The 72,089-nt window shown below is 35.0% G+C and overlaps 2 protein-coding genes and 10 non-coding genes across 12 annotated transcripts; 8 read left to right on the top strand and 4 right to left on the bottom strand.

Annotated features, from left to right (window-relative positions):
* Positions 1–3,905: 3,905 nt before the first annotated feature.
* On the bottom strand, positions 3,906–3,995 carry TRNAY-GUA (transfer RNA tyrosine (anticodon GUA)). Its single transcript is given in 2 exon segments — positions 3,906–3,941; positions 3,959–3,995. It is a non-coding gene; the product is annotated as a tRNA-Tyr (tRNA).
* A 4,730-nt stretch (positions 3,996–8,725) lies between these two features.
* On the bottom strand, positions 8,726–8,807 carry TRNAL-AAG (transfer RNA leucine (anticodon AAG)). Its single transcript has one exon. It is a non-coding gene; the product is annotated as a tRNA-Leu (tRNA).
* A 3,879-nt stretch (positions 8,808–12,686) lies between these two features.
* TRNAP-UGG (transfer RNA proline (anticodon UGG)) lies at positions 12,687–12,758 on the top strand. Its single transcript has one exon. It is a non-coding gene; the product is annotated as a tRNA-Pro (tRNA).
* Positions 12,759–16,656: 3,898 nt separating this feature from the next.
* On the bottom strand, positions 16,657–16,728 carry TRNAP-AGG (transfer RNA proline (anticodon AGG)). Its single transcript has one exon. It is a non-coding gene; the product is annotated as a tRNA-Pro (tRNA).
* A 1,087-nt stretch (positions 16,729–17,815) lies between these two features.
* Positions 17,816–17,897, top strand: TRNAL-AAG (transfer RNA leucine (anticodon AAG)). Its single transcript has one exon. It is a non-coding gene; the product is annotated as a tRNA-Leu (tRNA).
* A 7,462-nt stretch (positions 17,898–25,359) lies between these two features.
* On the top strand, positions 25,360–25,431 carry TRNAP-CGG (transfer RNA proline (anticodon CGG)). The gene has a single exon. It is a non-coding gene; the product is annotated as a tRNA-Pro (tRNA).
* An 875-nt stretch (positions 25,432–26,306) lies between these two features.
* TRNAT-UGU (transfer RNA threonine (anticodon UGU)) lies at positions 26,307–26,379 on the top strand. The gene has a single exon. It is a non-coding gene; the product is annotated as a tRNA-Thr (tRNA).
* An 8,790-nt stretch (positions 26,380–35,169) lies between these two features.
* TRNAY-GUA (transfer RNA tyrosine (anticodon GUA)) lies at positions 35,170–35,259 on the top strand. The gene is given in 2 exon segments: positions 35,170–35,206; positions 35,224–35,259. It is a non-coding gene; the product is annotated as a tRNA-Tyr (tRNA).
* A 1,096-nt stretch (positions 35,260–36,355) lies between these two features.
* Positions 36,356–36,445, bottom strand: TRNAY-GUA (transfer RNA tyrosine (anticodon GUA)). The gene is given in 2 exon segments: positions 36,356–36,391; positions 36,409–36,445. It is a non-coding gene; the product is annotated as a tRNA-Tyr (tRNA).
* Positions 36,446–37,911: 1,466 nt separating this feature from the next.
* Positions 37,912–37,983, top strand: TRNAP-UGG (transfer RNA proline (anticodon UGG)). The gene has a single exon. It is a non-coding gene; the product is annotated as a tRNA-Pro (tRNA).
* A 906-nt stretch (positions 37,984–38,889) lies between these two features.
* ANG (angiogenin) lies at positions 38,890–52,869 on the top strand. Its single transcript, XM_074289158.1, has 2 exons — positions 38,890–38,983; positions 52,056–52,869. Exon 2 carries the CDS (start codon positions 52,085–52,087, stop codon positions 52,535–52,537), a length of 453 nt encoding a protein of 150 aa, XP_074145259.1. The 5' UTR covers positions 38,890–38,983; positions 52,056–52,084; the 3' UTR covers positions 52,538–52,869.
* RNASE4 (ribonuclease A family member 4) lies at positions 38,890–58,022 on the top strand. Its single transcript, XM_074289160.1, has 3 exons — positions 38,890–38,983; positions 56,297–56,351; positions 57,069–58,022. The coding sequence occupies exon 3, from the start codon at positions 57,081–57,083 to the stop codon at positions 57,507–57,509; it is 429 nt and encodes a 142-aa protein (XP_074145261.1). The 5' UTR covers positions 38,890–38,983; positions 56,297–56,351; positions 57,069–57,080; the 3' UTR covers positions 57,510–58,022.
* Positions 58,023–72,089: the final 14,067 nt, after the last annotated feature.

Here is a 72,089-nt window from a genome sequence, read left to right as displayed (position 1 = left end):
AAAGGATCACAGATCAAAAGGAAATACAGTTTCTTAAAGGGACCACAATCTGCTTCAATATTTCAACACTTTCACATAACAAAGTTTGTTATTGATAGACATCTCTTTTCCCCCAATTTTTTAGCTATTGCAATAAGTGTTTTTAGAAGTATTTTGAAGTACATGGTGACTTTTTTTTTCTTTTCTTTTTTTTTCTTATTGATGGTGTCCTTAGGGCATAAAACCAGCAAGGTCTTGAAAGGTTTGAAAGGTATAGATATTTTAGTTCCTTTCTTTGCACAATTCCCAATTGTTTTCCAAAATTACTGTACTGAAGGAGTATAGTTTCTAAGGGAGACAACAATAATTTTAAAGTCCTCTGATCTTAGCTGACTTCTGTTGATAAGAGCAAAACTAGACAGCCCTGTAAAGTTATGTAAATGCAAACTCAAATGGTCTTACATCCTCTGGAGACAGGATGAGTCGCCAGAGAATGTCTCTTTTCATATGAATCTCCAGAGAATGTCTCTTTTCATATACAAACTTCAATGAATTCACACCTTCTGGAACCAGGAAGATGAATCTCCAGAGAATGTCTCTTTTCATATACAAACTCAAATGGTCTTGGCTATTCTTAGATTCATTTATAAAATAGGCCTTCATAAAACCTCTTTGCAAAAATCACTTCTCTCTTGAGAATGATATTGCTCACTGAGAAAGCCTTTATCTTGGTGTCTCTCTAACAATAAAAGCCTTTTTTTTTTATCACAGCCTTTGAGTAATGGAATTTCCTGTGCTACCAGCCTGTGCCTTGGAGAATAAGGAAATCTCTCACCTATTTCTGCCACACCTCTTTCATTACTCTTCCTTCATCACTGTTATAACAATCTGTCAATGAGTCTAAAGTCTTCTAGCTTTGGAATCTCTGATCCCAAGTTCCTCCTCCTCCCCCTAATCTTGGAGTACTATTGTTCTGGCAATCTGTCTTTCAATGATTGTAAAAATCCTCTGGCCCAAGAATATAGTAATATTTCTTCCCTTAGACTTTAGGGAAGAAATATTTGTGATCCTAAGACTCTTTAACCTTAGACTACTATTGTTCTAACAATTTTGTCTGTGAATAATACTAAAGTTTTCTGGCTTTAGAATTGTCCTAAATCTGCTGGTCTGTGATGACCAAATTCCTGAGATAAGCACTCCTCAATTCTACAGCTAGGGAAATAAAATTAGCATATCTATGACTTGAAGAACCAGATAAAGATATCTCCTTTCTTAAGGTTCTTTGCTAAATTATTTTGGACTTAGCTTGCTTCAATTAGAATTACAATTACAATAAACTTTGCCTCTTGACCTGAATATGGGTTCAATTCTGCAAATTCTTTTGAGATACCTTAGGACACTGTTCTGTGAACCCCAACCTTTTAGGGTCCCTTCCCAACTTCAACATTACCATTTCACACCTCCACCAACATGTATTGTGTACTTACTTTTCTACAACCCCTCCAACATTGCTTGTTGGCATTTTGGGAGTGGAATAATGTTATTTTTGCCATTTTTCAGGGAATAACATGAAACTTCCAGGTTGTTTTGATTTTCATTTCTCTTATTTTTAGTGATTTGAAAATGCTGAAAATATTAAAAGACTTAAACATAATCTCCTCTGAAGATTAACTAATACAACTATTATTGTCCTCACTTTATTGATGAAGTAATTGAGCCTCAAAGTAATTAATTGACTTACCCAGAATCATACAAAATAATAAGAATTAAAGGCATGAAAAGGTTGTAAGAAATGGATGGGGATTTTGGCTTCCACAATTATGAAAATGAAATTGGAGAAATGAAACTTAAATTAGAAAACTGAAATCCACATGGACATTAAGAAATAATCATTGGTAATGGTTATTTTCTTCCAAAGGAATTTAAGCTCCTTGGGGGCAAGGACTGGCTTTTGTATTCAGGGGTGGTGGTCTGAGATTTAAAAAGAATCTTTCATTCTTTACTCTGAGCCCTCCTCTGTTACTTTTTCCCTTCTACAATAGGAAGCTCCTTTGGGGTAATTTTTGTGACATCCAATTAATGGGGAATTAGTCACCAAGTTTGTGGCTTCCACCTCAAGTTTGCTAGATCAACCAGATGTTAATGAAATATATTGTCTGCCTGGGGAAAAGAGGGGATAAATGCAATGCTATGATAATTACTTGGGAAAAAATAAAATAATTAAACTAATTAGCTTATACAATAAAACTTATAACTTTTTACATCTTTAAAAACTTTTACTATCGAAAGTCTCCTCCTTATGCTGAAATGATTTGTTTCTGTTTTTCCTTTTATAAAGGGATTTAAACAGAGCAGACATTAGTAGAACAAACGTAAAGTTTGCAATAAACATTAACAAATCTGGCAAGGAAAAAAAGAAACAACTACAATTACACAAGCTCTATGGCTAAACTATGATGAGTCTTTTAGTCACTCATCTTATCTACCTTACTTATTGTAATGCCGGAGAAACTGAGGCAGGATAGAAATTAGAAAGCATTTAATAATGAAAGGGAGAGATGGACCAGATGGATCCATGATTTGGACCCTGGACTGAATGAGACTCCAAGAATCCAGCAAACAATGTGAGTTCTCAATGACCTATATACACATGGCTCAGACTCAGGGAGTATACAGAAGCAGGAGAGGAGTCAGGGTACTGAGAGAGGGAACGGGGTGAGACTCAGGAGATGGGATGACATAATCAGGGTAGGCACCGGGGAGATGGGGAGAGGCATCTTGATAAGACGGTATCTGACATTCCGATAGCTTGGTATGGGGAGAGGCATTCTGATATTCTAAAACATAAGATCTTTTACCTTTATCAAATATTCTGAAAAAGAGGGAGGAGGGGAGGTTTTGCAGGACTGAGCTTTGAGCTGATAATTATACTGAAGCAGAGAAACTGAGTCAGAACTGGGTCAGGATAATTAGGGAAACTGAGTTAGAACAATAAAAGAGAATTGTGGCATAACATGATTATTGAATTTAAAAGGATAACTAAGGCAGACTTTAAAATGAAATTAAGTCCAATGACTAAGCAAAGTACCTGAAGAATACATCTTGGCAGACAGGTGATTGATTAGGAATAAAGGATACATTCATCTTCATACAAAGTCAATGTGTTGATTTTTAAAAATTACTCTATTTATTATAAAAGAAGTTTTTAACTGGAATGGGTTGACGAGAGTTGAGGGGTATAATGATAAGGAAACTTTTTTTTTTTTTAAAGGAAGAAAAGAAAAATAAGTACCTTAATGTATCTTAAAAAAAAAATACCTAGAGAAAGAGTTCATAATACTATCAGTACTAATAAGCATAAGCACACTGTACTAATAAGCATAAGCACTAATAAGCATAGGTTGCACAGTACAGAGTGCTAGACTTGAAGTCAAGAAACTCGTACTTGCTAGTTGCTTAAACTCGAGTAAGTCTGTTTACTTAATTTCTACAGAAACGTCTGTGTCCTTTAATAGATTTGAGCAGGCTGGTTTCCAGTTCAACTCGAAGTAATTGATTAAATTGTGTTAGCTCTTTGGGGAAGTTGCAGGAAGCAGTGTCACGTGCCTGTAAGATATTTTTGTGGGAAAGAATATTGAGTTCTTTCTTTTTCTTGCTAGACAATCGGGATTAAGTTACTTGTCCAGGGTCACAAAGCTAATATCGAGCATCTGGAAGATTTGAATTCAGGTACTCTTCATCTAAGTCCCTCCTACTGCTTTTTTTTTTTTTTTTTTTTTTTAAACTTCGATCCATGTATCTTTTGAGGTTAATGGAAAGGTGAAGCAAACTCTTGATTATTCAAAGGCGCCTAATTTCCTTTCACTTGCATTATTGAATCACATTTTAGAATCAATTGGAGGTATCTTAAAACTAAATGTAGCACTTCCTTCGAGCCGGAGTCGAACCAGCGACCTAAGGATACCTAAGTACTCTGTTCCTACAGTCCTCCGCTCTACCAACTGAGCTATCGAAGGGTGCATATAAGTATATTAGTGGTAGAATGTATTTTAAAGGTGTGAAACTAGATTGCCAAATCATTTCTTCTTTTATTCCCCCTTTAATAAATATTTGCATATTCAAATACTCACCATTGATATTTAAGAATTTTTGTAAGAAATGAAATGAGATACAAAGTGTAATAGCCAGTCAAGAAAGAAAGGCAAGGAGATACTTTAGAATAGGTAATAGAAAACCTTACCCATGAATTAATTTCCTGAAAATTAGAATGACCCAGATTGAAAATAAGTAAGAAAACAAATATGTAAATAAAAATATATTGAAAAACTTTTTAAAAAATTAAAAACAAGCGATCTTGGAAAAGAGGCGAAGGAGAGGCTATCTAGGGATTACTGGACTATCTGAAAATCATAGAAAAAGTCTGAAAATGATATTTCAAGATATTGTAAATTAAAACTATCTGGAACGCTTAGAAATAAAAGGGAAAATATAAAAGTGAAACAATCCATCAGTTACCTCTTGAAAGAAATCCCCCAATGAAAACTCTCAGGAATATCAAGAAAATCTATAGTTTCCAAGTTAAAAAAAATTCAACCATAAAAAGCAGAGTTCAAGTACCAAGAAGCTACAATAAATGCTTGTAATCAAAGTTATATTATCCCCCAAATAAGTATAATTCCACATAGAAACAATAATTTTTATCACAACAGAGGATTTCCAGAAATCCTTGATGAAGTGCAGAACTGAATAAACATTTTGAGATGAAAATGCAGATTTCGAGATAAATGTGAAAATATACAAATATTTGTCTATTTGGAAGGAATATATAGAGATAAATTATTTTTATGTTATTAATAGTATGAGCAACAGATATCTTTTCAAAAACTTTATTACTTTGAGAATCATAGTAATAATTTAAAATTATAGAAGATCTGTGGGTATTTGGCCATCTAGAAAGAAAAAAATAGGAGGGGGCAGTGGACCACACTAGGGAGGAAATTAAGGGAAAATGAAAGGGAAAGCACTCTCACATAATAGAGGTGCATAAAATGAAGAATATATAATCATAAGTATCATATGAATCCACTTTCATTTGAATTGGTCAAAGAGACCACAATTACACACACCCACACAGATATTTCGTTATAGAAATATATTAAACTTAAAAGGGAAATAGGAGGGGAAAGGTATCAGGAATGGGATAAGATGGAAAGAATTTCAACAGAGAAGCATCTTGTAAACTTTTTCTCTTCCACCACCTTCTTTCTATTTGTAAAGATGAAATGTAAGCAAAAAGAAAACTATAGAATAAGATGGAGAATACACATTTATCAGTCATAAGTGTGCATATGAATGAGCTGAATTCACATGTAGCATAGAAGTACTGCAAACATTCACAAAAAATTAAAATGTGGTTTCAAAGCAATACTGCTTCAGCTGAACTCAAAAAAAGAGGGATATCAATCATGATTATAGACAAGGCTACATTAAATGTAAGTAAGAAACAAAGAGAGAGGCAGAGGAAATAATTATGCTTTAAGAAACAATAGATAATTTATCAATAAAATACATGCAGTTAATAACATAGCACTAAAATACTTATAAATATAAATACTTATAAAAGTATGATAGTGAGGAAACAACATACTCATTCAGACATAGACAAATGAAATGAAAATTAAACAAAAAATAAGTTAAGGATCTGAATAGTATTTTAGAAAAATTAAATATGCTAATGTTCTGCTGAATTCTGAATGGAAATAGGAAGTAGTTCATATATGTCATTCTGTTGCATGTGGAAGCATTTCAAAAAGAGATTTCTGCTGAAATGTAGAAAGCAGAAATTTTTAAATTATTTTGATTTTCAAAACATATGGATAGATTATTTTTAATATTCACACACCCTTAAAAAACTTATGTTTCCAAAAACTTTTTTCCTTCCCTCTACTCCCCTAGAACGCAAGTAATGTAATGTATGTTAAATATGTGCAATTCTTCTATATGTATTTCCACAATTATCATGCTGCACAAAAAAAATTCAGATTAAAAAAAAAAGGGGGGGGGAATGAGAAAGAAAACAAAATGCAAGCAAACAAAAACAAAAAAAGTGAAAATACTATGTTGTGATGCACACTCAGTCCCCACAATCCTCTCTCTGGATGCAGATGCTTGCTTATCTTCAGCACAAGATCATTGGTACTAATGTACTAAGTTGTAACCATATAATCCAAGAGTAAACATTTTATGTAATGAAGAAAAATACAAACTTTTCCCAATAAGATTAGAGGTAAAGCAAGATGCCTGTTATCATTTCTATTATTAATCAGAATTAACTAGAAATGCTAGCTGAAACAGTAAGAGAAGAAATAGAAATCAAGGGAGTAATCATGAGGAAAGAGAAAACAAAATTATTTCCTTTTATAGATCATATGATGACCTACTTTGAATATTCCAAGTTAAACACCAAAAAAATTAATTAAAACAGCAAAGTTGCAGTATGTATGTAAAATGAATCTTTATAAATCATCATTATTTCTGCATATTAACAACAATACCCAACAGGTAGAGTTAGAAAGAAAAAATGCATTCAAAATAACTATGTAAGTTATACAATGTTTGGGAATATATCTACCAAGAACCCAGGAAACATAGGATTCCAACTGTAAAATGCTTTTTTCAGAAATAGACAGATTGAAATAATTAAAAACTTCCTTTTCATGAGTAGGTCAAGCTATTATAATGAAAATGTCAATTCTATCTAATTCTTCAATGCTGAATCAAACTCTTCTCTCTCTCTTCTCTCTCTCTCTCTCTCTCTCTCTCTCTCTCTCTCTCTCTCTCTCTCTCACTCTCGTTATTTATAGTGTTTTGTAGTTGGAACTGTGAATTGTTCCAGCTATTTTGAGAATCAACTTGCAACTATGCCCTAAAAACTTAATAATTGTCATATTTCTTGACTACTATAATATTTTCTCCTTTTCACCAAAACTAACCAAAGAGGAAAATAATATGGACCTCCATATTTATAGAATTCTTTTCATATTAGCCTAAAAACTGGAAATCAGGGGCTATCTTTAATGGAAAAATATATTATGTGAATGCATTGGAATATTATTGGATCACACGAAATGCTGAATAGTTTCATAGGGAACTAGAAAGACTACGGAGATGCGATGCAGCCTCAAGTGAGCAGAAATAAAACAATTTATGCAACGATAACACCACTGTAGAGTAGCACACCTTTAAAAGACTTAGAACTGACCACTGCAATGATGTGTCCAAAAGATTGGACACGAAACAGAACAGGCACCTCTTAACAGAGAAGAGTTGAACTTAATATTCAGCAAAACATATTTTCGGAAGTGACTAGTGTATGAATTTTACTGGACCATGCTGTGTTTAGGATAAGAACAAATACACATAAAAATCAATGCATTTTAATCAAATTTCCAGGTTTGAGTTAATTGCAAGCCTCGTAATGCAAACCAACAATGAAGTAGCTGGTAAGAAATTAATGAACTCTTAAGATGCTTAAACAGACGATTTTAATAGTACTTTTACATATGGAGCAATAATGTACAAGCTTTAGTCACCTTTCAGACCAGAGGAGAGAGGAATTTAATACTGGACAACATTTCATTCCTTTTCTGAGTCCTCCAATTTGAAAGGTCTGCTAGATAGTTTTCAATTTTAACTATGAAGTTGAGAAAGAGGCAGTTCATGCTGAAGCAGATGGAGTGGAGGAGGGCGATCTTCCTTTTTGGAATTGCAAGCTACTGGCTTTAAAACATAACTCTCACAAAATTAGACAATGCACGATTCCCGTTTTTTCTAGAGGGAAAATTAATAATAATTTTCTTGGGGCTTTGTTCTCGATCCTGACCTCCAATTCCCACTAATTTGTTGTCTAGGACAGAGAACTATTCCCATTTTAAATGCGCCTTTTTAAACGTATTAAGTCAAGTCATATATTTCAGAAGACAAAATGCTCCTATGGCATCTTGAGACACAAACTGGATGGTCAACGCTTTCCTTTCTAAGAGTTTAAATTGATAAAATCATCTTTAAGAAAGTCCAGATTTTACAATCATTAGACTTCATTTCACTCTACTCCCCCAACTCCATGATTTGAAGATTCTTGACCTTCGATTAAAGCCTAACAGTTGATTTCTCTCCGTCTGCAGAAATGCTTGATTTCACTTGAAAAAGCAGTGAAATTCTTTTTGATTTTACTTACTATACATCCAAATAATCTCGTTTGGTGCCGTCTAGCTCTGCAGTCTTTTTAATCTAACCCCTATGGACTCGGGTCCTATTAATTGTATCTCAACTATAATAATCCCTTCCCTCTCTCTTTTCCTCGTCTCTTTCAAGACGTTATCATGTATCCACATTTTTAGAGAAGATAATTTTGCTTCCTTTAGAAAAGATGTTCTTGAATTTCATTTCTGAGAGTGTCGTATTTATTATTCCCCTCCCTCCCTCCCTCCAAAAGGTAAGGAATTCTTGAGCCAAGGAGAAAAAAATAACCAACCCAAACTTTCTAAGTGCACCTTCCAAACAATCCTTCTAAGTTTTCTGGTGCTTTTATAAAAAAAGATTCTGATCAGATTGCTTATTGTATTGGTGAGGGGAAAAGTAGGAGAGGAAGGGAGAAAAATTTGGAATACAAAGACTTTCAAAAATGAATGTTGAAAACTCTATATGTATACAAAAAACAATATTCGTAGAAAACGTTATATCCATATGGCAGCGGTGGGATTCGAACCCACGCCCCCGAAGAGACTGGAGCCTTAATCCAGCGCCTTAGACCGCTCGGCCACGCTACCACGCTTGATTTTGTTTTGCTGTCATTCTACAAATATATATTAAGCGTCTGTTGTGTGTCAGGTACTGTGTTAAATTTGGGAAATGCAAAGAACAAAACAGTCCTGGTTCTCAAGTAATTTATAGCCAAAAAGGAAAGCCGAAGTAAAAACATCTATATATAAGCAAAATATAGATAGGACGATACCAAAATATCAAAAATCAAACAGAATTTTGCATTTATTCTTGGAGGTAAAAGGGAGCCACTGGAGTTTATCGAACAGCGAGACCATATGTTTAGACTGATTTTAGGAACATCAATTTGACAAATGAGGATTGATTCAGTGGCAGGAGACTTGACCCTGGGAGACCAATCACTAGGCTATTGTCAATAGTGAGATCTGGGGCTGGGGAACTAACCAGAGTGATTTCAGTCTTGGAGAAGAAATGGCTACTAGAAACAGTAGTATCTGAAGGATGGAAGGATGGTGGTCAGAGAAAGAAGTATAGGATTACATATAGATTGAAACCCTGGATTACTGGGAGGATGGCAGTATTCTTAACTGTAATGAGGAGCATAAGAAGACAGGATTGTCTACTGTCAAGTATGTTGTAAGCATTGTTAATGTCTTAAATCTTGGTAAATTCTTCAGGACTTTCAAAGCCATAATCTCTGTCTCAGTCTCCGTCTTTTACTAATTACTGGAAGGTTAATCTGATTAGATTTTATCAAGTTTTCTAAATTATACTTTAGCTTTAGAAGGCTTTAGAAGTATTACCTAGAGAATCTCCACAAGTTATCTCAAATATGGATAGTGATCAAAGGGGAGAGAGAGGTAAACTTTCTGGAGGGTTGAGTCCCTCCTGGAGACAGTCATCTGGGCAGTGGAAGATAAGGACATGCACAGATGCTTACCGGACACCTGAAAGAACAGATCATAGACATTGACAAAGGATGTAACACCACTAATGCTCCATTATTTTGGATTTCTTTATTTACCTTATCCTAATTTTACTTGTTTTATTAGTTCTTAATGTTTCATGGACCTCTTACCTATTCTGTAAGCTGTGTATCCTTTCTAACTTAGACTTATATTGCTTGGGGAATTGTAAGAAAATTATGAAACTATTGTCTCCAAGTGGGGAATTGAAAAGTTGAATTTTTGTCTATGACTGTAACAGAATGCTGTAATAAGGGAAAATAATTTGGGTCTACCCACAAGGTTGCAAAACAAAAAAGGAGGGCAATAGAGTTGCTGAAAAAACACAGGGTTGTTTGTATAGGAAGATCTCTGGATGGTCTGGAAAACAAAAAAGTCTTCAGTGAGTAAAAGGATTTGGGTTAATATTTCATTAACTGGGAAACTATTATCAATCAGAGTTGATGAAACTATCAGGGATAAAAACTTATTATCTGTCCTCTTTATCTCTATGATTTCAACTAATTATTGTTGGTTGTAGGTGGGGGAGTTAGGGAGGAGACCTAATGATGAACTTTTAATTTGTTACATTTTTTAGCTCTGTTAATTCTAATCATTGGATGAGACATTTCATTTTTAGGTAATCTATTTCATTACTGACTTGCTTTCAATGTTGGGAAGAAGCTGAAATGGCTCCATGCAATTTTACTTATTGTTAAAAGAATTAGTAGTAGTGGAGTGCCCTAAATAGAGTGCTGGACCTATATTTAGGAAGATGTGAACTGGAATTCAATCTCAGATACTGACAAATATTCTTTATCTATTACCTACTTCTAAGGATTATTATGAGGAAGACATGAGATTACATATGTAAAATGCTGTGTGAGCTTTAAACCCTATATAAATGTGTGATTTGTAGTTTTAGTTGTGTAGGACCCATCTTTAGGTCCAATCAGGGAATCTAACCCCTTTTCCAGGTAAGAGTTCCTTAAATAATTTAGAACAGCACAGCTCCACAATCTTGTCTAAGTCTCCAGGGTAGTCCTGTCCAATTCTCTCAATTCATACTCATCTAACAACATAAACTATTGTTGGGACCAGAGACGTAAAGCACTTCCCTTACTCTCTTCACAGAGAAACTTAATTACTCTGGGTATTGATGGTAACATAGGCCTAAGTCTAGCATCTTTTTAGCTTTTTAGGTTTTTGGCAATAGAAAGAAAGGAAACATTTTTACATCATTTGGACATTAACAAAAGAGGATTTATTTAACTGTAGCATAGGATAAATTGGATTATTGCATCACTTAATTCTGGAGATGGAAGGTGAGGGAGAGAGGAGTCAGGAATTGGTTCAGGAATAGTTACTGGAAATATAGTGGTGCCCTATAGAAACAGGTACCTAACAAAATAAACAGAGTATTTGGGAGGGGGGCAAGAAAGGGGGAAAATAATGAGTTCTGTCAAGGTCCTCATGCCAAGTCCATCCCCTCTCTTTTTGCTCCTGTCTTTTTACAATAGATGAAGGAATTGAGAAATACATTCAATGCTTTCAATAAAATAAAACCCAATATTATCATATTAATTTAGGGTATTGAGTTTCAAGAAATATAGCTATTCATTCTATCAAGAACCACCAAAGTATTTCTTCTCCCTGAGTTGAGTCAGAGAAGAGCCAAAGAAGCTCTACAAATTAGATTACAGACACTGATACAAATATGTGTGTGTGTGTATATGTATGTATATATATCTATATATATATAGACACAGATTCCCCAAATCCCTTTAATTTTTTTTCTATTTTATTTGTAATTTATAGGGTTAAATTTTTTTCATAACATAATTTTTAAAAAGATGATTACATATAAAACTGCAAATCTATTGTGTAAAACTTGCTATTCCTTTTAAATATATTATAGATATTATGAAAATTCCTCTTTTCTTCTTCCTTCCTCCCTAGAAATGGCTACCATTAGACACAAATATGTGTGTATATATAGAGTGTGTGTGTGTGTGTATGTGTGTGTGTGTGTGTGTAAAATCATTCTATACATCTATTTATCGATTCTTTCTCTGGTTGCAGATCTCTGATTTGGATCTTGGCACCACCACGGTACAGCATAAAGTCACAGTACATCTTTAATCTTCCATACCCTATTTCTTGTAAAATAAACACAAAAAACCATAATAATCTATATGTATGTGACGATTTTAGATGTATAGAGAGACACAGAAAGAAACAGAGAGAGGCGGTGAAGGATAGAGCTAGAGACAGACAGATACAGTCACAGAGAAGGTGAGAGACAGATGAAGAGAGATATATGAACACAAATAAATAGGTGCAGAGAAACAAAGTGGGGAGGAGACAAATTGAAAAAGAAAGAAACAGAGATAGAGACAGATGCAAAGAGACAAACAGACACAAAGACGGAGGGGGAGAGGGAAAAGAAGAGGAAGGAGAGAGAGAGAAACAGAAATGGACAGAGACGGAGAGGTAGAGAGAGCATTACAGAAATTCTGAATTATGGTTACTGTGGCCAGGTCTTGCCGTAGCTCTTGCTCTCAGAGCATCTGTTACTAATACAAACCTCTTTGAGAAGAGTCAGGATTTTTCAGACTCTTTGTCTTGGTGTTGGATGGTGATTTAGCAAGTAGTGGGAAGCTAAATGAATGTGGAAAAGGAATGAAAGGCATCTTTCTTTTTTTTTTTTTTTTTTCTTTTTTTTTCCTGGCAGGTAACGATACTATTTCGTTAATTGTAGTAGATTTATTGAGGGGAATGGATTGGAAAATGTTGTGTAGAATAATACGAAATGGAGATATAAGCAAATAAGAGCAAAGTAGAAGGTGAGGTGAAGATGTGGAAAGGGAATAAATATTAGAAGAGCTTAAAGAAATTCATTTACTGAAAGAAATTGCACTAAAGAAAAAAAATATCGTGATACTATCCTGAAAAGTTAAGACTACATTCAAGAGAAGATGTGGCTCGTTGGTCTAGGGGTATGATTCTCGCTTTGGGTGCGAGAGGTCCCGGGTTCAAATCCCGGACGAGCCCCGTTATCTTGTTATTTCAATTTCCCGAACACTAAGAGTATATTATTTGGATTGAATTAAGAAACCCGAAAGATAATAGAGAATCACCTTATTATTCCCTAGAGTGGAAAGAAAATTGGATAAGGGTACAGAAAGTTACAGGTGTGATCAGAGGAGAGCTACATCATCTTTTTAAGACAAAGTTTCCTCATTGATATTGAGATAGGAAAACTTTTACATGAAAAAGTAGGAGAAATTAAAAGTAATTTTAAAGTAATTACCTGGGAAAGGACCAGAAAAGGCTTCAGAGTAGCACCTGAATTCAGCCTTGAAGGAAAAGAAGGAACGTCAAGAAAGTGCAATGGAAATAGAGGGAGAGGGAACGGTACATTTCAAGAATGGAAGATCAGAAGAATAAAAGATAAAAAATACAAGAATAGAAGCAGCAATCATCATAGTATAGTACGTGTAGGAGCAGAATGAGATGGAACCAAAAATACAATTAGATTAAGAAGAAGAAAGAGCCATATAGAGCTTTTATTTTCCCCCAATTCTTGATTTAATGACTGTGCCTGGAACTAGCTTCTGTCGTGGAAATACAAAGATGATTTTTCCCCTTCAATTGAGGGATTAGGAGGATCTGACTGTTTAAAACCAAGTTAGAATCATATTTTCTGCAGATGACTATAGTTTTCCTTTGATTGAACTAAAGTTTCTGGAGAAAGTTGAAATGTATGTGGAAAATTAAGAAGATATGTACAACAACCATAAGAAACTTAAAGGAGGACGATGTAAAAGAAGAAAACTTAGGTCACAGATTAGTTTGGAGGGAAAGAATATTGTGTGTGTAACAATATGTGAAGAAAATAATTGCAGAAGAAAAGGAAGAACAACTCTTGATTGACTTTTAAAAAGACTAGAGAAAGAATACATACGAGTCCTTATGGTTGTGAGAGCTCCCAGGCTCAAGTCTGGAAGTCTGGTTATTTTTAACTTTCTCTGTCCAAATAAATAAGGAGGCATCTTTGATCTTCACTTCTCCTTTTCGGCCTTAAGTATCCTTTTAATGGAATGGAACCATTGTCTCAGAGCCTTTCTTTATCTACTTTGCACATCCTTAGGTACACAGTGAAGGCAGCATGACTGCAATTACATCCAAATCATCCATAAGGTCCTTACTAGCTGTGAGAGCCTGAGTAAGTTATTTAACTTCTGTTTGCTTTAGTTTTCTCAACAGTAAAATAAAACTAATAATCCCATCTACTGCACAGAGTTTTTGTGAGAATCAAATAAGGTAATTTTTGTTTTTGTTTTGGTCATTCAAAGAAATGTTTATTTTCCCAAGATACACATAAAAAACATTTTTTTTTTTTTGGTTACACATGTACATTATTTTTTTTTTAATTTAAATATATTTCATTATGAATCATGTTGGAGAGAAAAAATATGAATAAAAGGGAAAAACCACTAGAGAAAAAAAAAGAGGAAAACAGTGAACATAGTAAGTAACATGTGTTGATTTACATTCAATCTTCATGGTGTTTTCTTTCCAAAGTTTATTGGAATTGCTTTGGATCACTGAACTGTTGAGAGGAACCAAGTCTATCATAGTAGATTATCAAACAATCTTGCTGTTGCTGTGTACAATGTTTTCATTCAGCATCAGTTCATGTAAATCTTTCCAGGCCTTTCTAAAATCAGCCTGTTCACCAATTTTTTTTTTAATAGAACAATAATATTCCATTACTTTCTTATATTACAATTTATTTAGCCATTCCCCAATTGATGGGTATCTATTCATTTTCCAGTTGTTTGCCATCATAAAAAGACTGCTACAAAATTTTTTGCATGTGTAAGTCCTTTTCCTTTTTTTTTTTTTTTTTTTATGATCTCTTTAGGAGACAGACTCAATAGTGGCACTGCTGGATCAAGGGTATGCACAGATTTATAGCCCTTTGAGCATAGTTCCAAATTTCTTTCCAGAAAGTTTGAACTAGTTGCATTAGTGTCCCAATTCTCTCACATCCCCTCCAACATTTACCATCCTTTTTTTCCTGCCATTTTAGCAGATCTGAAAGGTGTAAGGTGATACCTCAGAGTTGTTTAAATTTATATTTTTCTAATCAATAGTGATTTAGAGCCTTTTTAAATATAACTTTAGATAACTTTAATTTCTTCATGTGAAAATTATCTGTTCATATCCTTTGACCATTTATCAATTTGTATTATTGTATTATAATAAACTTGACTCAGATCTTTATATATTTTGGAAATGAAGCCTATATCAGAAACACTGATTGTAAGATTTTTTTCCCTTCCTAATCTTGGGCTGCATTGATTTTGTTTGCGCATAACCTTTTTAATTTAATGTAATCAAAGTTATCCATTGTGCATTTCATAATGTTCTCTAATTATTGTTTGGCCATAAATTCCTCCCTTCTCCAAAGATCTGACAGATAATATATTTCTTGCTCTCCTAATTTACTTATAATATCACCCTTTATGCCTAAATCATGTCTCCATTTTAACCTTATTTTAGTATGAGGTGTAAGATGTAGGTTTATGCTGATTTTCTGACATTATTTTCCAGTTTTCTCAGCATTTTTTGTCAAATATTGAATTCTTATCCCAGAAACTGATGTTTATTAAACACTAGATTACTATAGTCATTGATATTAGAATATTGTGAAAGACTTAGCATGTGTCTGCCACATAGGAGACGCTTAATAAACCATTCCCTTTCCCTTCCCAGTCACTCAGGCATTCCTCCTAGTTGTCATCACAATCATTCCAGATATAACATCTGTTGCCAAGTTCTGTGGATTCCAAAATAGTTACATCTCTCATATATTCTCAAAGAGCCGCTTCCCGGACTGACTTCCCAATTTGATTGTTTCAGCAACGCTTCTGATTCCTTGGTCTGCTTCAAGTCGTTTTCCACTCCAATACATCATCTACTCAGCTTTTAAATTGCCCTTTAAGGGAAGGTCTGGTTGTCACACTTTCCTTTTTAATGAACTCCAAAAGTTCCCTGTTATCTCTAGGATCAAATACAGAAACCTATGTTTTATGTTTAGGGTGTAAAACCTTTCACAATCTTACTTCAACCTATTGCACCATATTTGTTTTACTTTACTCTCCCTTGCCTCTTATGCATTCTTTGGTTCAACCAAACTATGCATTTTCCCCTTATTTCCGACATTCCACCTATCTCTCCAGTTTTTGCACAAATATATCTGATATACACTTTCTTCTCATCTCTATCTCAACGTGTAGCAATTCTTTCTTTTTCCCTTTCTTCTCCTCCCTCCCTACCTCTGCCCTTCTGTCTCTGTGTGTATGTGTGTGTGTGTGTGTGTGTGTGTGTGTGTGTGTCTGTCTGTCTGTCTGTCTGTCTCTCTCCCCATCTGTATCTTCAACTCGTAGTACAGTGCCTGGCATATCTCAATAAATGCTTGTCGAATGATCGATTAGTTTCAAGTTTAGGAATCCTGTGATTCTTAGGAGGAAAGAAGACCTCCCCTATCCCTGCAGAGTTATTGGAAGTCAAGGGTCTTTTCTATTCTCTCCTGTATCCTATTAGGAAGGTAATCTATTTTATATAACGCATGCAGGATAAAAAGAGATAGGTTCCCTTCAGAGAAGATGTTGACTTTAGATTATCAGTAGGTCTATGTAGTGAGATTCTGAATCTCAATTTCCTCATCGTAAGAATGGGTGATAATACCTATTTTTCAAGTTTGTCGCGACGATCAAATGAAATAATGTATGTAAAACACTCTTACAACTTTAAAGTGGTATAAGAATTTTGCATTTGCATTTTATTTATATTGGATTTTGTTGGACCGAAATGTTTTTCTTTTTTGTAAATGAAAACAGCAAACCAAAATTCCATGTAGGCAAAATCACGAAAGGAAAAAGGGCTCGTCCGGGATTTGAACCCGGGACCTCTCGCACCCTAAGCGAGAATCATACCCCTAGACCAACGAGCCACCTACTAAATTCCCTTAAGATTGTTTTACTTCTGGAAAGAAAATTTTAGCCACGTCAAACTTTTTCGTACTTTTTTTTTTTTTTTTTTTTTTTTAGCAACAGTTGGGAATCCGGAGCCATCTGCTGGACGCTATAAATAAATTTGCATTCTCAAACTTTTATTGCTAATAAGGATTTTCCCTTCTGTATCTTTGGACTGGGGCAAAATTACAGCGTTGAAATATGATCGAAAATTAGAGATATGAGGAAAAGAGAGGGATCTTTGGGAATGTCCAATGAGGGAAGAAAAGAGCCTGTGTCTGTGCAACGTTTAGAGGTATTTTAAAGCAAGAAATACTTTACTGTGTCTGCAGTGGTTAAGTTGTTGCTCTATCTGAAGACCTAGGGATATATGAAATAACCTTGTAAGTCCTTTTCACTCCCGGAATCGTAGGACTTTATGGCTATAGGAGATGCCACCTTTTGTGTATCTCATTTTAATTTGGGTCTGTGATTCTCTTCTTCCCTCATTCCGACTGTGTCCCACGAGAGGACGAGATGAGCGAGCAGATATTGCTTACTTCTTCCTCTCTCCCCACTCTGTCCTCCTTCTCCCCATGTGTCCTCCTCTCTTCTCCTTAGATTTTTCCTCTTCCCTCTCAGCCTATTGTTCTCCTCCCTCTCTCATCAGTCTTCCTTCCTTTCCCAGTTTTCTCTCCCCTGTCTTCCTTCCCGCCATCTTTGTTTTCCTATCCACCCCCTTCATAATCGTACCTCCCCTCTCTGCTCTCAATATAGTTTCGCTCTTTCCATCCTTCATTTTACTCCATTTTCATCTTCTTTCTTCCTCATCTCTTCTCAACCCCGTTTATTTCTTATCCCTCATTTCACACTTCTAAGACAAAGAAGTTAAATATATCTTCGTTAGAACAGTCCTTTCAGTTCTCTCCATCGAACTGGAATTTCTAAACAAGTCCAATTTAGCGCTTTCAAGTTCCCTTTATTCTGGAAAAAGAAACGACAATACGTTTAAAAACAACAGATCTAACCATGTAGCCAAAGGCAGAATGATTAACTTTTTTGGGTTTTTTTTCCACTTTTGTAACCGGTAGCGTGGCCGAGCGGTCTAAGGCGCTGGATTAAGGCTCCAGTCTCTTCGGGGGCGTGGGTTCGAATCCCACCGCTGCCACACTTTTTTTGAGCTACTCAATAAACTTGCAATTTTTAGTTAATATCTTTTTAATGAGAAATTTGAAAATAAGTGCATGCCCATCAGTTGAAGGAATGAGTGAATAAGTTATGGTACATAAAAATTATGGAATGTTATGGCTCTATAAGAAATGATGAGCAAGGTAATTTCAGAAAAACCTTGAAAGACTTACATGAACTGATGCTAAATGGAGTGGAACCAAGAGAACATTGTACACAGCTGCAAGATTATGTGATGATCAACTGGGATGGACTGGACTCTTCAACAATGGAGTGATTCAAGGCAATTCCAATACACTTAATTTGGAAAGACATTTAGAACCAGGTAGAGAACCTTAGAGACTGAATGTGGATCAAAGCATAATGTTTTCACCTTGTTGTTGCTATTGTTTATTTGATTGCTTTTTTTTTTTTTCTTTCACCTCTTGATGTAAATTTTTTTTTTTGCTCAGGATGAAGAATATGGCAATATGTTTAGAAGAATTGCTCATGTTTAACCTATACTGGATTGCTTGCTGTCAATGGAAGGGGTTGAAGGAGGAAGAAGGGAGAAAAATATGTAACTAGATTTTGCAAAGGTGAATAATGAAAACTATCTTTTGCATTTGGAAAAAATAAAAAGCTATTAAAAGAAAAAATATTAATATCTTCTGTGAATCTTGAATATCACGGAGTTTTACCATTCAAACAGAAACTGAATTGGATAAAAAAATCTCAGTTTGACAAACACTGATCAGAACAAATCATGAAGCTATCTGTTTCTTTAAGAAGCTAGCCTTGGAAACTGACGGAATACTGTTTTTTGTTTTTTTAAGTTTATATTAGAGAATTTACAGATTCTTTAATACTCCCTATTCCATTAAAACCATTCTTTTTAATTTCCTGATCTCAGTGAACTCAGAAGAAAATGTCTCAGGAAAAGAATTTACAACAAAGGGGTTGGGGGAAATGACAAATTTATTGCTAGAACCCTGACATATCGATTATCATTTTACAGTTGATTTTGGTTAAAGTAACATAATTAGTGTCTAAATAAAGAAATTATCAGAAGTATTTTGGGGAAAGCATCAAAAACTCAGTATTCAGGGACTGACAATCCAAGGCTGACTGCTACGAGAGATCCAACAGCTGTTTTGATGTGACTTCCTTCCCCTTGTTTTGTTTTGTTTTGTGTTTTTTGTTGTTTGTTTGTTTACATTGATTCATTTTCTGTGTGCCATTACCTTGTTAATTTCCTCTAATTTCCCACTTAAAAAGTTGAAATCTTTTAAAGCAAGATAGAAGATTTAATAAATATCTAAAACACCAAACCAATCAACAAGCACTAATTATTAAGTTTAATTATTAATATTAATTATTATTTATTAATTAATATTAATTATTAAGACTAATTATCAATTATTAATAACTAAATGCTGATAGTATGAAGATAATTAGAAAACAGTTCAGTCATCAAGAAACTCATATTTTAAAGAAAAATAGTTAAAAAATAATTGAGATACTTTGCTAAATCAGAATTTCCTTTTCTCCCTTTTTTTGGGCAGTAGAGGGAAGGGAAGGGAAGGGGGGAAGAAAGAGTGTGAGAATAGCAGACTCCATTTCTATATCATGGTCTATCAAACTATATAATCAGATTACTTCCACAGAATATTCTTTCAGTCCCTCTCCCTCTCCCTCTTCCTCTCCCTCCCTCACTCACTCTCTCCCTCTCTCTGAATATCCTTTCATACCTTCCCCTTATACTATCATTCACTATCTCTTTTATTTTTCTTGCCCAATCCTAGAAAAATCCGTTTATACTCCAAACTGGTTGCTTCCATTTGCTGGCACTTAATTCACAAGCCCCTATGGTAGGTATCATAATCTTATTATTCAGCCTAAAACTGTCTCTTAAGGGTCAAGTTCGATATTCATTTCTCTCCAAATTGATCCCAATAGACTTTGGACAGAAAATGTCATCTGAAACCAGAAAAAGAATTGAGGAGATTGAATGTAAATCAACACATGTTATGTTCATTTCCTGTTTTCTGTTTTTTTCTTTTTTTTTTTTCCATTTTTAAAAGTCTCTCCCATGTTTTTCTTTCTTTCTTTCTTTCTTTCTTTCTTTCTTTCTTTCTTTCTTTCTTTCTTTCTTTCTTTCTTTATTTCTCTTTATTTCTTTCTTTCTTTCTTTCTTTTTTCTTTCTTTTTTCTTTCTTTCTTTCTTTCTTTCTTTCTTTCTTTCTTTCTTTCTTTCTTTCTTTCTTTTTTCTTTCTTTCTCTTTCTTTCTTTCTTTCTTTCTTTCTTTCTTTCTTTCTTTCTTTCTTTCTTTCTTTCTTTCTTTCTTTCTTTCTTTCTTTCTTTCTTTCTTTCTTTCTTTCTTTCTTTCTTTCTTTCTTTCTTTCTTTCTTTCTTTCTTTCTACTATGAGCTCAATTCAAATGTCTCACCTAATTCTTCTTTCTGTTTTGGTAATTTAATCAGCTTCTATTAATTCAGTAATCATTCCAACACAGATAGTTCCCAGATCTAGCAGTATTTACTCCCCTGAGCTCCAATTCTGCATTACCAGATAGTTGCTTATGGAACATTTCTAATTGAATGTCATGCCAGCATCTCAAGTACAACTTCATCCAAACAGAACTCATTGTCCTCCCTGGAAACCCAGGTTCTTCTTAACATTCTTATTTCTCCTCAAGGAATTTCATTATAAAAGCTTTGTATATGTTGCAAATATGTTTTTTAATTAATTTTATTAATTTTATAATTATAACTTTTTTTTTGACAGTACATATGCATAGGTAATTTTTTACATTATCCCTTGTACTCTTTTCTGTTCCGAATTTTCCCCTCCTTCCCTCCAACCCCTCCCCTAGATAATAGGCATTCCCATACATATTAAATATGTTATACTATATCCTAGATACAATATATGTGTGCAGAACGGATTTTTGTTGTTCTTGTTGTTGTTGCAAAGGAAGAATTGGATTCAGAAGGTAAAAATAACCTGGGAAGAAAAACAAAAATGCAAACAGTTTACATTCATTTCCCAGTGTTCCTTCTCTGGGTGTAGCTGATTCTGTCCATCACTGATCAATTGGATCTGAGTTAAATCTTCTCTTTGTTGAAGCTATCCATTTCCATCAGAATACATCCTCATACAGTATTGTTGTTAAAGTGTACAATGATCTCCTGGTTCTGCTCATTTCACTCAGCATCAGCTCATGTAAGTCTCTTCAAGCCTCTCTGTATTCATCCTGCTGGTCATTTTTTACAGAACAGTAATATTCCATAGTATTCATATACCATAATTTACCCAGCTATTCTCCAATTAATGGGCATCCATTCATTTTCCAGTTTCTAGCTACTACAAAAACGGCTGCCACAAACATTTTGGCACATACAGGTCCCTTTTCCTTTTTTAGTATTTCTTTGAGATATAAGCCCAGTAGTAGTACTGCTGGATCAAAGGGTATGCACAGTTTGATAACTTTTGGGGCATAATTCCAGATTGCTCTCCAGAATGGTTGGATTCTTTCACAACTACACCAACAATGTATCAGTGTCCCAGTTTTTCCCACAGCCCCTCCATCATTCATCATTATTTTTTCCTGTCATCTTAGCCAATCTGACAGGTGTGTAGTGGTATCTCAGAGTTGTCTTAATTTGCATTTCTCTGATCAATAGTGATTTGGAACACTTTTTCATATGAGTGGAAATAGTTTCAATTTCATCATCTGAAAATTGTTCATATCCTTTGACCATTTATCAATTGGAGAATGGCTTGATTTCTTATAAGTTAGAGTCAATTCTCTGTAAATTTTGGAAATGAGGCCTTTATCAGAATCTTTAACTATAAAAATATTTTCCCAAATGTTGCAAATATGTTAAAGTGCATATATTGTTTTCCTCCAAAGAATGTGAACTTGAGGCAGGGCTGTTTTTTTTTAATTTTTATTTGCATAAAGACTTAACTACTAACCATCACAGAACCCAAAATGTAGCTATTTACATAATTGTTGATTTATTGATCAATTAACACAAAGTATAAAAACCCAACCCTAATCCTGGGGGAAATATATATTAAAAATAGATATAAAATGCTATTATTATAATAGCCATTCCTCCCAAGATTCGACCCTTTTTTCCCTTCCTTTAGGGAAAAGATTAGTTTTATAGGAAATAGGGAAATTAACTTCATAGGAAAGTAGAATTTTTATATAGACCACAAACACAACTTATTATAAATATGAAATGAGACTCTAACATTTTTAATTTGACTCATTAGTCAAAATTTCTTTATCATAGTGTGGGGCAAAGCAAACAATAACAAACAGACTTAGACAAATAGATAAGAATTTTGAGAATTTGCTCACTTCCCCATTCTCTAACCTTCATTCCCTAGAGATACTGAGAGATACTGATGTGAAATGACAGGTAGGAAGAAAAAACTTTAGATCAAGTTAACTTAGCGTTTATGCAAGGCCTATTATATGCTAGAATGAACTTTGAGTTAAGAAATTTGCTGAGTTGGTGTCTGTACTTTAGAAGTGATCCCTGAACTCAGAGCAGTAGAAAGTTCCTCTTAAAGTCAGAACCCATTGCTCTGTTTTTTTTTTTTTTTTTTTTTTTTTTTTGTTTGTTTGATCTTCAGAAAACACTGAGACCACCTCAAGAAAAAATAGTCTTTTGTGATTATGTCCCACCTTTATCAGTCTTTATCCTCTAATTTTGGGAAACCTGAACTTAATGACTTTTTCTAAAAGCCTCACTATCATATCAAACACTAGTCATTTTCTTTTTTTTTTTTTAAATTAATAGCTTTAACTTTATTAATAAGAATATAAATATATACATATATTTAAACAGATTTAAACACATATATGCATATGGATATGTATATGCACACATAAGTTTTTATTATTAATTTTTATATAGCTTTTTATTCACAACACAAATGCATGGGTCATTTTTCATCATGGACCCTTGCAAAATTTGTTCCAACTTTTCCCCTCTTCTCCCAACCTCCTTCCCTAGATGGCAGGTAGACTAATACATGTTAAATATGTTAAAGTATATGTTAAACACAATATATGTACACATATCCTTACTGTTATTTTTAAGCACAAGAAAAATCAGACTTAGAAATAAAGTAAAAATAAACTGAGAAGGAAAACAAAAATGTAAGCTGACAAAAATCGAAGGAGTGGAAATGATATGTTGTGGTCCACACTCATTTCCCATAGTTCTTTCACTGGATGTAGTTGATTTTCTTCATTACTGAACAATTGGAACTGGTTTGAATCATCTCATTGTTGAAGAGAGCCATGTCCATCAGAACTGATTATCATATAGTATTGTTGTTGCCCTGTACAATGATCTCCTGGTTCTGCTCATTTCACTTAGCATCAGTTCATGTAAGTCTGTCCAGGCCTCTCTGAAATCATCCTGCAGATCATTTCTTATAAAACAATAATATTCCATAACATTCATATACACCACAATTTATTCAGCCATTCTCCAATTGATGGGCATCCATTCAATTTCCAGTTTCTAGCCACTACAAAAAGGGCTGCCACAAATATTTTTGCACATACCAGTCCCTTTCCTTTTTTTAAGCTCTCTTTGGGATAAAAACCAAGTAGTAGCACTGCTGGATCAAAGGGTATGCACAGTTTGATAACTTTTTGAGCATAGTCCCAAATTGCTCTCCAGAATGGTTGGATCCATTCACAATTCCACCAACAATGTATCAGTGTCTTAGTTTTCCCACACCCCCTCCAACATTTGTCATTATTTTTTTCTGTCACCTTAGCCAATCTGAGAAAAAGCACCAGTCATTTTCAAGTCCTGATCAATCTCTTGAAAATATGCCCAGAAAGTTTTCCTGACTTATGGAATAATCATTGGACTCCCCCAATTAAAAGGGCATTATGTATATAAAGATTCAAAAAATATATGACAATGAAGTGGGTGGGGTATGTAATTTTAACTAGAAATAACATAACCAAATCCAATTCTAATAACCGTGGACTAATTAAAGACTCCATTGAGCACATTGAACATCCATCAAGTTTACTGAACTCTAATAAAAACAAAAACAAAATCCATGTTTTTCTACCAGGTGTGTTGTAACATGCACTCCTGGCAGTTACAATTACTAGACTGTCCTAGGCCCAACAGAGTACCTTTGACCACTGACCTTTGCAGTGTCAACTCTACCCGGCTCGCCTCTTCTGAGGCCTTCAAAGGCCTCTGGCCACGATTTCTTGAATCTATACTTTAATAACCGGTAGCGCACTCAAGAACAGCCACATGTAATCTTAAAAGCCTTTATTATACCTACTCACATAATGCTCTGACTTAATGTCCTGACTTGTTAGCTCCCTGGTGAACACCTGGTCTGAAAACCCATGTGTTCACTACCAAACTCCTTACCTCTCTGGGCTATCCATCAGCTTGGCTCAGCTACCCCAGGCTAGGGAGCCAGGTTAAAGAGAGCGGCTGCTGTCTGCAGTGGGCTTATAAAGAGCCTGTGAGGTCACACACACAGCCAACCAGTGAGAGAGCCGTCACCCATTACGAAGCTATCTCAATATGGCCAGGATCCCACCCACAGGGGAGTCCTATATCCACAGATATTACTTCTGAGCCACTCAAATATCCTGTTGTGCTGTGGCCGCCCATTTAAAGGACCCTTACAATTCCCTTCTCTTGTTTTGTGGGAACTGCATCCTTACAGTGTGTTTTATCACTATCTCCCTTATTTGAAAGTTCTTCGGTAGAGATAATTTCTCACATTTGGACTTCCTTTAGGGCAATAGATGACATTTAGCTATTTTCCTAAAGAGAATGGGTAGAAATCTGTTCTATACTTGTTAGAGTCCAATATGTAATGATTAGTGGAGTTTTTAGACAAATATATAAGACAAATCCTGGAAGAGACAAGAGAAGGGTGCTGAATGCACCCAATAAATGTAAAAGTCCAGGTAGCCCCTGAGAAGCACAATCATAGCTTTGACTGAACCTTGGTAGTTATACGAATATCACACACTTGAGAAAAGCATTAAGATTCTGAATTACTTTTGTCTTTGTGTTAGCAAATCTGTCAGGTTTGGAAAGATGAATTAATCTGGCAAAAAAGTGTTCTTCTCTGGATTTAATGGAGGCCATCTTTGCCTTCTCCTCTCCCCCACAATTGTACTTCACCTCACACAGATGACTGTATTATTCTTTGTTACAGTTGCTAAGAAAATAAAGGATCAAAATGTATAGAATAAAATAATGTAAATGAAGTGTAGATAATAGAGAGTGAAGAGACTGGAAGATTAAATCAGAGAGAAGAGCGCTAAGAAATCTGGGGCAAAATATATAATTCCAATCTGTTCTATACATACATATTAAACTACTTCCCAAGAGAAGTACCTTAAATGAAATTCTAAAAGTTAGGTTACTATGTAGCTGGCTCGTTGGTCTAGGGGTATGATTCTCGCTTCGGGTGCGAGAGGTCCCGGGTTCAAATCCCGGACGAGCCCACGCCACGGTTCCTTTATTATTTGTGTCAGCATTTAATCTTTCAACTTCTATAATCAGAAAGGACAGATGACTACAATTAATTTCCTGTTGAATTTGAAACTTATTAGTAGCTAACTTCACTTAACTCAAATTGCCAGCTCCAAAACTTCTTTCCCTAACCGTGAAATTTGGATATTGGCCGAGACCTAAGTTTTTTTTTTTGTCTTTTTTTTTTTTTGTTTTTAAACATCAAAACAATGCCTGGCACTTAACAATGAGAAAATAATGTGTATTGCCCAAAAAGCGAGTGGAAAGCGCTAGACCCACGACAATTAAGTTCACTTCTGTGAGGACATTGATGAGTTGGAGAGAGGCCAGAGGGAAGACAATTTAATATACTCAAGGACTTTGACATCACACCATGATAGGATGCAATTAAGGAACTAAGAAACTTGGAGAAAGGGGAATTTATTAAGCATTTTCTAAGCGTTGTACTAAGCGCTTTAAAAAATAGCTTATTTAATCTCCATAACAACCGTCAGAAGCACTATTTAGTATCTGAGAAAACGGAGGTTTTCCTACACCAAGTAAGGTCTGAAGTCGGATTTGTTTTTCCCAATTCCTGGCCCGTCTTGTTATATGCTCTGCACTATCTAGTTACTTGAAGAAAAGAATTCTTTGGGAATTGATGCCTGTAAAATGCCACAATTGAAAATAAATTTCTTGTTTATCTCCAAGCCAAAAACTCAGTCAGGTTTTCCTTTTTCTCTCCATCTGAGACTTAAACATTTTACAAATTAGTAATTACGGGAAAGATCCCCAAATAATTCATTTAGCTGTAAAACGAAAAGAAAGAGACCTCTTCTAGGCATAAATTAGGAGGCTTACCGTACCTGGCTCCATAGCTCAGGGGTTAGAGCACTGGTCTTGTAAACCAGGGGTCGCGAGTTCAAATCTCGCTGGGGCCTGAGTTGCAATATTTTTCCACTTTAATTTGAAACCAACTTGTATCTTTCTTTTCAGCTACAGGATCCTAGTTATACATTATATCCTTCCTTAACACTTTTAATTTAAGGTTCGGTGTCTGACTCGACAACAAGGAAGTAGCCAAATCCAGAACTGCCCTTGCCTTTACAAACTGTACTCAACAGAATTCCTTAAATCCCATACACAACTACAAAAGCACCCATGACAGGAGGAAAGCGTCTTTTGCAAAAGAAATCTACCGATTTTTACCGTTTTTAATCGACCTAGTTAGTCCCGAGACGGGTGCAGCTGTGCATTGCATAATCTGAAATATGGAAGGGCTCTAGAAGGTTTAACTCGGTTGGAGGAACCGCTTCTGGAATAGTGTACCTCAGGAGCAGGCGCAAAAGCACAACTCGTAAACAATCGATCTTATAATGCAGAGATAAGGCCTGTTTTGGTTTGAGAAGAGGTCGCCTCCAGGATGCAGTCTTCAAACTCCGCCCCTCTCCAAGCCCCGGAAGAAGCTCCATAGTCAAGCCACTTCCGTGTCTGCATTTCGTCTTGTCGATAATTATTTCACGACTTGTAAATTAGGGGTAGAAATCATAGGGATAGTGATCAAAAGTCACAAAGGCTCCTTTTTCTTTTCTTTTTAGCTTCCTGCTCTTATTACTCTCCTCAGAGAACCCTTCTTTCCCTAGATTCCGTAGAGCTCTATAAAAATCTTTCTCTCTCTCTACGCCAAGAACCCAATACAAAGATGCTGCGTAGTGCCGAGGGAGCTTGGCCTTATCTCTAAAATAAGACAGGTAAAACTCTCCCACTTTCTGACATACGTTGTAGCGAGGGAGACTGGAGAGAACGCTTTAATAGGAAGATAGATTCTTAGTTACCTAGAGATCCACAAAGTATTTAAAGTGTGACTGTTGCTAATTGTTTCAAAGGAGGAACGTAATCTGCAACATTCACGTATTTATTTTTATCTGTCACCTTTAGCTTTCACATGAACTCCCAACCAATCACATTTGTTCCTGTAATAAATGGAAATAAAGTGGGAAGTTTTCTCAAAGAGAACATTGCTCCACAACCAGAAAGCAAAAAAAGGAAAAAAAAAAAATTTAAGGGCATAATTGGGTACAGGCTGGAGGAGAGAATACTGATTCTTTGGGAACATAAATGTAGGCTGGAAGAGGTTAGTGATGATCCTGTCTGGGCAACAGAGAAATCTTTTAGAATCCTGGCTCTGAGATTTGTTATCTATTCCATCTCCAGGAAAATCGCATATATATTTCTGTCCAGAGCTCCTCCACTCAGACCATCATCCTTTGCAAACCTTGGATTCCTACTTTGGAACCATCCTGGGTACTAGACTACTTCCCAGACTATCCTCACAGCCTGCCACTGAGTTCTCGCCTTTCCCTTCTTTTTCCCAATCTACTTTATTATTATTTTTTAAGACTCTTCTAGGTTGGGACTATTTTGCTTACTTGTAATTGTATACTTCTCTCACTGTTTAACACAAAGCCCGTAAACTCTTAATAAAGCTCCATAATAATTTATAACAGTAGCTTCCATTTATATTGCAATTTGTAGCAAAGTTTAATTTATATTGTATATAAAGATATACATATCTAGATATACATCTCTATATATAGATATGTGTATATCTATACATATATATGTACATATCTATATACATATCATATAAAGATATATTCTATTTTTTCTTCACAATCACCCTTCATGGTAAGTGATATTATTACCCCATTTTACAGAAGAGAAAACTGAGCCTGAAAGATGTTAAATCACTTCTCCTGAGTAATAGGATATAAGGGAAGATTCAGTTTTGTTTTTTTTTTTTTCTCTAAGGTCATTAAACCACCTAGCTGTCTCAAATCAATTAATCAATCTATCCATTCACCCACCCATCTATTATTTGTCTATTATCTACCTATGTATCTGTAATATTCTGGTTAGCTTTCTCAAAGTCCTTTGGTTGGGCCTTGGTCTCACCTCGAGAATGGTCAGGAATAAAGTCTTCTTCACAGTCTTTCTCCTTTACAAACTGTGTCTGTCACAGTCTGATCCAGTCTTGATCTTTGTAAAGGAGTGAAGGAGGCAGGAGAGTCACCAGGTGGATGGTCAAAAACGTAATGTCCCATTTCCAGTCCTTCTCAGCCCTTAAACACCTATTACAATTACATCATTACAACATATTAAATATATGTGAACTAGAGAACCATTACATCACCATACTAAGTATATGTAAACTAGAGAACCATTATCTTATCAATTCCACTGAGTCAATAACTTGTTGTAAGTATCCTTGTTTCAATTACACTTCTCCAGAGTTCTGGAGAACAGAACATGTATCAATCTACCTTCCAAGTTTTTGTTAAAGGGAAGGAAAAAACAGCATAGGACCTAGTACAAAACTTCCTTTGAGTTGAAATCTACTTATTAATGACCAGTTTCAGAAAGCTTCATTCAGTACATATTGATTCCACCTATTTGTACTATTCCCTAACTAAGACATCAAAAACCCTTCCCATTTTAGACCCTTTTTCTCTGGAGAAATGTTTATGTGACCCAGGTATATAGGTATACAAGTCAAACATTTACTGATAATAAATCATAAGTTTTCAATCTCTACATTCAGTTATGAGAGTCAATATGAAGTCTGGAACCACAGTTTAAGAAGCTCCTCTCTACCCTACACATCTCCATCTTATACAGAGGGAAAACATAATGTACTTTTCTTGCATGTAGCATTGCTTAATAAATGTTTGAATGTATAAGTACATAACACATTTTCCTTTGCAATTAATTTTACATTCTCTTCATATATATTTTCCCATCTTTCCCACATAAAGAAGGGGAACAGTATAGTTAAGACCAGTGAAATAAAAGTAAATTCTCAGGATCTTCCTCTCTTGAATTAAATTTTTTATGAACGCAAACTAAGCCATCTTTTGCCTCCATTCTTATTAACCTTTAATTACCAAATGGCCATTGCCTCAGACAAACTAAGATCTGGGAAAGACCCTAGCTTATAAAGGTCAAGATACCCCACTACATCCAAGTCATCTCTTGCCATTTGCCACTGGATTCACTCAGATGACTCTGGAAGAGAGGTGAGATTGATGACTTTGCATAATCCACTTTCACTTAAATCCAATTCACTTGCAAGTCAAGATATCACCCTTCTGAAGTCATTGGTCCTTTTTTAATAATAAAAGATGAATAACAAAAACAAAAACTAAACTAAAAATAATAATAAATAAGTTTGGTTATGGTAGAGGACAGAGTTACAGAGAAGTTAATTCTGTGCAATCCAAAAAGAGGCCGGGGTGTGTGTGTGTGTGTGTGTGTGTGTGTGTGTATGTGTGTGTGTGAGAGATACTTCAAATAAGGATTTATTAGCCTTAGCATATATACACTCTGGGAGATGGAGGTGGGGGAAAATGTCATACCAGTCAAATTACTTTTCATACAATATGTATTATATATGCATATATGTATGTACATATGTGTAAATATACACACATATCTCATATGTATTTTTTGTTTGAATATAGTTGTTTACATATTGTCTCCCTTCAGACTATGAATTCCTTTAGAGCAGAGATTATCTTTTGCCTTTCTCTGCATCCCCAGTGTTTAGCACAATGACTGATATATTACTTAATAAATGCTTATTGATTGACTAATAACTTAAAAATGTATTTTCTTTTGGGGACACAGTATAAGATAGTGATGCTATTTCTCAACATTTCTCTCTCTCCTTCCTTTATAGAATAAAACAGGATTGCCTTTTTTGCTACAGCAACTGAGTTTGTGGATATCCTCTCAAAGTGTTTATGGAAAAAACAAAACAAAACCTCAACAACAACATTCTGTATTGTCTCAAAAATTCCTATGCATGTCAAGAAGTGATGTTATATTAATGTCAGTATTTTTCTGTAATGAAATCAAATGCTGTTAACTCTCCTAATCACCACAATAACATCCTTCATAATTTTTTGTCTCTACAGTCTCACTGTATCCAATTGATACTTTATTCCCTTTAATGTTGTAATGAGGAAAAAGTCCTGGATTTGGAATCCATATTCCTACATCCAACTACTTTAACCATTTTCTTTAAACACTCAGTTTCCTCTCTGTGAAGGGAAGTGAATTTGTGTTTTGCTCCTAATACCAAGAAGACAAAAGAGCCATAGCATACACCCAGAATATTAGCTTATAGAATCAGCATCATATAGTACATGGTGTTCTCTTTAAGCACATGGCATGGACTAGAACATTTAAAATCTATGAACATTTTAATCTACCCAAATGACCTAACACAGACTATTAATTGTTATTATTGGACTGCTTCTCCCCTTCCCCCCCACCCCCTTTTTTGTTCTTATTTTTATTACCATGGACTACTCCTGGATAATAGAGGGGAAAGGGATATATTTGGAAATGAAAGATGATATAAAAACAGGTACTATGTATAAAGGGCCAGTACTGAATAAGTCCACATACAGGAATAGTCCGGTTCAGGTATTACTTGAAATCTGCTCTCTGTGTAAGGGGGAACAATTCAAGCCATTTGCTTACCACTTTCCTTAACAAGGAATGAAAGACATACTCAGATAAATTTAGGATAATCTTGATAGAGAATGCATTTGCTAGGAACAAGTCAGTATAATTATGCTATATAATGCTATACAACATTAATTTAAATTAATAACAATATTATTAATAATAAATGTTAATTACGACCCCATTTTGATAGATGTCTTGTTATTGCTAGTAAAGTTGGAAATGAAATGTCGAAGAATGGTCTACATCTGGAAAGTACGTAGTGCCACCTGGAGGTAACTGGTGTTAATGCAACACTAGCTTAAAGAGTATATAAACTCTGGCTCTCAGATTAATAACCTAAAAATTGCAAAACACATTTTTCCATCTGGGTCATGGAATATTCAATTTAGATTCACACTGTGTATTCACTGGAACTGAACTCCAATAACTATGTGGTCTAGCCAATGCAATGATATCTTAGTTTTTGGAGCATGGGCAAGGGACGCACGTGGCTGGTTGGTGAACCTTTTCCAGCTAGTATAATGGAGGATACTGCTTTTTACTTCAAAGTATGTACCTATAGTATAACATTTCCACTGTTTCCACTGTTTCCAGGCCATTTTAACTGGTTTTTTTTTTTTTTTGTTTGTTTGTTTTTTAATTGGTTGTTCAGCTGGAGTGTTAGGTCCTTATAAAGAGGGACTTTTTTGGGTCTGGTTTCATTAGAATGACGAAATATATCTGATGTGGGCCTGCAATGCACAGCAGCCCTTGGTTCTCTTTCACTCAGGCTGAGACCTATGGACATTTAGCCTTGGTCTTGCTTCTGACTCTGGCGTTTGCTTATTGTTTCTTGCCCTAGGTAAAAGGAGTATTGAAGCTGGCTTTGACTTTGTGAGCTTTAAAAGGGAAAAACAGCGAGCCATAGTGGTTCAGGAACTGGACTACATACCAGAATTTATTAGCAGCTGAACTAAATGAGGGGTGACCTACAGGAACCAGCCTCCCAGTGAATTTGACTAGAAATTTTAATGTTATTTTATTTAAATAAGGCAGCAATTATTAAGTGGCCTATGGATTTAGAAGTGAACTTTACAAGGCAAATAGTTTCTAATAAGCCTTGTAAATTTGAGGACAATTCACTTTTCTAAAGACTATTTTGGGGCAAGGGTATAGGAGACAGTATTCCTATGGTTTCTGAAAAAGTTATTTAATGCTTCTGTCCTTACTATATCTTTTCAGTAAAACCCCTTTTGTAAAAACTAATTAATGGTAATTAGTAAAATAATACTTAGGCAATAATCAATGCTATAGATGACATTGAGAAGATATTAACTTGCATTGCTTAAATGATATTCAAGAGATAATTTAGTCATTGATACCGGGGGCACACATTGTAATGGTGGCTTGTACCAATAGTATTAAAAAGATGTCTAGATCCAGATGTTTAACTAGTTGTGTGACTCTAAGCAAGTCACTTAACTCTTAGAGAAGAAAATAGGATTTTATCTGGGATTTGAAGAAAGACAGAGAAAGCCAGGGGGCAGAACCAGGAAGAAAAAGCATTTGAAACCTAGGCCAGAGCCAGTGAAAATGCTCTGTATGCCTGTAATGGTTTATCTTATTTCTATTGGCTTCCTTGACTTCTTTCAATTCCCAGCAAAAATTTGTCCAATTTATCTCATGTATACTTGGTATGTTTGCAATAGACTGAAAGCATGTTGAGAGTAGAGGCTGGCTTTCTTTGTCTCTACAATGCTTAGCACAGTTCTTGGCATCTAATACATGGAGAATGAATGGCTATTGACTGACTGACTGGATGAATGAAGAATTGAAGTTTCTCATGGGAGGAACTACAAGGAAATCAGTGTTCCTGTATGGTAGACTACAAGGATAGTAGTATATTTGAAGAAAACTGGAAAATTCAATTCAATAAATAGTTTGAGCATCTATTATGTTCCAGGTACTGTGCTAAAAACTTGGAACACAAAAAGAGGCAAAGAACAGCCCCTTCCTTCGAGTTGCTTACAAGCCAAAGGGAAATGGAAAAGGATGAAGTTTAGAAGGACTTTAAAACAAAAACAGATTATTCTCATAAATATTTGTAAAGATAGGAAAGGAGGTATATTGAAGGTCCGTTTTCAATGCTATTTTGGCCACAGTGGGTAGAGAGTAGGATGGATATTATAATAAAGTCTAAGATACCCTATCCTAAGCACACACTTTTTTTTTTTTTTTTTTTTGCATCCTTCCCTTTTTAATATATTGTCTAAATAGCTTCTTCAATTTTTTCAGTGCTTGGGGTGGGGGAGAAGAAAGTGTTTTCTTTGGTAAGGGAGGACACTCGGTTTACTCCTCTCATTTTTGTTTTCTTTATTGACATTTTTAATTTCTGTTTTCCATTCTCTATTTACTATCAGCCCTTAAGAGCCTGTGATTTTCAACTGTGGTGGATCCACTACTAACTTTCAACAAAATCAGCAATCATACTGAGTATAGTGGTTCCAAAGAAGAGATGAGAACATGAACCTTTCTCCTTTATTTTCAAAAGTTAGGGACAACTTGGAGTTTTGAATGCAGTGACAAATCCAGATAATATATTGCTATTTTTTTTCTTTTCTAAACTGATTTTTCTTCCCTTTCTTCATTTTATTCTTTGTTCCAAGCATGACTTAGTAGAAGGTGAATTGAATTTTGCATTTCCTCTTAAGGAGGCAAGGGGCATAAGTACCAAGGGTCTGTTAAATAGACATTTTTGGGGAATGAGGTGTTCTTGTTAATGTATTGACATATCCTTAAAGAGATACAAAAGGAATTCAGTAGGACCAGACTATCATTCTGGGCAGCTCCTCCCTTTATTTAAGACTACTTCATGTTGAATGTGGGACTCGAGTTGGACTTTGAGTGAAGGACAGTACTAAAGGAAAAAAGGAATCATAATGGGAAAGAGCAAGAAGAAAATGGATATGGATAGTATTCCATTTTGTAGAGTATGTAAAGTGCACAAAAGGGAGTAGATTGAAAAGATAAGTTGGAATTTGACTCCAGAGGGCCTTCAATGCTAACGATAAGAGTTTATATGTTCTTCTGTTTTGGAGGGGTACCCTATGTAATGATCAAAGCAAAGAAAGAAGTAGAGACAGGCTTTATATCAAGGGATGTTGTTCTTTGTTTTCAAAGAGAACCATGACATCAGGGAGGTAATGCCGTGACATGTAAGTGAATTGAATTTAAGTGAGGGAGGGCTATGCAAGGTCATCTTTCCCCTCTAAAGCTGTTTGGGGCCAATTGTCCATATATAGATCAGGACGACTGGACATTTCCCTGAGTGCAGTGGGGGATCTTGGCCTTTTTAAGATAAAGTGTTCCACAGGTGTCAGTTTGACCGAGGCCACATCCATTGAATGATTACAGCTGAGTAGCAATTGAAGCAAAAAAATCTCCTTTCACCTCATCCAAAAAAAAAAAAATCCATATAAGCAAACAAGTAAATAAACCAGGGAGGGAAAGACCCTCTGGGTTTCTGGCTAAAGAAGAAATGATTGCTATTTACATTCAGTCTAAGTGATTCGGGACCCAAACAGTACCATTGAACAAAATTTAAGAGTTGATGGTAGAAATGATTTTTAAAAATTACATATATGGCAATAGAGATGCATTTTGGGGAACAGAGTTTTCATTGGCGGACCAGATAAGCAGAGATTGATTGAGCACTTGTTGAGTTTGTTGCATAATTGTGTGCAGGTTTAGTTGGACAAGTTGGCTTTTGTGCTTTTCCAATTATGAGATTCTATGGCAAGACACCAGGCGTTTATATTTTCTTTTTCTTTTAATGACAATTGTTCTTAAAGGTCATAGTCTCATTAATTTTAGATCCACACATTTTATAGCAATCTGGTCAAAAAGAAGATTATTTGTAGCTCCTACATAAAGCCTTTAGCAGTAGTAGGAAGCATCGCTTAGGAGCTAGCAGAGAGCAAATCATTGAAAACTTCTAGTGAGATTTCTTTGCACCTGGGCGGGTATTTACTAATTGGTGGTAAATCAATACATTTTGAAGATCAAAATGCTAGTGTAATTTATTCATGGTGAATATGACGAGCTATTGAAGTAGCCACTAAAGTATTCTTAAAAATTTTTCTTTTTGGTATCTAGAACGTCTTTCCAGAGGTACCTATTTTATAAAGAGGATTATAGACGCTGTATTTCTCGCGTACCCTTCGATAGCTCAGTTGGTAGAGCGGAGGACTGTAGGTTGTACTTCTGTGGTGATCCTTAGGTCGCTGGTTCGAATCCGGCTCGAAGGAGTACTAATGTTTTAGAAGACACTCTCCTAAGGGCGCTTGCACTTGCTTGTTTACAAGTGGAATTCGATAAAAGTGTTTGTGTCCTCCCTTTATGGCCAACTCCTCCAAACCTCGAAAGTCTATCACGTGATATCTCCCCTTGCTATGGCAGGTGAATAATTCCCTGGGGAAGTCGTTTCATTTGAAGCTTGGGAATGATGGCAAGAAGCAAACCTTTCCTGCTTGGCTCTTTTTTCTTTTTAATTAAAAATAAATTGCTTTGAACCTTCGATAACAATGCAATACTCAAGTAGAGAATTATGTATTAAAACCTCAAACATTTCTTTTCTCTATATTGTCCCTCTCCCTACTGCAACCACCTCGCTCCTCTTCTCCCTTAGCCCTCCACTTCCCCTCCCCCCAATATTTTCCCTACTAATACTTTATTCTGAACTAAGAAATCTTGAAAGTGACTGCAAAGGCTTTCTAGTTCAACTGGTATCTCATCAGGAATCTCCTCAAATAATTCTGATAGCCATACAAGCTTCACAGGAAGACTGGCAATTTCTCATTGGGATAGCTCCACTCTTTCATCCTTGACTCTGACCTCTAAGGCCCAGCACATCTCGTCAAATCTTTTCATTTTCCTTTCATTCTTTCTTGCCCTTCTCGTCCTACGGATGATGTCTGTTTCTATCACCAACTCAGTATAATAGTTCTTAGTTACATAGATTTCAAGCTTACTAAAAGCGCAAAGCAGGAAGGACATTGGTTTAGATTTAGGATTCTTGGTTTCTGCCATTTACTATTGAGCAAAGTCACGTCACCTCTCCGGGTGTCAGTTTTCCTTTGTAAAATGGGGAGCTTGGGTTGGCTCCGGGATTCTCTTTCCAAGTCTAAATGTCTTTTTCTTTATAGTAATTCTGTGATTAGTATAATGAAAATGTTAAATATTGTTCGTATTCAGAAGATGAGGTGAAGAAGGCTAAGAAACTTAGGTTTTTTGGTGGCATGACACACTTCTGGTTCATGGGGTGAATAAGGAGTGTTAGAATACAAACATGAACTATTTCCCAGGAAACGGTGTGCTACGTGCTTTCAACAAGGAAAACAGACCTCCTTCGAGCCGGAATCGAACCAGCGACCTAAGGATTGCTCTAGATTTACCCCCTACAGTCCTCCGCTCTACCAGCTGAGCTATCGAAGGGGTTCTTACATGTCAGTTTTGTGGTTAACTTTTCAGGATGAGATTACATAGTTTTAGCAGTCATAACCTTTGGAGCCAGATTCATATTTACATACCTTTTAAAGGTGTATTCACTCTACAAATAACTGAACGAGTACTATAGAGCAAGGAACTGTGGGGCAATACAGTAGTGAATAAGATGATCTCTCAAGGAGGATACAATATAGTAGAAGAGGTCAGTGTACGCGAACTGCAGTAAGACAGCAGCTTATGTGGTCAGTCTGATTTAGCCTAGGGAAGAAAAGAGAAGTTTTTCTCCTGCAAATATGTGAAGGCCTATTAAATGGAAGACAATTAGACTTATTCTGCTTGCTTCCCAAAGATGAAAAAGGGATAATGGAGATTCGTATTAGGAGTAAAGCAGTTCCAGCTCAGTATAAGAAATAACTTCCCTAACGTTGAGAGACGTCCTAAAACGTGCTTACTACTTGAGAAAGTTGAGTTGCACATCCCTGGAGCTATTCAATCAGACGCTGGGCGACCATTTGTCAGGTATATTGTAGAATGGATTTTTGTCTCCAGAAGGTATTGGATAAAATTATCTTAAATCTCTCCACACTCCAAGATTTAGTGAATCTTAAAAAAAAAAAAAAAAAATAAATATAGAAACACTATTTTAAAAGTTCCTAGTAGAATAAGATCACATTCTACTGATGATCAAAGAGAGCTTCTGGGAAAAGGAGACATTTGAGCTTGTCTTGGAGAGATGTGCAGGATTTTGAGGGATAGAAATGGGTGGAATCAAATCACTTCTGACTGCAAAACATAGTATATGGTAAGGGAGTCACGAAATAGCTCTCCTCCCCTCCCCAAATTCAATTAAAGTCTATTGAACTATTATTTTCAAGCAAGTTTCCTTCTTCCCTAGAATGGTTCAATCTAAGAGCGACAATTCCGCTCAATCCCAAAGATTGATAAATGCCCCCTGGAGCTTTTCTGTAGTCTAACTTTGTCCTTTCTCAAAGAATGCACAAAACGACTGTCCCCTATACGGAGGAGGAGAGGCTCAGCACCTACTGCTTGCCGCTGTTCCCTGCCCAGTAATAGGATTCCTGGTTTTCATTCTCATTCATGACAGAAAGCATATAGAACATATATAAAGCCTCTGAATTCAAGACAGACTTCCTTCTGCGGCAAAAAATAAATTACACTATTCCTCCGCTTCTTTTCCATCTCTTATCCAAGTACTAGTCATGGTCTCCTGACAGCTTTTGCTGAGAACAAAGTTAGAAGTAAAATCAATCAAAAGGTATGGGTGTGGGAACGGGTTGTGAGGGGAAACGGGAAGGGAAGAAGTAAATGATGTCGTGGCAGAATAAATAATAGATGAAAAATAAGAAAAAAAATCCAATTATTTAATTCAAATCAGAAAACAAAATCCATTCACACATGACACAGAAGGAGTTCAGTCACGAAAGAACATGTGTGGCTCGTTGGTCTAGGGGTATGATTCTCGCTTTGGGTGCGAGAGGTCCCGGGTTCAAATCCCGGACGAGCCCGACTTTTTTCTTCCTAGTTTTGGTGGAGTTTTTCTTTTGAAACGTATAAACAAAGTCTATTAAAACTTTTCTTGGGCCCCACTCTTCCCTGTTTAAATAGAGCAAAGGAAAAGTATTGGGAACCTCGTTACTAGAATCAGCTTACTCTATTTCAACGTTTCAATTTCCATCCGCCAGTCTCAAGCTTGCAAGCCAGCTGTGTCTTGCAGTTTGGATTTATAACTTCCCCAACCCTGAATACAATCTTTTTCATCCCTCTGTTGCCCCCTGGAGGTATTTCAGGAACAAGCTCCAGGACTCCGATGCGGTTCCCATTTAGCCGATTTCTGGCTCTGAGGCCCAAAAAGCAACCCTCAGAGCCATACCAGCCGCTCCCATCCTGGGCGGAACAAGAAGGCAGGAACAAGTTTCCTAGTGTTAGGCTGGGGAAAAGGGCGCATCTCCAGGCTGAAATTGTAGTATTGATCTTAGTTCCTAACAAGTTTGTCAGAGGACTCCTGTGTTATATTGCCTCTCGAAAGTATCGGTACATTGTATCAACACGTACAACATGTACGTACACACCACACACGAATACGCACACATAATAGTTACACACAAACACGCCCACAACATCTGTTTTCTTTCCTCTGCTAACATCCTCCCCTTTTCTTCTTCTCACTCCTCGGTTTCATTTCACTTTACTGACTCTTCTACTCGCCCAAAAGACAACAAATAGCGTATGTTCCTCGGCTTGCACTTTTTTTGTATTATCTGGGTTATCTTTTCCCATTCTGGGCCTAGCAGCTCATAGTAGGAGTCCTATGAACTGTTGTTGCACTGATTTCTTATCAAGAACGAGTATCTGGTGATAGAATAAATCTTTTGCCTTTTGCTAATTCTTCTTATCCCGTTTTCATTTCATAGATTCTCAGTGCCAAAAGGAATCCTCTTTTAGTCCTAAAAGGAACCAAATTACTGAAGGAAGAAACAAACAAGTCTGTTGCTCCACCATCACACAGTGAGTTCTTCTTCTTCTTCTTCTTTTTTTTTTAATAGTTATTTAAGGAAAGGGCAGGGAGGGATTAAAAAGTTCCTTGATTTTCACTCTTGGATTCACTGTCTTTAAAGAAAAAGAAAAGAAAAGGAAAGAAAAAAAAGAATTCAGAGTTAAATGATGCCCCCACTCTCCAAGAATTTCAGTTAAACAAAACAATTCAACATTTTGCACAAGTCTGACCATCTATAATCCACTTCCTCTCTTCTGAGAGGCCAGAGGCATGCCTCACTCAGGTCTTTGAGGGAATGATTGGTCCACTATGTTGCTCTTTTTAATGAAATCGTTCAGGATTTTTTGCCTTTGTTATTGTGTCATCTTGTACCTTATTTTGTAACTTGGGCTCTGCCTCAGTTTATTCTACTCTTCCCGAGTTTGTCTAACATCTTGATATTAGCTATTTCTCAGGGTGTAACACTCCCACATTATATTCATATGTGTCTGTTTAGTTACTTCTCTATAAGGGCACCTAGACTCTTAATCAGTTAAGGCAAATGTGTAAGAAGTCAGTAAGTTGGAAGTCTTCCTTTAAAGTTGAAGTTGAATGCTTTGTTTTTCTATTGGTATGTGGGCCAACTTTTTGAGGTTTAAAGGTCATGCCATGCCCCTTATCCTAAGTAGAACAAACTTGTGTTTTCTGCAGTGGCATATACCAGAACCCCAAGACAGGAGCTTCTAATATATATCTCTCTTAGGCTTCCTATTAGAATTTTAGGAAAATTTTCAACCCTGGTTTGGAACTGGTCATATAATGATTATTAGTTCTAGTTGTGAATGAAAAGAGAGGCTGGACAAGTAATTCTTATTATAATCTCTTATTTCAGCCTTCTCTTTCCTATATTCTATAAAGAAACATTTATTAAATATCCTTAGAATGCAAAATAATTGGGAGAGGAACCCAGACTATAAAGGAGATGGCACCTGAGATGAGCCTTAAAAGCAAAGTAGATTCAAATATGAAGGGAGGCCTGCCCTAAATCACTGAAGAAGGGAAGAAGACAGATCTGGCCATATGTAGCAATTGAGATTGGAGTATTTGAAAGAGAATAATGATTTTAACTCAGTGGGTTAAGCATTGCCATTTGTATATAGGAGAATAATTTGAAAATATGCCTATAAGTACAGGCATGCTTTAGAGGGGCTTATTGATGGAAGATTGAAACTCATTATTGAATATTTAATTTGATATGTACATATGAAAAATATAACCTGTGTAAATAATTACATATACAAAGTCTCTCTGTTCTGAGTGGTTGTCTCAGAGTTTGCTGAAAAGTGAATATTTAATCCCTGTTTCTATTTGGAAAAACTATGTAAGCAAGACTTTGTTCCTTTTCGTCTTTAGTCAACAAGATTCCTGACTATCATCACAGGAAACACGCAGAGCACATTTTTGTTCCCTTTCCAAGAAATTACTCAAGTGAGATTTTTCCATTGACAATAGGATGCACAAGTTCTAATCCCTGTGCAAAACAAATTTCTCAGGCTGGTTTGCTAGGTATATGGTAGCAGAGAGACAGGGAAAGAAGAAGAAACAGGTTGTACAAGGATTGACTATCAGTGGAATAGGTATACATCATGAGATTGGAGGCTCTGGATATTCTTATACTATTTGATTCAGTTTTCTGTGTGCATGTGCATGAATAGGGTGTGTGTGTGTGTGTGTGTGTGTGTGTGTGTGTGTGTGTGTGTGTGTGTATTTGAGTACTCAATTTTGAGCTTGAATTCCTATAGTGTTGTCTGTAGTTGGGCATTCACATTAAGGAAGGAATTTATTGGTTGAGTATTTCCAGATGCAAGTGGTAGATGTTTGGATTGTTTCTGTCATTGCTACTAAGAGAAAAGTGGTAATTATTTGCTACCTGGCCATCCTAAGAGGTCTTTTTTAGAGTTCAGTTCCTTTTTTTAAAGTATAGGCATACTTCATTTTATTACATTTTACTTTATTATATACTTTGAAAATATTACATTTTCCTTATATTGCGATTCTTACAAACTAAATATTGTGACAATTCCATGTCAAGTAAGTCTATTAATGACATTTGTCTATAGCATGTACTCACATAGTATCTCTTGTCAGCTGTGGGATGCCACAAACCATGCCCATATGAGATGGTGAACTTAATTGATAGCATGTGTTCTGACTGCTTCACTGACTGGCTGTTCTGTTTTTCTCTCTCTCATTTGGCCTCTTTATTCCCTGAGTCAGAGCAATATTGGAATAAGGCCAGTCATTAACCCTATGATGGCTTCCAAGTGTTTAAATAAAAGGAAGAGTCAATGGATAAGCACATTTAATTGTCTTATTTTAAGAAATTGCTACAGCCACCTTAACTTTCCCTGGATCAGTCAGCAGCCATGGAAGGCAAGACCTTCTACCAGCAAAAAGATGATAATACATTGAAAGCTCAGATGATGGTTGTTAGTCTTTTTTTTTTTTAAACAATAAAGCATATGTACATTTTTTAGATATAATACTGTTGCATACTTAATAGAGTATAGCATCAACATAAGTTTTGGAAAAACAAAAAATTCATGTGATTTATTTCATGGTGATATTTTATTGCAGAAGTCTAGAACCAAATTCACAATATCTCTGAGATATGACTGTATAGAAGTTATTCAAAAAGACATTTCTGAGAGCTCATAGTACTTTTGCCTACCTGAAGAAAGTTTTTTTCAATAGTTGCTAGTTACATTCATTTCCTTTTATTCTACCTAGGCTGGATGTCGTGAGAATGTTGTTTGACTGTCAGCTTACTTTTTAACTTCTCTGCATCTATTGATATGATCATATGATTTAACATTTTTTTATTTTGATATGATCAATTATGTTAATAGTTTACCTTACATTAAACTATCCCCACATTCCTGGTATAAATCACACTTGATCATAATGTGTAATTTTAAAAGTGTATTCTTATAATCTTTTAGCTAGTATTTTATTTAGGATTTTTACATCCATATTCATTTATGAAATGTTGGATAATTTTCTTTCTCTGATTTCACTCTTCCTGATTAAGGTATCAGTATCATATTTGTTTCATAAAAGGAACTTGAGTAGAATCTCTTCTTTACTCATTATAATTGCATACCTAATTAATTGGTCTGGTTTTTTTTCTATTTTATTGAAATAAACATTTAAAGATATGCAGTTTCCTCTGATTACTGCTACCATCCCATAGGTTTTGATAGGTTGTCTCATTATTGTCATTCTCTATTATAAAATTATTGATTTTTTTGGTTATTTGTTCATTAATCCACTAATTCTTTAAGATTAGGTTGTTTAATTTTCAATTAATTTTTAATCTATGCATCTGTAATTCCCTTTTAAATATATTTTTATTGCATTGTGATCTGAAAAGGATACTTTTAATATTTTTGCTTTTAACTATAAACTTTTTATGTTCTAATATAAAGTCAATCTTTATAAAGGTACCATGAGTCATTGAGAAAAAAGTATATTATTTTCTCTTTCCATTCAAACCTCTCCAGCTGTTTATGTTACTAGCTTATCTAAAATTCTATTCATTTCCTTGACTTTTTTCTTGGTTTATTTGTTATATTTATCTAGTTCTTAGGGCGGGAGGATAAACTCCCCCATTATTATTGTACTATTATCTATTTACACCTATAATTCCTTTAAGTACTTTAAAAATTTAGATGCTATATATTTCATACATATAAGTTCAGTATTGATATTGCTTTTTTGTCTATATGTAGGATTAACCTAGATTCAAAAGGTTTTGCATTCAACAAGCACAGACTTAAAAAAGGGGAAATAAAGAAGTTTATTGTTGCTCAAAACCTTGATTTGAACAAGATTTAAGAAAAAAAACTTATAGTATAAAAGTAATACACAATTAACAAACACAGTAATCAATTGGACAATATAAGAAATAAACAGACAACAATATATCATCACTACTATGAGGAATCATCAATTTTTAAAATTCTTGACTGTGAGAATCTGTCACAGCTATTCAGAGTCTCCAGTGAGAGGCTGTGTCAGTGTAGTACCAAGCTTACTAACTGAATTCTCAAAGTCCCTTTCCACTAAGGGGTTTTTATAGGCTGAGAACAAAGAATGCATAACACTAAATATTTTCAGTTAATACATGACCCTTGAGATAGAGTAATCCCTTCAGGTATAGAATTTTTCCATCACAAGAGGCCTATCAAAGAGAACATTTGTTTATTCCTTTAGGAGGATTATATTTACTCCAGAAACTGAATAGATTCCTGGGGTAAACACAGGCCTGTCATAAAGGATATTCATTAATTAAGGTGCCAGGAGGATAGCATACCTTCCTAATGTATCTTGAGACTTTATTAGGTAACTAAGAGTGCATTTAAAAGTTCTCAGCAAACAAATTTACAGAAAGGCATGCCCAAGACTTACTAGGATTCCTCACTAGGATTCCTTACACTATGGTACTTTTTTTCTTTTCTTTTTTTATCAAAATATAGTTACCCTGTTTATCTCTTTTAACTAAATCTCTTTTATCCATAATTTTGTCTGAGATCATGATTGCTACCCCTGCCTTTTTTTTTTTTTTGGTATCAGCTGAAGCATAATAAATTCTATTCCAATTCTCCATTTTAATTCTCTGTGTATTTCTTTTTTTTCTAAATGTGTTTCTTGTAATTAACATTATTGGATTCTGATTTTCAATTCATTCTACTATCCATTTCTATTTTATTGGTGAATTGATCCTATTCACATACAAAGTTATAATTACTATTTGTGAATTTCCCTTCATCTTATTTTTGCTCTATTGTCCTTTTTAGCATATCTTTTTTTACCTTATCCCTGCTATCTCATATTTCCCCCTTATCTTTCTATTCCTTATTTTACTCATTCCACTTAAGACCCTCTCCCTTATTCTCTTCCCTCCTAAAATTTAATATACACACCTTTTTAGAGGTTCTTCTGTGTATATATATATATATATATATATATATATATATATATATATATATGTATATAATTTCCTCTTTAACCTAGATCTTATGAAAATAAGTTTCCAGCATTATTGGACCTCCGCTCCTGCTTATTTCCTTTTAGTCTGCATTTATAGAAGATAATTGCTCCTTTTCATCTTTCCCCTCCAAATTTTGTTTTTTAGAATCACTCCATTGTACTCAACTCAACCCCAATCTTTCTTTCAAACTATCCTAATAATAATGAGTCTTAAGATAACATTTTCATATATAAGAAGTAAACAGTTTGACTTTAATGAGTTCTTTATCATTAGGCTTTAATATTTTTCTTATATTTCTTCTGGATATTATATATTGAATTTTCCATTTAGTTCTGATCTTTTTTTTTTTTTTTTTTAATCCTTTAGGTCATTAAATGTTCATTTTTCACCTATTCAGGATTTTCTTCTTTGTTGGATAAATTACTCTTGGTTGTATCTCTAGCTCTTTTGCTCTTTCAAATGTAACCAAGACCTATGGTCTTTTAGCATAGAAGTCTCAAGATCTTGTGTTTGTATTTCCATAGTATTTGATTTTTTTTTTTTTTTTTTTTTTTTTTTTGTTGTTGTTGTTGTTGCTTACAATATTGTCTCCTTAACCTGGGAGTTTTGAAATTGGCTGTGACATTCCTGTAAGAAAGAGATTCTGGAATCTCTATGAGATGGTGAACAGTAGATTTTTTTTTTTTCTACTTCTACTTTATCTTCTTGTTCTAAACTTTAAGGCATTTTTCCTTAATAATTTCTGGTAATATCAAATAACAAATCATTAAATCATTATTTTCAGGCATTCCAACAATTCTTATATTGTCTCTTCTCCAAATCATATATTTATATAGTATGATGTTTCGGATCGTCTTCTATTTTTCTGAAATTTTATTATTTCTTGGTATCTTATAATGTCATTCTATTCCCATTGTTCAATTCTAATTTTCAGGGAATTATTTTCTTCTTTAAGATTTGGACCTCTTTTTTCATTGGTTAACTTTCCTTTTAAATAATTTTCTTGGATTGCTTTATTTTTTTTCCAAAATCTTTCCTTGATCTCTCTTAAATTCCTTTTTAAGTTGTTGCAGCAACTGTTTTGGGGCTTGTGATCATTTGATATGGTAAAGGAATAGGAGTGATTAAAAAAATTTTTTTTTAAAATTCCTTTGAATATAAACCCAGATATTCTTCTATACCATTGTAGCTATCTATGGTCACATTCTTTTTCCTTTGCTTACTCATTATTATTTTTATTTTGTATTATTTTATTTTAGCAGTTTATTATTTAAATCAGATTATGATCTCAAATTGTGGGTAATGGTGCCCAAGACCTCAAGTCCTTCTTATAGTTATTTTCTGAATTTTGTCTAGGGGGCTCAACCTCAGACCCTCCTTTTTTATGCTAAGCCAGTGTCAGGGGCCCTAATCATATGTTTCAACAATTTTCAACAATGTTCTTGCTTCCTGCAGATATTGCACTCACTGGATATATGTGTTCATTCCTTCTGGACCATAGCTGCAGCCTGGTCAGCTCCACTATATGCTTTTAAAAGACATATGTAATAATCTCAGCCTGTTGCTTTCAAACATATCCTGCTTTGTGCTTCCTTCTACACTTAAAACAATATTTAAGTGCACCCCCACTTTTTTTTTTTGTTTGTTTTATTTGCACTTCCTTTCCTTTCACTGACAGCAGGAAAAAAAGATTACTCAAGAAAATCAATGGTGACATTGATATGGTGACAAGATCCAAAAATGTATATCTCCTTCCAAATCTTGATTATATCACTTCTTGTTCAGAACCCTTTCATCATGGATTCTTTGGAGATGTTGATTGTTGTTTTGATCAGTTTTTAAATTGTTCAGTTGTTTTTCTTCACTTTTTTTTTTTTTTTTTTTTTTTTTTTTTTTTTTGGTAAACATTGTCCTTTTAGTTCTAGTAATTTAATTCTGCATCAGTTCCTACTTGCCAACATTCTTGGAAATTATCTCTTTCTTAACTTCTGCCAACACAAACTATTCCATTACATCCATAGACCACAATTTCTTCAAACATTCCCCAATTGGGGAAATCTCTTAGTTTCCAATTATTTTATTTTTAAAAATTTCTCTTAAGGATTAGGAACTTTATTTGACTTTGAACTATTCATTTCCCTGTCTTAATTCTTTTCTCCATATCCCTGTCTACTTATTTGCTGAGTCTGATGTGCAACAGCAAACTCCTGTGTGTGTGTGTGTGTGTGTGTGTGTGTGTGTGTGTGTATAAGCCTTCTCTGTCAAATTCAAATAAAAGTGAGACTCATCTGACCTCTCTATTCTTCATATTTGTACACTTTTTTCTTATGTACCTTATTCTGAAAAATAGCAAGTTCATCTTCTTATTCCTTTTATTCTACCTTTTCTTTTTTCCTCTCACACTCCTCAGAATCTAACCAATCATCTATCCCCAGATCTTCCATTTTTCCTGATTAATTACTTCTGCACATTCTAAGTTATTCTTCTTCCAATTCTTTCATCCAGAGTTTTTATTTAAATTTTTATTTTTTGTTTCATTACTTCAGAGTTTTCATAAAGTTCTTAAGAAAATCCATTTTTCCCTCTCTTTCAATCTGAAAATTGTTATGAACTTCCTCCTTCTAGGTTGGATTTTTGTCCATCTCTGGATCTATTATAGTTGTTTATAATCATCTGTATCTTCTTGTACTTATAAATCTTTACAGTTTTAATTCTTGGATTGGGACTTTGTATCAGGCTTAGACTTTAACACTTGCTGTGCTTTTGGGTGAGATGGTCTGCTCTGCTTGGTCCCCTGAGTTTCCATACTGACTTCTACTTCCTGAGATTAACTTCCCTCCTTGAATCTTTAAGATTTAGAATGCTGGATCTTTAGGATCCTTTATAGCATCTCAGAACTGAAGTCTAGGTTATTGTGTACTGGTCATTGCTTCTTTTGGACACTTTCAAGGCCCCTCATGTGAGTTTTCAACTATCTCTGGCACTTTCTTGGTTAAAGGTTCCACTCTTGGAGCCTTTAGATATAGGACTTCCAGGTAGTTTGTCTGCACCAGCAAGAGTTAAATCTCAATACTTCTTAAAAATCTATCAATTCAGGTGCCAACCCTTTTAGTTTAGTTTAGTTTAGTTTAGTTTTTTTTTTTTTTTTTTTTTTTTTTAATAACAGACAGCCTCTTTGCAGTTGATCTTTTTTTTTATAAATAGAAGACAGAAGATAGAAAATTTGGATTGTGGATTGTGGAGTTAGTGGCTTCAGCAGAGGTTGGGGAGAAGAATAAAGTAAGATAGGTCCCTATCTAACAAATTATTACTGAGACTATGATATGTGTCTGATAGACAATAGAAATCTCCTTGATTGTCTATATTTTGTAAGCTAATGATCTCATACAAGTAACACTTTCTCAGAGACTGTTACTTCATCAACAATGATGAGCACAGAACCAGAGAAATTCTTTCACCTTTGCATCACATAATATTGTTTGAAGCCCTTTCTCTACAATGTTTAATATGATAGGATGTTTTCTTTGTTATAAAATGATGGAGGGAGCCAATTTTGTAACATGTTGCAGTAAGTGGAAGCTCTGTGCTAAACATATTTGAGAGTCCTCTTTTATATTTATAATTGTTTATTATTCTTCCCCATCTAGTTTTTATAATTGATGGAAGTTGGGGGTGAGGACCAGTAAGGTCCATAAAAGAAGAAAGGGAACCATAGGGCAGTTAATATCAATAACAAATTTCTAGAATTCTATAAGGTTTACAAAGTTGCTTTCCTCATAACTTTAAAAGGCAGGTAATAATAGTATTATTCCTATTTTACAGATGAGAAAAGTGAGACTCAGAAGAGTAAATTACCTACTTATGATTAGAGAACTAATAAATGTCATGAAAGGTACTGGAGTAATGAAGTCATTGGATCAAGAATCTGAGAATTTTGGTTCTATTCCTAAGTATGCCACTTAATCATGTTATGAAAAGCCCCCTTTTTGGTCCCTTGATTTATGATATGCTCAGAGCAACTAGAAACATAGTCATGTTCATCTAAAACAAACCTTTAACTTTTCATTTTTGAGAATTCCAAGGTCTGTAATCATGGAGTGGCAGGTGTACCTCCTAGGATCAAGTAGCCAACTTGGGAATAGTATGCTGGTTTGGATATTTCTTATTTCCCAAATGTACAGACCTATTAGAAAAGCAATTTATTTCTAAAAACAATAAAGGTGCCTTCTGCATATAGTGTAGATTCTAGGTCTCTGTTGGCCATATTCAACAGATTTTTACTTTCAGAGCTAATCTCTAAATCCCTTTGGGCAGTTAATATTTCACTTAACCACCCCCAAGGAGGAGGTGAATGACTTTTCTCTTGTTTGTACAAATCTAGTGACCTTGGTTTTCTTGTCTCTAAAAGAGCTTGGGAATTATCAAATCAATTATCTCCACCCCTAATCTATCTGAAAACTATATAATCAGAATCAAGGGGAAAGGAAGTGCTAGGAGCTCTCTACCAGGGAAGAAACAACTGGAACTTCTCTCTAGTAAGGGAAATTGATTTTTGTAAGACTTCTTTTCTTTGGAATAATTTAATCAATCAATTTGCCTATTTATCATCTATCTATTTGTCATTGAATTTATTAATCTTGTAATTAACAGATATTAATGAAACTTTTGTGGGATGGTCCTTTCTCTCCTACTTAAAGTTTTGATTCTAGTCTAAAGAGCTAAATATAAATAAAGTAGACTGTTAAAGCCACTTCTTCAACCAAGGTTTAATGGTAGTTATGAGTGAGATGGCAGATTGACAGAAGGAAACTCATGAATCTAACCTTTCAATGCCCTCCCCCCAATTGATTTCAGATATAATTAGATTAGATTAAAGGTTTCTCAGGCTAGAATCAAATATAGGTAAATTAGGAAATATTATACTATTTCAATTTGGCAGTGCTTAGGAAAATGAAGTAGTTTGTTTTTCTGACTCTCCATCTATTTCCTTGGGTGTCTCCTTGCCAATTGCTCTACTTAGAAACAGAACTATTTATTTATGATATTTATGAAGGCAGAAAGCTATGACTTGTACAATCCCTTCATTATATGGAAGAATTGGGAATAAATATGAATCCAAAGCCACATTCAGGAAAATTTTACACCCAGTACTACTAATAATTTAAAAGTTTAAACATACTATGTTGCACGTGAAACCAGTTTCAGAAAGACAGAGGTAGAAACAGAGAAAGAAAAAAAAAAACATAGAGGAAATGGAGACAGAGACACATTCACACTCACAGAGAGAGACAGAAATAGAAAGAAAGAGATGAGAGGATGGACATATGGGGGTGGGAAGAAGATAAGGAAATGGATACATTGGGATTCTACATTTTTGGTCAATTTTTAACTTTTTCAAAAGACAAATTATATGGTAGAGGAGGATAGATGAGTTTCTGTTGCACCCAGGGGAAACTTGCTTATAACCAGGTTAAAATCACAATTAATCAGAGGCAAAATGTATTGGAATGAATTTATAGACAATGAGAGTTAGAAACTGGTAATAGTTTCTACCCTACGCTGGTACCTGGGATACGTCAGTTTCTAATGCTTTGTAATAACTGCTTTATAGCACCATTCTCAGTAGACAAAGAATCCCTAAATAGTCAGACAGTCCAATGCCTTAAATTGTGCTCTTCAGTGGGGCAAAGTGAAGTGCTAAGTCGGTACTTGACAATTCTCTAGTTCCCGCCTTTCCTGAGGAAGAGCTTGCATGCTTAGGAGGAGCAAGTTCATTGGTTGAAGTAATTAATGATAGAGTAATTGAACTTATCTGTAAACTCTTTTTAAACTTTAGCAAACTATGTTATGTATGACTATAGAGTACACTGGAATATCAATGTTTTGATCACTTAATTTCTACTACATAAAAGGTTAAGTTTTCAGTGACAAGGATGAATTCCAACAATTCAATTTTCCTATAATATTCATGTGACTAGAACATTCCACTTCATCATTCACCTGACACCAATCATCTCTAGTATGACAACATGGATTTAAATCTTAGAGACTATTGTAGGAGTGGCAGAGACTTCTAGATGAAGTTGGATGCCTCCTGACTCCTCTAACTAGTAATGTCCTTATGACTTGTACATGTAACCTTTTACCAATATTGAGACAATCCAGTTTAAGAAGATGATTCTCCCAGTTTTTTTCCCAATATTTTTTTTCATACCCCTTCTCTATGTTAAGAAAGACTCACTGGTATAGAAAAGAAAGCCTTGAGACAGCTAAATGACCATCTTGATCCACATCTAATGACTCTTTAATATATTGGTAATGTTCTCCCCATTGTCTTCAGTTATCTTAAACTTTAAAAGCAAACCCTTTTCCATTGCAGGACAAGTTGTCCCATAATCATAGTGAATAACACTCTGATTTTTTTCTCATATAATTCAAAGAAACATTTTTGGGGTAATGTATACCAAGTAATGAATAACAACAATATGGAAAGACTTGGCAAACTTTGGGAAATGCTTTATTCACAAAGTGATATATAAGCAAAATAATTTCAGTGGGAATTATGAGTCAATACTATATGTCTACAAGATGCTCATTTTACCCTTCCTGTTACTCTTTGCCAATAAAACAAATTCCATTGAGTTCTAATCTTTTATCAGCTGCCATTTTATTTTTAAAATAGTGAACTAGTTCAAATCGAATCTAAGTCTGATTGGTATCTGAATATAAGAAGAGTAAGTAGCTTAAGGAAACCAGACTAAACACCAGAAAACCTTGATTTGCATTTCATTTTGGAGCATATATTAGCTGGATGACCTTGGTCATATCACAAATTTCTAAAGCTGTTTTCTCACTTTTAAAATAAGAGTAATACTAAGAGATATATTGTCATGGTTAAATGAGAAATTTCATACAAAGTACTTGTTAATAAAGAAACAAGCAAAAAATCATAATCTTAAGCCATCTTTTTGTTGTTGTTGTTGTTGTTGTTGTTTGTTTTTTGGTTTTTTGGGTTTTTTTTCTTAACCACTTTGGGATCACTTAAGTTTAGTGACAGGGCTGTTAGGATCTATTTCATAGTTCATATCAACCACTGCCATCTAGTGGTTCATAGTAGAATTCTATATCAACTGTTTAAAACCAATAAAATTGTATAGTGGAACCAATGGACAGATCATAGTTGTAGAGCTAGAAGTGACCTTAGAGGTTATTGAATCCAACTCTTCCTTTTAAGTATAAGGTAATTGATACCCAGAAGGGTTTTAATAACTTGACTATGGTCATACACCTAGAAAGCTGCATAACTTTCCATATCTAAGTAATCTAATGAATGTCCAATAAATGAATGAATGAATCAATCAAAAAGCATTTTGTGTGTGTGTGTGTGGGGGGGTCTAAAATAGATAATGGGAATACAAGTATAAAGTGAGATAGATTCTGCCCTCAAGGAATTTATATTCTCCTAGGAGAATTCAATATTTGTTGGGGAAATAGTAGAATGGTTGAAAGTTGACATGAGTATGTGGGCCACAACAGAGTAGATGGCAAGATACTCTTATTAACTAGATCTAATATATTAGTGGGTGATTGAATAGGAAGATGCATAATTTGAAGATTGATAAATAAAGAAGGCTAAAATCAGAATCAAACTATCCTGTAATCTGGACAATTCTGTAGTTCACAAACTAAATGGATTAACCTGCCTGTGGTGGACATAGGGGCAGCATCTCTGCACATCTGGATAGGAGAATAAATATTCATGGTAAAAAGAAGAGGATAGAAAAGCAGATGGCCAAATGCTTTAGGTGGCTAGGCACTGGTATCTTGGTGAACATGCCATTCTAATGGTTAGTAGTCTGTGACTAAGGGATTAGGAATGAAGAAGAATCTTAATTCATGACTCTAGTCCCATAGTGGGAACTTTGAAGTTAGAGAATTCTGTTTTCCTGGTAAAAAAAAAAAATAAAAAAATGAACAAAAAATTTCCCTATCTATTTGGGTTACATTTAGAAGGATGTTCTATAATGTTTGTCCTAACCTTCATCCTCTAGCCCTTGACAGGAACATCTGATTGGGAGAGATGGTGATATTTCTGAAGGGCATGGGCCCTCTTTTGCTGCTCTTCATCCTTGGGCTCTGGCTGGTTTCACCTTCTTTGACACAAGAAAATGACAGGGAGAGACACTTCTTGACTCAGCACTATGACTCCAAACCAAAGGGTCGGGATGACAAGTACTGTGAAAAGATCATGAGAAGAAGGGGTCTGACCCAGCCCTGCAAGGAATTGAATACTTTCATTCATGGTGATTACCCCAGAATCAAGGCTGTCTGTGGAGATGAAGCTGGGAAGCCCTACAAAGAGGGGAGGTTTAGGATAAGCAACTCACCATTTCAGATCACCAGCTGTAAACATCAAGGAGGGTCTGCAAGATCTCCCTGCAAGTACAGGGCCACTCCTGGCTTTAAATATATTGTCATTGCATGTGAACATGGTTTACCCGTACACCTCGACCACACTATTATTGCAAATTAATTTACATAAAGAGTTTGGCAACCTAAAGACATGGGTACCCCAAGTCTTAGATTTAGATTAATACCAATGCTGTATTATGTTCACATACCTATTGCCAGTTTCCCAACTCTTTTCTAGTTGACAGATAGTTGTATTTTTTATATGCTTTTATATTTTTTGCATACCCCCAGCATCCTAGATTTGGGATGTTGGTAAGTTTCTTTGGCAGGATTGTCACCCCTTGTTGATTTTTATTACTGCAAGCAATTAGAACTACATATTTTTTCCTTAATGTTATGTCCTTACATTCAGGAATGTTTATAATACCCATTCTGAGTCTCTTAGAAGTTGAATTGTTCAGTTCCTTCTGTGTTCAGCCTTTGGGCATTTTGAACAAATAAAATAACTCTGAAATCAGTAAAAATCAGTCTTCTTACTGGCTCATTGAATATTAAACTTGTTTTTCATTTTTCTCACTCACCAGTTTCTTTAGATGGAAACTAATGGCATAGAAATCCCTTTCTTTCCTTTGTACCCTCTTATGAGTATTTGCTAGAAATTGTTGATTTGTGAACTTTATAATTGTCTCTAAAGTTAGTGTTGATTGGATATCCTTCTCAAAGCAGTTTGAAAAGTTCTCTTAGTTCTAGATCACTAGGTAAAGAATTTAGGTGAGTTGGGACATTACTCATCCCATAACGTTGGAAAATGCAAGAAGAATAGGTTACTTTTCCCATGGGCTGGTGAGAAATGGCCTGAGATCTCAATGATAATCCTGCCCTATTGGCAGACCTCAAATTGATTGTAGAAAATAGAAAAATGGGTTAATGCTTGTTGAACTCATTATAGGAATCTTCTTATCTCTAGTTCCTTAAGAAAGAAACTTGTTTTCTATTAAAACCCATTGGCTACCTAAGATAGGAGAAAGAAGAGTTTCCTAAATATTAGATGTTAAGAAATTGTTTACTCAAAGAAGAATTATATTAACGGTAAAATTCTAGAATATATTTATTTATAGCTATCTTCCTGACTTGGGGTCAGTTGCTATTTTATAGGCCATTTTCTTTGTCAAAGATAAAGAGTCATGTGGGTCATTAAAAAGAGAATAAGAAATATATGCTTTATTCTTACATTAAAATCTCTCTAATTATAACATCTCTCAACCACCTCAAATAGCTCACTTATGGCATTAATAGCTTAGACTCTTGGTCTGATGTGGGTGACACACTGGAGATTTATAAGTAGTTTTTGTCATAGGCTAGAAATTCTTCTTTGTCTATTTAAATGGAGGGTAGCTATCCTGAGTACATTCAGCTACAGAACACATTCAGTTGAAACATTCAAGTTTATCATATTCAATTACCAAATATTCTATGTACAATGACATACCAATTTAGCAGCTCAAGTAATTGTGTATTAAACCAGAGCTGTGGAAGATTTCAAAGTCTTTCTTATCTCAGATTGACTATGTTTTTCTAGTTCTGCAAAGAGAATAAAGAATTCCAAGATGTTAAATTACTTGAGAAAGAATGAAGTCAAGGAAGGAGATTGTATAGAAGATGGACAAGAGATATTCTTTAGGAAACATTGGTTATAACAAATGGAGAAATGCTTGAATTCTGTGGACAAATTTACTTATCTTGGCAGTATACATTCTTGGGATATACACATAGATAATGAATTTGATGCATGCATTGACAAAAGTAACTCAGTTTTTGGAAGACTCTGAAGGAAAGTGTGGGAGAGAGGTATTACATTCTGCTTACCATACTGAAGGTCTATAGAGCCATTGTTCTGACCCTATTGTTGCATGCCTGTGAAACCTGGACAGTATACTAGTGCCATGCCAAAACAGAATCAAGTCCATTTGAATTGTCTTAAGAAGATTCTGAAGATCACCTGGCAAGATAAAGTTCTAGAAACTGAAGTCCTTTCTGGAGCTGACCAACTATGCAGTCAATCTCTACTCTAGAGAGCTTAAACTCTGATGTGTTGGCCATGTTATTCAAATTCCAAACATATATTTATCTAAAGGACTATTTTATGGAAAACTCACACAAGACAAGTATTCACATGGATGCCCCCCAAAAAAAGTGATACACGGACACTCTCAAGGTCTCTCTAAAGAACTCTGGAATCATTTGTGAGACATGAGAGACCACCTTGGGTGGTGAGCTTGCAACAAAGAGGACACTGTCCTTTATGAACAAAGTAGGATTGCAATAGTAAAAAAGAAAAATAAGATTGAAAAATTAAAAGACATCACTCTAAATGTTCATATGGATTATTTGTATCTGACTTGTATAGCTTTCTGAGGTCATATTGGTCTGATCAACCAGGGCTGGCCACATTGAACCAAGGCCCCAACATAATGAAAACATTTTGGTCCTCTTCAAGAATGCAGGACAATAGTCAACAAACCAAGGTTCTTTTCAGCTCTAATATATTATGAGGCTTTGAATAGAGGAAGCATTTTGACACAAGTTCTTTAAGGAGACTCATTATAAATCATGACTACTGAGCATTAGGGATATTTCCTTTAGACTGGGTTGCATCACTGTTTCTTAATCTACTTTTGATTTCCAGTTACTTTCCTTTGAAATGCCAGGCTAGAAATGGAAATTGATTCCATTTCCCCCCAAATATGAGATTTCTCCTTATCTTACATGAACTGATGTAGAACCAAAAGAACATTGTAGTAACAAAATTATGTGATGATCAAATGTAATGGACTCGGCTTTTCAATTCAGGGCAATTCCACTAGACTTGGAATGCAAAATGCCAGTCACATCCAGAGAGAGAACTACGGAGATTAAATATAAATTGAAGCACAGTCTTTTTACCTTTTTGTTGTTATTGTCTACTTTTTTTTCTTTCTCATTTTTGATCTGATTTTTCTAGCATAATATGATAAATATGGAAATATGTTTAAAAGAATTGCACATATTTAACCTATATCAGATGGAGGGAGGGGGGAGGCAAGAGAAGGAAAAAAAAATTTAGAACACAAAGTTTTACAAAAATGAATGTTGAAAATATCTATACATATATTAAAAATCCTATTAAAAATAAAATAATAAAATCCTACTATAAATTGGAAAAAATCAATTCTCTTCTTATTTAGTGTCATTGATGGCATAAGAGACTTTCAATATTATTGCCCACATTATTCATTCCCTGATTTCTTTATTCAATAAGGCAACAAGGGTTGCTCAACCCTTCCCATATGCAAGGTACTATGCCAGGGGTCTGTGTGTGTGTGTGTGTGTGTGTGTGTGTGTGTGTGTGTGTGTGTATACATACATGCTGATTAATAAGCTTGACAAAGCTCCTGACTTCTATTGCCATTGGGAGAATATCAAAGGAAAAAAGAAAATTGAAATCAAAGTTTTAATTCATTATCTTTTCCTATTCTATCTCTGATTTGAACGTCAATTGAATCTGTTACTCATAATAAAATAAAGAAAATTTGTACACTTAATACTTCCTGGCAAGTCACTTAATCCCAATTGCCTCAGCAAAGCAAAACAAAACAAAAAGAAAATTTGTGCAACTGTGAAAGTTCAATATGCCTATATTTTCTGAGATTTAAATCTACCCCAATTCTTGGAATTGGAATATTTCAAGGAATTAAGTACTCCCTAAAGACCATAGTGCCCAGGGAGTAGTTACATAAATAGGAATCAGGCAAGAGTTGTTTCCCTATTTCTTCTTCACCCTGGTTTCATGTAGGTATCTTGTATGGTTGTCTTTTAGTTACACATGATGATTTCTTTTCAGGACCTGACCAGACGGTTTTATCAAGGCCATCTGCAGTTTTTTTCAACAAATAAAGGTAAATTTGATCTTTGTTCCTAGATCACTGTGGGATTCCTAGTATTTAACTTTTCTGAGACAAAACTTTGCCTTTTGATGGATTGTTTAGAAACAATCAATTAGGAACAATGCTGTGAACAAGAGAAGCAAGAACAAGAAGCAAGATTGTAAATGGGGGAGATGATTGGTGTAGATTCACAGGATATCGATGTATCAGAGATAGTAGAATATGAGCTTGTTGAGGGAAGTGACTGTTTTTTACTTTTTCATATTATTAGCTCTTAGCACAATACCTGGCACATAGTAAACCCTTAATAAATGTTGATTGATTAGAGAGGAAAATTACCTTAGAGAAGACCTAGACAAGGTATTCTAAACTTTTATGTGTTCCTTTTGCACTCTAGGCAAATCAATGAACCCTTTCTCAGAATGTTTTAAAATGCATTAAATAAGATGCATAGCATTATAAAGGAAAACAATTATATTGAAATAAAGATATAACATTTTCCAATCAAATTCATGGATAACTTGAAATCTATGGTCAGTAATCCCTGGTTAAGAACCACTGATCTAGAACAATTGGGAAATGAAAGCCTAGAGTAGAATTTATATGAGAGGGGACAAGTTGGATATGGAAGTATAGAATAGGGATGTTTTGTTTTTTGGCAAGGGATGAATAGTTTATCCTCCATTGTTATGGTCTGCTCTCCCCACTCTTGCTTTGCTCTCTTTTTAGGGGCATAAGATAATGGCCATGCAAGGGATCCGATCATTGCTGCTACTTTTGGCCTTGCTTGGCCTATGTCTGGTACATCCCTCTTCTGGGGATCGGAGGTACCAAAAATTCCTGCGACAGCACGTGGACCCTGATAGTGATGGTGGTGATGCTACATACTGCAACCAGATGATGCACAGGAGGCGAATGACTATACCAAGATGCAAGCCTGTTAACACCTTTATCCATGAGAGTATATGGAACATCAATAGTATCTGCCATACCACTGACATCAAATGCAAGAATGGCCAAATGAACTGCCATGAAGGCATTATGAAAGTCACAGACTGCCGATTGACAGGTGGTTCTACTTCCCCAAACTGTAGGTATCGGGCCCTGGCCAGAACCAGGCATGTTGTCATTGCCTGTGAGAATTTAGCACCTGTGCACTTTGATGTGTAAGACCCATCCTGCTGGCTTCATCCTCAGCTGTGGCTCCCACTTTATAATTGTCTGCTAATGAAAGATGGGAGCTATCCAGGGCTTTATTCCCTAATATTCTTTGTCCATGATTTTTACATACTTTAATCCTAATGGAAGAGAAACTAAATCTGCAAAAGACCTGAGTTATATCCCCTAACAAATCTCCTTGTATAATTATAGAAGGGCTAAATCTTCTTTTTCTGGACAAATAATAATGCTTTTACACACACACACACACATATACATACATACAAATATATATATATCACTTTTTCCTTTTCAAAACATTGTTGATATATCATTTTATCATGTGATTGTCATAATATTCCCAATAACACTAACATGCCAGAGGTGTTAAATACTAGGCCCATGGGCCATATATAGCCTGTAACACTCCTGAGTATAGACCAAACTAAACTAAAGTGTAATTGGGAGACATTTAAGAAAATAAATAAAAATATAATAAAATATAGATAATCGTACATTTTAAAACTGAGTCAATATGAGGCTTGCAGAATTCTTTTTTATGATATAATGGTTCTTGATACCACTGCTAACAGACTATTGTGTCTAAAGTTTTACTAAGTACTTTTTGAGTTTCATAACAACTCAATAAGCATCATTCCCAATCCCTGTCATATGACCAAAAAAAACTAAAGCTAAGAGAAGGTACCTAGTCCATGTTCACACAAATAATTGTTGGAGGCAGAACTTGGTCACTTTTGACTTTAGGTATAAACTTTTTCTGTTATTCCATGAACCCAAGAAATGTTACTATTCTCACTTCAAAGATGGAGACCATAAAGTTTAGAGGCGTTAAGTGACTTGCTCAGTCAAAAGGCTAGTTATTGGTGGTTTAGCCAAATATCTGCTAATCTGATTCCTTCTTCACTATACTGAGATGAGCATCAGAATCTTTTTAGTAGCCAAATAATGCCAATTGTGGTGAGAAGCTTTTATTAGTTCTGGAGCTGAGATGGTAGAAAGATTTCAGCCCCATTAGTTTCTATCTATATTAGAATAGGATCAAATTATCAGACAATTTTCTTTTTCCTTTCTTCCAAGCCTGGGAATTGATTTAGTGATTCAAAATCATATGTTCAAAAAGCAAATATTAGCATAATAACTCTGTTAGAGATCTTGGTATGATTGAATTTTTCTATAATTATGATAAACTTTATCATAATGCAGTTTTCTGCATCCTCTCGACAATCTGCTCTGGAAGCTCCAGAAGTAGTGTATATTACAAAAGCATACATTTATTGCTGGAAACCTGATACCTCTTAATATGAGTGTGGAAATCACTAAGAGAAGTTTGACAACCATACACACACACACACACACACACACACACACACATATATACAGGGTTCTTATGTGTGGGGTTCTTATAAACAAAACATATGCATATATAAACATGTGTATGTATGTATGAATGTCCTATGATCCTTATACTCATTGACAGATTCTCTTGCTGTGAATAAAAGAAATATCCCAGTTGATATCCTACTAGGACTAAGCCTAGGGTTAATATCAGTGCTTTTAGTATAATTTCAGGGGATTATTTGATTTTTCCAGTTCTCTCTGAAACTCTCACTAAAGCTACACTTGTAGTCTACAGAAAGATTGCTATTTAGTGTCATTATGCTCTAACAAGATACTGTGTCTGGATCCCTTTTCATTAGGCTCTTTCCTCCACTGCCCTCTACAATCTGCTGACACCACATATGAAGACCTAGATTTATAGGATTGCAAAGATTGAGAGCTGACAAGCACTTTAGAGATTAATTGGTTTGTAAATTGGTTCCATTTACAGATGAAAGAAATGAGATGGGAAAATGATTATTCAAGGTCATACACAGAACAGGTAGAACTTTGGTGATTCCAAAAGAGATTTTATGGACTCAGCCCACAGTTATTTCCACTCCATCATTTTGATTCATATAATGTTTGAGTGAAAAGGGATTTTAGAGATGATTTAGCAAACCTCTCATTTTAAAGATGAAGTTCAGAGAGGTACATAATCACAACAGCAATAACAGTGACAATTATAATGAATAACAAAGTGTCTTAAGGTGAGAAACACACTTTTCTCACAGCAATTCTTCAAGAGTTGTAGAAAACATTTAATATGGCTACAGTTACATTTCCTCTAAGCAAGCTCCTTTCTTTTTAGTACCTCATGCAAATGATTTATCTTCTTAAACCTCAATTTCCTCATCTTGAAAATGAGTTATCAGGTATTTTTGTTGTTGTTCAGTCATTTTCAGTCATGCCCAAGTCTTTATGAACCCTTTTGGGGTTTCCTTGGCAAAGATATTGGAGTGATTTGCCATTTCCTTATCCAGCTCATTTTATAGATGAAGAAACTGAGGCAAACAGGGTTAAGTGATTTGCCCAAGGTTATATAGCTAATAAATGTCTGTAGTCAGGTTTAAACTCAGGAAGATGAGTTTTCCTGATTCCAGGTCTGGCACTCTATCCACTGAACCTTTAGGTTAGACCCATATAGGTCTATATTTATGGTTATGGTTCTTGTTTATTAGGGGGAAAAACTGTCTTAGGGATAGGTCCTTAAGAGTTTAGGAAATAGATGCATGTCCTTATTTTTTTATCTTTTCCCCACCTTTCAAACATTCCAAAGGCTACCACATGTAAGACAAGGGTGAGGATGTAATTCAGCAACAAAAGATATGCTAATAAAAATGTATCCATTACATTTATTTCCAAGCCACTCCTTTTTGGGATAAATTATTAAAACAAAAAACAAAAAAAAAAAAAACCCCAAGAACCACAGCTATTATAAACCACAATTATAATAATCTCCTCTCAGTCATCTTTATGGTATTATCAGTCACTAATCAGGCAAAAGATCCTAATCCAGTCTTCAACAGTTCATTTAAAATAGATGAGTAGGGTTTGAGGAATGGTTTTGCCAATTTGACAAATAAGGAATATTTTATGGAGTTCTACAACCAGAGATTTATGACCTGCGTTCAATTAGGCATCATTCCTCTCTCAGATAAGAAATAGTCTTGGATGTATATTTCCCTCAGTACAAGTCATTCAACTCTGACTTAGGGGAAAAATGTTAAGTGTTTCTTTATCCACAAGGGTACATCAAAAAATTCTCTAAGATTCCCTGTACTGTAGGCAATTCTTATAGAGTTCCAGGTAAATTTCCTCTGAGTCTTAATTGCAAAGAACACTCCAGATTCCATCAATAAGTCCCTGCCACTACCACATGGTAATTCATGTAGAGTTAAAAATTCAACCAATAGGACAAAAAAGTAGCCCCAGCTAGAGAAACATAGCAAAAACAAAAAACAAAACTATTCATCTATTCTAAGATATTGTAGGGAAAATACTTTTACATTAAGGAAAAAAGTGTAAGTCTGTTTAGATGAGAAGAAGGGGGAAAAAGAGGAGAAGGAAGAGGAGGAAGAGAAGAAGAAAAAAAAAACAATTCTTCAATGGTTCAGGGTATTCAGATTAAATTCCACATTTTTCATATTAAACTTAATATCAATCATGCAAAATTCAGCAATAGTACCTAAAATATCTAAACACTTAAAGATTCAACAAATATAAAGTATAAAATTTGTCAAAATACACCAATGGAACTGACTTGTAAGAAAACACAACCTGGAAAAAATATCAACTGTATAAATTTTACAGTTTTACTTAAATATATTTGACAGTTTCTCTAAGATCTTATAAACTAAAATATCCAAAATTTAAAGTCTTAAGGTAGGAAATCTCTCAAGGATTCCCATAATTTTATACTAGAAAAGGTTCCAATGATGGCTCTGGCTCCCATTGCTCCCTCCTTCAGAGTTGGCCTGTATACTTAGACGTTGGGCAGGTATTCCTCATTTCTGCCACTAGTTGAAGCTTCCACTGATTATGTTCTCTTGGGGAGGGGGAAGTCTAAGCAACCCAGTTCTTTAAACTTAGATTAGCTTTAAAAAAGAATATTTATTTCAAATGTGTAGCAAGAACAGATATACAAATATTTTTTTTCCTACCATAATTCCTCCTAAACTTTTGGGTACTTTCCACTCTTTTGAGCACTCTTCCCCACTTCCTAAACCATCTTGTGTGTCAGAGATGGTTTCCCAGGGATACTCTTCTGACCTGATTCCAAGGTCCCCATGATTTGAGGGTCTGAGTTGGGGACTGATCTTGTAGTCAAGAAGAAGATTCAGATCTTGCTTCTGACACATACTGCCTATATAAATATAAGCAAGCTGCAGAAACTTGCATTGCCTAAAAGAAATACCTAAGATTATAAATTACAGAGCACTAGCTCTCTGTGTTAGATGAGAGACTGCATGTGCTGGTCAATCTTCTATACTAAAGAAATCATACATTTTGACCAGCTAACAAAAATAATATATATTTTCAAGTCACAGATTAAATAAATGATTATATAGGAAGTTCATTTTCAGGAGCTAGTAGTATCCATATGGTCTGGGGCGCTGTCCACTGAGACTCTGTCCCTATACATCATGGTCACTTTCAACTTTATGTTCATTGTTAATGGCACTTCTGACCAATATACTTGGGGTATTGTCCAGATAGTCTCATTTAACTCTTACTCTGTAAGTAATAGTAGTAGTGGATGGTGATATAATACTCCCTCAGTTTGAAGGCATCCACAGCTTAGTGAAGAGTCAAAAAGTGGAGAGGATATGGAAGAAAGGCAAAGATTTACATTCTCTTAAGAGCATTTAGATAATAGCAAATTCAAATAACACATCTGGGTACTGGAAAGATAGTTGGGCAAACTAGGTATAGCCAGTTGCTTTCAAGTGGTGAGGTTGGAGTACAATTTCAAAATATGCCTTAGGTAATGAAGGGCAGCAAACCAAAGCCAATCTGGATTCCTTACATGGCTCCTTTTCCTTGCTTTCTTGTGTCTGCTTGAGTTTTATCTTATTTAGTTTAGGGTTTATATGTATGTAAGATGAGGACAGAAGGTGATTAGAGTATTTACCATGGATCTGGTCTCCCTGCAAATCCATGCAAACTTCAATACCATGAAAGTATTCCAATCTACCTTTTTAAAACATTTAAAATATTAAGATGATCACAACTCATTTCATAGATTCTATCAAAATAGCTTGTGCTCCTATTCCCATTGAAATTTTTATCTTGGCAATTTGGAGTTATGCAAATAAAAATGTCCTTTGAACCAAAGATTCCATTACTGGGCTTATACCCTAGGAAGATATTGGTAAGAAGAAAGTCCCATGAGATTTATAGCAGTATATTTTACAAAGAAACAAAGTCAATGCCCATTAACTAGGGAATGGCTAGATACGTTGTAGCACATGAATATAATGGAATATTACTGTGTGATATATATGATAAATACAAAGAACCATGAAAAGATTTGTATTAACTTACACACAGTGAAGTAATCAGAGCCAAGAAAATTTTATACACACACATATACATATAATAAAACAATATAAATGGAAAGAACAACTATAAACTGAAAAAAAATCAGAAGTTAATGTAACAAAATTAAAAAGATCAAGCAGAATTCAAATATATATATATGTATATATATATATTTACACACACACACACACATATATATATATATGTGTATATATATATATACACACACACATATATATATATATATATATATATATATATATATATATATATATATATATATATATATATATATATATATATATATATGAAAGGACACCTTCCAACCTTCATAGAGGTGGGAGATATACAATCCAGGCTTTTGGACTTTTTCAATGAATTGTTCAATTGTACTGGTTTCTTCCCCTTCTATTAAAAATAGTATTTGTTAATTTGGATAGAAAGGGAAGAAGTAGAGTTACTAGAGATAATGATATGAGAAACATAAAATTAATTTAAGAAAGATTTTTATCTCCTTTTTAACTTATAGTGACCTAAAGGAACACACACTCAGATTACAGATTTTATTTACTAATTGGATAGAGAAATAAAATGACCCTGCTTCTGGTAAAAGCCTGAAATAACCACTTCTCCTTTCCAAAAGAACAGCTATATCCAGAATGTGTTTACAAAGGAGATATGACTATCATTCTCCCCACCCTCAACATTAGTGTTCCCAAAAGAGGAAATAGAACAATTTTATCCCATGGTGGAGGAAGGTCCTTATTTCAAGTCCTATAGAGCTGGTTCATTTAGATTAGGTGATCTCAACCTAGTTTTTTGTTTTTAAATTCCTAAATAAAATAAATAGAATAACAAAGGAAAATAATTATATTGAAATAAAGATTAAAAAAATTTTTTTTACCATCCAAATTCATGGATACCCTGAAATTTATTCTTGGTCCTGGGATCTTTAGACCTCAGGTTAAAATACCCCAACTTACATGAAATGGATATTATTTAAGTAGGCATAAAAATGTCTGCAGGAAGAACTTATATTGATCTTTCAATATTCTATCTATATATTTTCTATTACAAAAAGATAACATATCCATTCTTATTCCTGGTTCTATTCTACTCATGAACATCTGACCAATTAAAACTCTCTTGAATTAAGTATGAGACTCCTTTTCCTTAGAGAGTCCTTATAAGGGAATCATTCCTTTGAAATCCCTCCTTCCAAACCCAATTCTACCATTTTTCTAATATCCTTTGTGCATTCCAATCATACTACCACTTCTACCTTTCCTTGAAGTACCCCAGTGATCAGGCCAGATAGCTTGCTACTTCATTTGCCTCTTTTCATACATATGCTCCTACCCCTAATCTGTGTGCACATATTCAACTACTCATTGTTCTACAGGAGAAAAAGCAATTTTGAAATAGTTCTGATTTTACCGTGTTTCCCCGATAATAAGACACTGTCTTATTATTTTTTTGGGACTAAAAAACACCAGAGGGCTTATTTTCAGGGGAGGGCTTATTTTATCCTCCATCATGCCCTTTTTATCCTCCATCATGCCCATTTTAGCCTCCATCATGCCCCTTTTATCCTCCATCATGCCCCTTTTAGCCTCCATCATGCCCCCTGAGTGCTTATTTTATTCTCCATCGCTTACTGAACTTACCGAGTTTTTAGATGGTCCTGTCTCAGCTCTACTCCGCGGCGCTGCTCTCAGTAGCGCCAGCAAGCAAATCACCAGGGAAGAAGAGGATGACGCGCTCACTGCTGCAGCTCTGATTGGATGCAGCTCGGAGCGCGACGTGCGTTTCACCCGGGAGGGGAGGGCGGCGCTGCTTACTGAAGGTACCGCTACGCAGCATATAGCGCAGGGGATCACCATGATGACCGTTTTCATAGTAAGTTCGATAGGGCTTATTTTCGGGGGAGGGCTTATTTTAGCGGAATATTAAAGAGTATGTGGGTGTCTTATTTTCAGGATAGGTCTTATTATTGGGGAAACACGGTATCTAGCTTCCCCCAATTATTCATTTATGATATGTTCTGACCCTCATGGATCTGATTGATCTCACTTAACAAACACATTATTATTACATCCCAGTGATATCCCCCTAATTTCCTAGCCCATTTATGTGTTAAGAAGCTCCTCCATTGCTCCAAAATGAACAATATTGAATTTTTATTGCCTAGTTTTCCTGCCTTCTCTCTGCTAATACTTAATCCCACTAACACCTAATTCTCTGTTGAATCAGATTCTATCACTTCAGTTTTGGGACTTTTTCAGATGGATGGGCTCATAGGGCTCTTGAGAATGTTGAAGATGGTGAAGGATAGGATGGGATGGTCAAATGATTTGGCCAACATCACTATGATACTGAAAATCAGAGTCAGAATATAGGATTCACAGTTCAATATGATTTCCAGTCTTCCATGTTTAGGGAAGCAGGGTGATCTAAGGAGAGGTTACTATTTGTGGAGTTCCCCCCTCTGACAATTATTACATATGACCTTGGATAAATTATTTTACACCCCTGTGCCCCTTTTTCCTCATTAGTAAAATGAAGAGGGTTGATATCTTTTTCAGTCCTAGACCTATGATCCTATGCTCCCATTTCATTACCTTTACTATAATTAGTATTAGAGAAGTCTCTAATTAAGAGAAGTCTAAGAATTCTAAGAAGTCTCTTAGACAAACTCTCTGTAACAGGAAATGATAGAATTGTCTATGCCCAGTTAGCTCAGTTAAATTGGAGAAGGCCAGGGTGCTAAATTTGGTTCTAGGGTAATCCTTTTAATTTTGATCTGTTCAAAAACTTAAGTCTTTCTCCTACCACTTATTACCTCCTCACATACCTTTCTAGCAGTGGTGATTGGTCTACAAGAAATTTCTCATTTAAGTATAAGCAATGGTAGCTATACTCCCAGTGCATGCAGGGATTATCTGAGAACTGACCCTAGATCCAAACAGTGTGAATGTCATTAAAGTTCAGGGATTACATCAAGTTGCTATTGAAATCTTTTGTTCACTGGAGCATGCTGTCAGAAATTCAGTTGTTCAGCATTATAATTTGTCAGTTACAGGTTTTTAAATTTATTAGTTGGAAGTCTGAGAAGTTACTACATACTAATGAGGTGCCCTAAGTACATAAGGGCCAAGAGTTATCTACTATAAAGATATGAAGAATCTTTTTATTACAACCATCATATTCACAGTTGGTCACTTCTGAGGAATAGCATCAATTGGAATGAACCTGTGAGACTTTTGAGTCTGACCCTGTAATTTTAAAATTAATAACTGACCCTCTAATTTTAAAAACAGGATACTGAGGCATAAAGAAGATAAATGAGTTGTTTGATGTTATTTAACTAATAAGTGGGTTGAGAAGATTTGAACTCAGGATTAACTCCAAGTTCATTGAAGATTTATCTTATTATACCACCCTGCCTATATTTAAAAAACTCTGATGATGTCTGACAATAAGAAGTGAGGAATATGAAAAAATCTAATAGTCAGGACCCTCACAAGTCAAGTACCCTTTACATTTTAAAAGGCATGCTTAACATTTGTTATTGTTGGGGTAATACATAGAGTATGAAGCTGAGAAGGAACAAGCACCTCCTGCACTGGATTCTACCATTTGAATATGATGTTTGCTAATCAGGACCAACTGTATCATTTTCTTCCCATCAAGGAAATTCTACTCCCTAGTCTTGGACCTCAACTTCAACCCTGCAGAAAGCTTTCTCTGAAAAAAAATGTGTGGGTGAGGGAGAAGAATGGGTTAGAGATTATTTGTCCCAATAGCATCATCCCAGACATCCCAGACAACAAAAATGATGCTTTGAATTATTTTTAGCTCAAAAGGCAGAGGAAAAACTCTTTATTCTGTTTATTTCTTCCTTTGGGGAAGTTTATAAAAAATTTATAAAACCAAATTGCAAGATTTTTTAAAATTAATTTTGTTCTGCTATTAGCTAAGAGACAGTTGGCATTTTTGGACCACTTGAAATTTATGTGGTTCAGCAGATAGAAAACTAGATTTGGAAAGATTCATCTTCTGAGTTTAAATCTAGACTCAGATACTTATTAGCTTGTGATCCTGGGCAAGTCACTTAACCCTGTTTGCTTCAGTTTCCCCATCTATAAAATGATCTAGAGAAGGAAATGGCAAACCTCTCTAGTATCTCTGCCAAGAAAACCCCAAATGGGGTCATGAAGAGTTGGACATGATTACTGAATCATGAACAAATATTGAAATTTAGTATCTTGTATATAAAAACCAATCATTATTCTTTTCTCCTGCTACTTCTATTTCCAATTAAGGACATACATGCAGAAAGGCAGAAATACTAAATGCTTGCTTCCTTGTCAGATCATTATATTCAGAAAATTATATTCAATAAAGGGCTAGGGAAATATAGACTAAAAACCAATTGGAAATTCAACAATCGAATTCTAAATAATGAGTGGGTTAAACAACAAATTACAGAAACAAGTCATAATTTCATCCAAAAGAATGATAATAATGAGACAACCTATCAAAACCTTTGGGATGCAACCAAAGTAGTTCTTAGGGAAATTTTTATTTCTCTAAATAGTTACATGAATGAAATAGAGAAAGAGGCAATCAGTAAATTGGACATGCAACTAAAAGAACATATATGAATCAAAAGCAGTTAAAACAGATCAGATTTTAGCTGTAGTGAATTGGCTTTTTAAGGTTCCACTTAAAATAGAAAGTAACATTTAAAAAATTAAAAACTGCATGTATAACATATAATTATACATCCATTCTCTTGGAAAGAAAGGGATTGTTTGAAGTCTAAGCCAGAGAAAGTGTATCAAATGATAGGATACTCCCCATGCTCTGATCATTTACAGATGGATAAAAAGCTGCCCAGGCATTCTTCTGCAGCAACAATCTCTCCACAGTATGTTTATATTGCTCTTGTTGCTACAACCACAGTCTCTACCAAAACCCCATTTTAGTGCCATAGCCCTATACTCAAAATATCTACCCTGTCTTTGAGCACCACTTCCATGTTTCTAACTGGTTTGGATGAAGACTATTTTGCCTCCTTCAGACTACATTTGCCAGGAACCTGTATATGCAGTCTCCGTCTCAGAAACTCAATATATATATATATATATATATATATATATATATATATATATATATATATATATATAATATGAATTAAACTCTTCTCTGAAATGAACAAGTAGCTCCATCTATATGCAAATTAGTTGGATCATTTGGAGATGAGATAATTCTAGTAACTTTTAAACAGAGGTCAAAGGCACATATATAAAAGGGGTGTTTTAAATGTAGCAGATTTGCCAGTTACAAAGACATAGAGGTAGAAATCTAGTACTGGACTCCTTTTATTGCTATCTTTTAACTTGAACAGGGAATTAGGGTGCATTATTTGCTTGAAACTATTGTACCTTAAACATATCTTGCTTTGGGTATCTCTTCTGAGGAGGGTAATCTCAAGAATCTGAGATACTTTGAAAATGGCCGTCCATGTTCAAGGGACAATCTCTAGCCAAAAAGCTCTAGTTAATAGCAAAAAATATAAGCTCTGCCATCCTGTTATTGGAATCTGTGGTTAGGACTTCAGGAAGTTGGCTTGGTAATTAGTTCCAAGGAACAATGGTGCTCTGGTTATCTAATCTTTGAGTGATGCTTTTATTTCTGCTAATTTCCCCAGAGAGAAGCAGATCCTGTTTGCCACAACACCAGGAAGGTGTTTAGGTTACATTTCTTTTAGGGTTATATCAGGAAACTTCAGTATCACAAAATTTGTTGAAGCAAGAAGGCATGTTGGTTATAAACAGCATGATGTAGTCAAAAGAGCACTTATTGACTTGAAATCAGAAGACTTGGATACAAATCATTATTGTGCCTCTTCACTCTTGGATAAATCAGAAGGCAACTAGTGGTGCAATGGAAAGAGTACTGAGCCTAGAAGACTGAGTTCAAATGTGACCCCAGACTCTTAAAGCTATGTGATTCTGATCAAGTCATTTAATTTTTGTTTGCTTCAGTTTTCTCAACTGTAAAATATAAGGATCAAAAGAATAAGCACTTACCATAGTACCCAGAACAAAGCAGGAGCTGTATACATACTTATTCCCTCTCCCTTAATCTTGGTGGCTCAGTTTCCTAATTCATAGACTAGATGACTTCTAAGGTCTCTTCCAAATGTAATTGTCTGTGATAGAATCTATATATGATTCATGTTATCCAATTTATTTTTTTCTGTAGCCTTCCTGATAGCTGTTTCTCCAGACCACTTATGTACCTCTAATGACGGAAAGCTTAATAGTTTTCATTGCAAACCATTAGATTTTGGGACATCTCTAAGCAAGTTCTTTAATAAACTTATGCTATTAAATGGTTAGGGGCTTTTTTGTCTCCTTACTAAACTGATTCTAGACAAAAGACACATGACTCCCAAAACCTCAATTATCTCAGAATTTGGGGTCCATATAATTTTTTAAACCTTAAAGTGCTATATAAATGGGAATTGTATTGCTAGTTGTTCCTACTCAGGATTCTGATATGTCCTAGATCTGATTTTGTGAAAAAAGAGATAGTTTTCTGTGGTTTCATACATGCCTAGTTTGTGAGTTAGAGATTTGTTTTGGGAGTTCTAATTTTCATCTTACCTTCTTCAAACTCTTCTTTTAAAGGAAAAGTTGAACAAATAATTTATAAACAGACTTTTGTCTCTATTACATCTTAAAAACAATGGTATTTTTATATTTTCTTCAAATATTAATAAATATTAAAACATAATTATAATCCTGAAGAGATAGTCATATGTTCTAGAACTAGAAGGGATGATAAATTCTGATTTGGAAAGAACCTTAAAGGAAATCTAGTACAATGTCCTTATTTACATGTATCTCGTGAAACTCTCCATAAGTTAGTTCATCTCAGTTTTAAGTAATCCATGGTTAAGAAAAATCCTTTCCAAACACAGCTCATGAACTACCTCCCCACAATTGAATATATTTGACTTACCAGTCAGCTATAGGACATGCTTATTTCAAAAAGGGCTATTCAATGAATTAGCAATTTAAATTAAGTAATAATTGAATATTGTCTGCCATAAAACTTGAATTTATTCTTCTACAACTACATACACACTTAGTGGGAAAAGTGGGCCTTTACTGAGATAACTTATAACTTATCCACATTACTGAGATAACTTATCCACATTTGATATTGTAGGTTTGATTCAGACTGGCTTAATAATAGGTTTAATATTTCAGTAAAATGAGACATTTGAAGAACATTCAACAATTAGCAAAAGAAAGTTTAGCTGTGTAACATAAATTAATCTGTTTCCTACTACCTAAAGACCAGGAATGTTATATTTTACTCTTTTCACAGAGTTCTCTGGAGAGGGGAAGCATAGCTTAGCTCAGTTCCCATAGAGCATAATTCCAGTTTCAAGTTCCAAACTCTCCTTGGGCTAAAGTCCTAGATACCTTAACTTTTCAGGGTATCCATACAAGGCTGGCTGGCTATATTGTTCTGCCTATAATCTCTTCCCCAGGGTCACAATAGTTTGAATTCTTGTTCCTGTTGGGATTACTTTGGGTACCAGAAACTGAGAACAAACAGAACAGAAACAAACAACACAGAACAGAAACAAACATCCCCAGGCCCATTTTTCAGAGCTGAGAAGAAGGACTTTCCTTTCCTTCTTACTGGTTTAGTTCATGATACCCATGTTGAACATGAATTCTGATCCTTACTCTTTGGATATAGTAAATATGAGTAGCCAAAAAGAATGAATCAAAGAAATAAGTGTGAAAGCTCTATCTCACTAGTTTTAAAGATCAGGCAGCCAATCCAAGAAGGCTTTCCCACCTATATGGTACAGTGTAGAGGCCTCCATATTATGCAGAGTGTGGTGGTGACAGACAATCAAAGGAGGCTACTCACCCATGTGGTAGAGGATGTAGAAATCTCCACAGCAGATAATCTAGATGTGCTCCAAAGGTCCTTCAAGGTCATGGTCATATTACCCAATCTGGGTATGCCCAAACAAACCTGGGTTACACTTGGCTTTGCAATGGAAAGGATAGTCAGTGAGAAAACATTCAGGTTGATGTGTTCCCTCCTCTATCCCCAAGAATCAGCAGGTTGTGATGACATTCCTGTTAATGGGAAATCTACCATACCTGAGGGGATATGACTTTTTTGCCCTTAGATCATTGTGAAGTTACATCAATAGCTTGATTTTCAGCTTTCTGGACCAACCAATTAAACTTTTAAGAAAAAATAAACTATTAAGGGGAAAAAATGGTCACATCTCCCTGGCAGTTTCCCTGAGACCACACATGGGCAATAATACATGATCATGTCATTTTCATGAAGGAGTGCATACATGGAAAGATGGCTTATGCCTCTGATGCTGCAAAATTGTGAACATCTTCTATAAATGTCATTGTACTTGCTCCTCTTGTTTTCTGCTGAACATTGCATCTTATTTACTAGACATCTCCATTGCTTCTCAGCAGGGAAAGACTGGCTCTAATAACTAGCCATCCTTTTTCAATGAAATATATCTTAGTGATTCAATGAGGCATAGACCAAGAACTCTGAATGGGAATAGTAGAATACAAATTTTATGCTTTAAGTCTCAAAACATTAGTAGATTTTAGGCAGTGAAAATAAAAATATATTGATTGACTTCTGGAAAGAAATGGGAGGTAGGCTTCCCAGTTCCCACAATTCTGTGTTTTAAAAAAAACCCCTAAATTCAAGTTTTATGGCAGACAATATTCAATTATTACTTAATTTAAATTCTATCTACACCAGATAGAAAAATTACCTAGAAATCAATGAGAAACTAACTACAGTGACATCTTCTACCACAGCGTCACACAAAAAGCCAACTCCAGGGCAATGGATAATAGGAAGGGGCTCATCATCCATACTGAGTATCAGCTAAGCAAGGGTAGGTTTGGAGGCAGAAGTAGCAGCAGAATCCCCTAAGAAAACTCTGGTATGGTCTAAAAGGCTTATGATAGGGATCTTAGAAGCCCTGAGAGATCATCAATAGAAAGTAAGCAACATGGTCTTGTTTGGATAACAAACTAAGGAGAAGTAGCTTAAAAGAGAAAA

The sequence above is a fragment of the Sminthopsis crassicaudata genome, chromosome 2 (assembly GCF_048593235.1).
Source record: "Sminthopsis crassicaudata isolate SCR6 chromosome 2, ASM4859323v1, whole genome shotgun sequence".
NCBI lineage: Eukaryota > Metazoa > Chordata > Mammalia > Dasyuromorphia > Dasyuridae > Sminthopsis > Sminthopsis crassicaudata.
This window is presented reverse-complemented; position numbering and strand designations above follow the sequence as displayed.

Bases quoted from the DNA above. Each gene is read 5' to 3' on its own strand.
- ANG (XM_074289158.1), top strand. From the start codon at position 52,085: ATGGTGATATTTCTGAAGGGCATGGGCCCTCTTTTGCTGCTCTTCATC.
- RNASE4 (XM_074289160.1), top strand. From the start codon at position 57,081: ATGGCCATGCAAGGGATCCGATCATTGCTGCTACTTTTGGCCTTGCTT.